This window comes from Panthera uncia, assembly GCF_023721935.1.
Source record: "Panthera uncia isolate 11264 chromosome D3 unlocalized genomic scaffold, Puncia_PCG_1.0 HiC_scaffold_8, whole genome shotgun sequence".
Taxonomy (NCBI): domain Eukaryota; kingdom Metazoa; phylum Chordata; class Mammalia; order Carnivora; family Felidae; genus Panthera; species Panthera uncia.
Genome location: NW_026057586.1, coordinates 36371606 through 36443228, shown reverse-complemented (window position 1 = coordinate 36443228; position 71623 = coordinate 36371606). Strand labels below are relative to the sequence as shown.

The following is a 71623-nucleotide window of genomic DNA, read 5'->3' as shown; positions in this document are numbered from 1 at the left end:
TTAGTCTGACAGTTTTAAGTAAATAGAGTAAGATGTTTTCAAGGTTAGGATAAAATTGCAAAATTATTAGTGATGGTATTTTAAAACCTGTAATTTTTAAAAACTTTTTTGCCATTTTTTTCATTTGAGTATAGTTGACATACAGCATTACCTTAGCCTCAGGTGTACAACTTAGTTCATACATTATTCTGTGTTCCCCACAAGTGTAGCTGCCATCTGCCCTTTTATATCACTATTACTGTACTGTTGACTGTATTCCTTATGCTGTGCCTTTTATTCCTGTGACTTACTCATTCCATACCTGGAATCCCATATCTCCCTCTCCCCTTCATCCGTTCTGGCCAACCCTCCACCCCACAGCCCTCTGACAACCATCAGTTTGTTCTCTGTATTTGTAGGTCTGACTCTGCTTTTTGTAAAACCTGTACATTTTGATGTTCAGGTTTTGACTTCCATTTATGTTAACATCGATAGCAAGGGCATAGTAATTAAGTGAATATGTAGGTAAAATATTTTGTAGTCACAGCATACGTTCATTTCATGATTTCTCTGTCTTTGTTTTAGCCAAAGTCATACACTTGCTGTCAAAAAATTATGCTGGAAGAATTGTAATGGGAAAACCGAACAGAACGGAACAGAAGGTGCTGAGTGGTTACACTTCGCAAGTTGTGGTGAAGATCATACTGTGAAGATACACAGAGTTAACAGACGTGCACTGTAATGGACTTAGTAACTACAGGCGTACAGGCACTGGTGTCTTAAGCTATTTGTCATGTAAATAGATGACTTTCTTTACCTCATAATTTCATTGATTTTCATTTTTAAGTCCTACAGCAGTAGTACTACTCACTGGGTCACAGACCCTTTGAAATGTGATGACAGCTGCAGACTCTCGTCACAGATGTGTATATGCACACACCCTTGGAACATTGCCCACACTTTGAGGGGTCCAGACCTGCATTTCTGTGTCCCAGATTAAGAACCAGATTCTTCGTGACTGAATTTGCCTAATTTTGTGTTAACGTGTGGGGCCTTTTCTTTTCATATGCCTGTCTTTGGGACATTGCCTTGTTTATTACCCTCTTCAAAGGGAGGACATAGAAAATAAAAAGAGATAAAACTGAGATTATTCAATTTTAACAGTTTTTGTGCATAAACGGATCACACTTTGTATGGCCTTGACCCTTCCTTCCAGTACACACCAGCCATTCTAGGAATTTGGCAGGTGGTTGTGAGTTTGAACTGCAGTGAGTTCTTTTATTCTTTAAAAGTGCATATATTGTTTTACAGTTTGACTTAACGCAGAATATCCTGACACACTGATAGACGGAGGGGCTGAAAAGTGGAGTTCCGTGGCGATCCTGTGAATTGATGTGAAGTCACATACATGAGTCATGAGAAAAAAGAGGGTGTCCCCGAGGGTGAAGGAGTAGTGGGAGCAGAGGGAGGAAGAAGATGCTAGAAACAGGGTGTTGAGTGTGCCAGCTGAGGTTTGGGAGGTGGGCCGTGACAGTCGGGAACTTGGGAGCTTGGGAGTTGGGTGGAGGGAGGTTGAGCCCGGGAGAGCGCTACTGCGAAGGCTGGCACGAAAGTGGAGGAGATCCTAGTGTCATCTGGCAAATTGGCAGTGAAATGAGTGCCGTACATAATAAATATGCTGAAAAGAGGGAGGTGGGGATTTTCTTGGTTGGAGTTTGCCATTATCTAACATGATATTTCGCTTCCAAAGGAGTGGCGATACTTTGTTTAAATGGAGATTTCTAGACTAGCATTATCCACTATCTCTAGCCCAACAGAAGCATAATGTGAGCTGTATAAGTAATTAAAGGTTTTCTGGTAGTTACGTAATAAAAATAAAAAAACAGGTAAAATTTATTTTAGTGACATGTTTTATTTAACCTAGTATGTCCAACATAAACAAGCTGTACGTTTCAACATAAAGGATTGTGGAGGTATTTTACACTTTTTTGGTATAAAGTCCTTGTACGATATAAAGAACGTTTCATACTTTAGTGTATACTTAGAGTGTTTTATACTGAGTGCATCTCAGTTTGGATTAGCCACATGTCAAGTGCTCACTAGCCACATGCTGTTAGCGGCCATCTGTATTTGGACAGTTCAGTTCTAGACGATTGAGTGTGTAAAGTTGTCTTACTCCCTCAGGCTTGTGTGTGCATGTATGCACCAAGGCAGGGAGACCCTGAGTTCCAACCTCAGAAACCAGGACGGCCTGCAGTAGTTCCTTATTTATCAGCTGAGGGATCTGAGTCTTTACCCCCACTGGCATGCCGGGTTTTCTTGGGACTCCAGGGCAGAATCCGTGAACTAACCTGGTGTTGTAGAACATTTTCAAGCACAGAACTCAACCCCCTAAGGCTCCCTGAAAACAGGCCTAGTCCTGGGAAGACTGAATTCGTAGGTATTATTTTAATTCGTCAGTTGTGTTTGTGTTAGACACTTTGCCCAAGTTGTCCTGAAGCACCTTCCTCAGGAACAACCTGGGTAATTCAGTTCAGTAAGCGTTCAGAGGTCGTGCTATTCACGTGGGCAGTCTGCATTGTAATTCATATACATCGTAATTTGTCACGCATCTTAATCTGCTAAAGGAGCACCCTTTGAAGCATATGATTACAAACCATATAGTTCAACACATCTGAAGCAAAAAGGTACCCTTGGAACTTCGCTCCAGGGGAGTTGATAGGGTGTTTCAGAGTCCCTGACCTGCCCTTCCCCATTCCCCCCATCTCCCTTCTCTGCCTCATTCACAGCATCGCAGCTCAGATTGATGCCCAGCGCCAGCCTAAGCAGTCGCTGCCTTCTGACCTGTACAACTTCCCTAGATGGGAGAGGTAGTTGGGTGGTTCTGAGAACACTGTTACCTTCAACAGCACAGAGCCAAATCCCTTCCCAGTAGCCTCAGGAAGCAGAGTCAGTTATTGATTTCAAAGGGGGAATGTGGGAAATGGAGGGAGAGTGCACATTCAGGAATAAAATGAAAGAACAGAATCGATCTCTTTGAAGTTAGAAATTCTGGCCACCCCAGAAAATCCTGGGCTGTCCAGGGAATGCCAGGCCTGCGAACCACTATGTACAAAGCCCGTGTGTTTCTCAAGGCACTCTAGGTGGGGGTTGGAGCCCGGATGGAAGGAATCAGAAGCGCCTTTGATCCTGGCTCACACTGGCAGCGATTGCGGCTGTTTCCCCTCACCTCTAAATGCAGATACTACCAGTGGATCAGTCTGACTTCAATTCGCCTATGTGTGAAAGAAAACGCCAAATGTTCTTTCTGGCTTTTGCAAGGTAGAAGTTTCCTCTCAAAAAGGAATCAAGATAGGCAGACTGTGACAGATGGGGACTTCTCAACATGATAGGGGACGCGGGCTCTTTTTCTTTGGGGTCCTCCATCCTCAGTGTGAGGCTTCCTCACCAGCCACTTGGCCTCCTGCCGTGATCTTTTGCATTCTGGCCAACAGAAAGGAAAGGCACATCCCGAGCTTGAAGAAAACTTCTTGGAAGTCCACACAGTTCTGCTTCATCTCCTTGGCCAGAATCTAGTCTTGTGGCCACACCTCAAGAGAAACTAGGAAATGAAATTTTCATTCCAGAGTCCTTGCTGAACTCAGCTAGGAATTGAGGTGTTTTATTTTGGAAGAAAGAACAGATGTTAGTCTCATTTTGCAAAAAGCAACTACTTTGTAGGGTTGTTTTGAGGATTAAATGAGCCAGTGCATGAAAAATGCTGGTTTAGCACTGGGGTATATATAATAAGACACCAACTATTAGGATTAAGTACATCTCAGCTCATGTCACCTCTGCAGAACCTTAATTCCCTTCTTTCAAGTATTTCTTTCTCTGAATGCCACCGTATTTTATTCTCATTGTCTTTTATGGCATTTCTCATGTCCTATCGTTTATTTACATATGTCTTACACTATATCAATTAGATTCTGCGGTAAGAAAGTTGGTCTCAAAATGATTTGGGGAATCATTAGATCACATAATTGAAAACAAATTTAGTGGTAGGTCAAAGTTCAGGTGTAGTTTCATCAGGACACTCTTGCCCCTTTGTCTGCTTCTTTCAGAGGACCTCTCCATGGGTCAGCGTTCTTCCAAGGCTGCCCTCCCCCACGGATGAAAGCAGCCGTTAAAGTTACAGATTTCCTTGCTCGTATCAAAGGGAATACGTTTTTAAACATTAAGTCCCTAGCTTTGCTCAGCGGAACATCCTGAACTAAGCAGCAGGCAGGGGAAAACCCGCACGTGGAGTGGCGCGGGCCTGCCCATCTGACGCGGCAAGAGCCATGAGATCACTCTGGGACTGAAGGCAGGGTTGGTCCCATCGGGACCTCATCCTGATCTGGCTGGGGTGGTTTTTCCAAATCAAAATCAAGGGCAGTGGGCGGTGGGTAGGCAACCAATGAAATCCCGCTATACAAGCCTACCAGAGCCTAAATATCTGGGCATTAGATTTGTTTCCTTGTTCTCCACAGCATCTAGCACAGTGCGTCTAGCAGCGTGTTAAATATTTGCTACATTTAAGGGTGAGTAAATTTGACAACACAGATGGCTGGCTGGTGGAGGACGGATTCTCCAATGTAATCCACTAGTCAGTAAATAGCATGACTGGTATCAGATCCTTTCCCTGGCATAAAGGTGGCATAAAGGAGTAGGAGACAAAGAGCAGGAGAAAGGTGTCATCCAGAAGGGACCAAGAAGGAGGCAGGCTGGTCCAAACCCGCCCCTGAATGAACACAGAGAGAAGCTGAGCCCCCTGGAAAGCAGCCCTCAAGAAAATTCCCCCTCAGGGTCCACCCACCCTGTCGCTGCTGTGGTCTCCCTAGCACTGGTGGGGTTTTGTTGTTTGGAATATTATGGATTTAGATATAATGGAGCTTTGTTCATGATTCCAAACTGCCCTTTTAGCTTCTATTCACAGAAAAGGTCTCCTTTCCCTCTAGGGGAGGGAGCTTCCTGAGGTTTCTGATCATTCTTTCCACTGCTTCCAAGTTGTTTCTCCCAGAACTTCTACAGTGCCAGGCTTTGGAGAAAAAGCTGCTCCATTATTGTCTCTCTTAGTCCTGTTGTGTAGATGTCTGAGGATCTCGGTCAGCAGGTTCTAGTTGTTAAGGGGGGATGCATTTCACTCTAGCAGGAAATAATAAGTTCACTCTCCCAACCAGATTTCGCCTCTGCAACACCCACCCTCTATCCTGACTACTTGGCAGGAAATGGGAGCCATCATAATTGCAGCCCCCAGACACCTTCAGGATCAAGAGCCTTTGGGGATTAGCCAGTAGGAAAACGTCTACCCCTCATCAGCATTTAAGACTTGAATGGAGCTTGTAAAATGTAGCTCCCATCCCCACCAAGATAAAAGTGTCTCACTTCGGTCACCGCACACCCCCTAGCCAGCACATTCAATAATCTGATTGGCCCTTGTCCTAACTGGCCTGTCGGCCTAAGCACCCCAAGGTGCTGGCTGTCTCCCCACCTCTCTGATCAGTTAGCAGCATGGAGGCAGACACCACTTAAATGTTGCTATCCCCACAGCTCTGTCTCTCCCAGAACACTCCAGAGCCCCTGGGGTGACCTCTGCACAGGCCTCTTCTGTGAGTTGTGTCTTCAACCCCCGACACCGTCCTTCCTGAGTCTGGGCCCCAATCTCTACTTAGATGTCCTGAACCTCTTGTGTCCCTGTGCCTGACCCCCACCCCCTGCATCCACCAAGGCATCCACTCCAACACTGTTGAGTCACCCAGAGCCTGTCCTCCCTCAGTCCCCATTTTCCCTGAATTTCATCACCTCCGCAAGGGTCATCTGGACCCTCATTGCCCCTCACCAGGACTCCTGCCCAGACTCTCTACATGATCCTCAGTGCTGCTGGGGTGCCAGAAACACCTTTGACACAGCCACTGTCCTGTGGGCACTCCGTGGCATCTTCCTGTCCCTTCCGTCTGCAGAGTTTGGCTCGCTCCCTTTCCTCACTCCCCATCCCACCCCTTATCCCTGCACAACCATAGCCTGTGCTCCAGCCTCACTGAAGGTCCTGCTTCTGTAATTTTTGGGGCCTTTTCCTGTCTCCAGCACTTGCACCTGGAATACTGCCCTCCCTCTCTCGCTTTCTCTTCCAGGACTTCTGGAGTCCCAGGTTGGGGAGGCTTTCTCCCCCGCAGCCTTGACCTCCTTGGGAAGCCCCCTTCTCTGGCACTGTGCATTGTGGAAGGGTGATCCAACTGCGGCCCCATCTCCTTCCCTGTCCTGGGGCCTCCCAGGCATGCAGGCTGCTTTGTTGACTAATGTCTCCCTGGCTCCCCAGTGAACACTGGATGATGCCCCTGCCAAAGCCCACTTTCACCTCTGGTGCCTCAAGCCTGGAGGTTGCAGGAGGTTGTAGCTGGTCCTCTGCCCCCAGTTCTTACCACCGCATCCAGCCTGGTCATGGCCATTGGATGGCCTGCCTAAATCACCTCTTGGGAGCACTTTCTTGCTCAAATATTTTCAGAATGAAATTCCAGTCCCTTTGGGTGACTTATGCCTTCCAAAATCTGCCCTCAAGCCTACCTTGCCTTTTTCTTCAACCACTATAAACTTTAACTCTGAGAAGTACTCGTTGACCTTTTGCCGAGTGAATGAATGAAGAATATATGAATACATGCCTTGGGCATAGTAGTGATTTCTAGAAATGGAATCTATTGCCAGGGGACGCTGGGGGTGGGGTCCTATAGAAGTCTGTTAACGGAGCAAGTGTTTTTGGCAGATATCATCCTGAGTCGAAAACCAAGCTCAGTGAACTGGACCAGGGACAAAGCCTTCCCCAGGGGGAGAGATTTTAAGTACAAAATCAAGGCTTTCATGCCTGACCAATCTGGCCTTTAGGCACATATTTTTCATGGCTCCCAGGCGAGACAGAGCTGTAAGTAGGATCCTAAGAGCTGTTTACCTACGAAGCTCTAAACTTTGGGAGCAGAAGCTAGCTTCTTGCGACCTAAACGTGGACTGGCTCAGGCTCCTCCAAGACCCCAGGGCCAGTAGCTGGACCAGGTCAGACGAGGCAGTGGCAGCCCCACAGCACAGGACCCAGGAGCTCGTTGAGTGATGAACACGCATAAGACATTCACCAGTGGGGGCAGGGTAAGAATGAGCAATCGGATTTCTGACAGCCTCTTTCTGGCAGGAGAGGCCTGGGGAATCTTGGTGAAATAAATCTGAGAGTGCCAATTAGAGGCCGAGCCTGCCAGCATCCTCAGACCCCACTACTCTCCCTCTCTTTTTCACAGGCTCATTGCTATGGCCCAGGTCAAAGGCTTCCTCCTTTGGGGTGCTTTCCCTGAACTCCCTGGTTGCAAGTAGCCCGCTTTCTCTTCCCTGCAATTCTACACCTGCATCCTGGAGCAGTGGTAGGGAACTCAGGCCTCATGGCCTTGTGGCTGGCATTCAGTAGTTCATTTCCCTGCGTGTCTATAGGTGAAAGTCCTTCCCATCCTCCTGAGCAAGCAGTGCTCTGGGAAGAGCCAGGAGCTTAAAGATGTTTCTTTCTTTTTGAGAGAGAGAGAGAGAGAGAGAGAGAGAGAGAGAGAGAGAAAGTGAGCAGGGGAGGCAGAGAGAGAGGGAAAGAGAGAATCCCAAGCAGACTCCACACTCAGTGCAGAATCTGACTCAGGGCTCAATCTCATGACCATGAGATCATGACCTGAGCCAAAATTGAGTCAGGCACTCAACCCCTTTAAAGATATTTCTTGACTGAATAGTAGTTCAGTGACTTTTAATGATCTTCAAGAGTTCCGCACTGTCCATAAAAGGATACGATTAACAAAGTGAAAAGCCATCCATAGAATGGGAGAAAATATTGCCAATTATATACCTGACAAGGGGTTCGTATTCAGAAAATATAAAGAATCCTACAACTTAACAATTAATTAAAAAAAAACCCAATTGAAAAAATGAGCAAAAATCTTGAATAAGCATTTCTCCAAAGAATACATACAAACGGCCAAAAAGCACAGGAAAAGATGCTCAACATCATTAATCATTAGGGAAGCGGACATTAAAACTGCAATGAGATACCACTTCACACCCAGTAGAATGCCTACTATAACAACAGCAACAACAACAACAAGAACAACAACAGGAAACAAACGTTGGTGAGAATGAGGAGCAACGGGAACCCTCGTGCACTGTAGGAATGTAAAATGGTGCAGCTAATGGAAAACAGTATGGCGGTTCCTTGAAAATTAAAACTACAACTGTCACATGATCCAGCAATCCTACTCTGGTTATAGACCCAAAAGTAGAGTCTCAAAAGAAGTATGTGTATATCCATGTTAAGAGCAGCATTATTCACCATAGCCAAGAAGTGGGAGTAATACAAGTGTCCATCCATGGATGCATGGATAAAGAAAACGTGATATATACACACGATGGAACATTATTCCGTCTTAAAAAGGAAAGTAATCCTGAAACACACCACAACCTGGATGAATCTTGAGGACATTCTGTAATTGAAATAAGCCAGTCACAAAAAGACAAATATTGTATGATTCCACTAATGTGAGGTACTTAGAATCGCCAAATTCAAAGAGACCGAAAAGAATGGTGATTGCCGGGGGCCAGGGGAGGGGGGAAATGGGGAGTTTTTTTAATGGAGACAGACTTTCAGTTTTTGCAAGATGGAAAAAGTTCTGCAGATTGGTTGCACATAATGTGAATATACTCAACACTACTGAACAAGTACACTGCAAAATGGCTAAGTCGGTAAATTTTTGTTATGTATATTTTACTACAATTAAAAATTAAAAGAAAAAAAAGAGTTCTGCATTGAGTTGGCCCATTCAGATTATTCACTAGGCAGGCTTGCCTGAAAGCAGCACCCTAGTGGATTTGCGATTTGTTACTTGGCCACAGAACACCGTGAGGAGAGAGGTAGGTACTCCTTACATTCCCAGGGAAATAAGGAAGGCCTTCGCTCCTCAGAGTGCAGTTCATGGACCGACTAACAACATCACCCAGGTTCCTTACAAACAAAGAAGTTCAGGCCCCAACTTAAACTTGAAGAATCGGAATCTGCATTTTGATAAAAGGCTTCCAGGCCACTCACGTAAGTTAATGCCTGACAAATGTGGCCTGGAGGAGATCCTCCCTGGGAAGTAGGGCAGTAAAGGAGGGGTGAGTGGCACACACAGCATACGGTGTCTGGGACAACCAGCTCCCACCACCCTCCCAACTTAGATGTGGGGAGACTGAGACCCTGAGGACCAGAGAGGCTGCTGAACACATTTCACTGGTTGGGCTCTGGAGACTGACTTCACAGGTGCTGGCTTGTCCATTCTCTTCCAGCTGTGTGCTCTTGAGCAAGTTACTCTATGTCTTTGTGACTTAGCGTCTCCACCTGTATGAGTCACCTCATCGATGTGCTGATTTAATTGTGGACCAATTAGTACAGGTCAAAGTGTACAGGTGCCCAGGGCAGTACCTGCTCGTATCATTGTTGCCAGAAGTCACATTGCAGGAAGGAGCGCTGTGGAGAGGAGTCCAGATGGCACCAGAGCCCAAAGTTCCAGCTACAAGTGTGGTCAGAAGGTATGCAGAAGAGGATGGGGGTGGAGTCAGTGAAGCCAATGAGCAAATTCGGGCATTCGTTCATGAATATGTTCAGTCCTTCCAGAACAAGTATGAATGCTTGTCCAGTAAGAACCTGGAGATCTGGCAGAGAGGAGGATGCGGCTACCTAAGCAGGGGGAGCCCCGGGACTGGCTCTTATGGACGGGGAACCTCTGGCCAGGGCCATATAGACCCCCCCCTAGTGCAACCTGGTATTGGGGGGCTGGGCTAGGAGGGGCAGGACTGTGCATGGCCTTCTGGCAGCTCTCTCAAGCTGGGTCCATCCACAGCCCTTGGGATGCTTTTCATATAGGCAGAGGCTGGGCCCACGAGTTTGCAGTGCACATCATCAGGCATCCTAAGGCCCCGGGGCCCCAGAGACCCACGCACTGGGTGACAGTGGGCGTGGCTGTAGTGAACTTGTGTCATGGGCACTCTTTCCACCTCCTCCCACCATGGTATGCTTCGAAAGCCAGTGGAACACCCCACCTTGGGCCGGTGGCCCCAATGGGCCCGCACCTGAGTCCCTTCACCTGGGCTGCCAGCACGTTGTCCTCCCTTCCACAGCAGGTTCTGCACTAAGTGGCCCAACTTGGTTCCACACCAGGCACCTCGCCCAGGACCCCGTTACTTGGTCGCCTTTCACTCCATGCTCCAAAGCGGGCCCCGACCCTGAGTCCTCTCTGTCGGGGGAGAGCGGCCCCGATCACACCTGAGTTCTCCCTGTCGCGCACCTGGGCCCCGTGTTGTGCACCTGTCCACTTGCCCTGACACCGGCTCTACACTTTCTTCCGACGCATGGGTTTGGCCTGCCGCTCAGTACTGAGACAATGGAGGCCCGAGACAGAGCAGCTCTGACGCCGGCACCCCGGATGCAGGCCCAAGGGCGGAGCGCCTCCGGCGTTAAGGCCCGAGTCGCATCCGAGCTACTGTTTTCGAACTTGCGCAGCCACGGAGACCAAATTAGCCAACCAACCTCCTGGATCCCCAATCTTTTTCGTCTTCCACCCTTTGCTCAGCCTCATTCTCAGACACGCCGAGCACACAACCCAGTGGGGAGCAGCAAGGAGAACTCTCCTTGCAAACACCCCACGAGTCCCCCCCGCCCCCCTCCACAGGGAGCGAGGGTCCCGGGTGCTATGCCGGGGTCAGGACCGGTAGAGTCAGGCGGGAGGATGCCCAGGTTTCAGGATGCCGAGCAGGAGAAAGCAATGCGTTACTTCTGCCACTAGCCTTTTCGTGGGACCGAAGATAAACGGGAGTTTCGTGTTCCAAGGGTCTTTGGGGGCATCTCCCTGGGCTCCACTGGGAAGCTGTTTAAAGAGACAATGAAAGCGGGCACTTCCTTACCCCGCCCCCAGGTGGGAAAAGGGCCGGAAAGAACTGCAACCCTGTGAGTCAGCTCCCCTGGGAGGCCGGGCCGCCGGGAGAGGCGCCACCCTGGGCAGCGGACCAGGTGCCCCTAGAGGGCGGGGAGGCGCGGCCGGGGCGCGGCGGGGGCGGAGTCGGGCGGGCCGGCCTCGGCATTTCCCCCCGGCCCGGCGGCCACTACGGCACGGGCTGGCGGGCCTGGGTCATGGCCGGCGGGGCGGCGCCGCGGGGGGCCGAGCTGCTGGCCTTCGCGCGGTTCCGGGACTCGAGCCCGCAGCCGCTCGCCTACGGCTATGGGACGCGCAGCCTGCGGGACATGCGCGAGCGCGAATTCGGCCGCCTGGCAGGTGAGGCCAGCCGGGACACCTGTGCGGGGTGGGCAGGGAGGCCGTGGCGGGCACGCGTTTTCTGGCACTGGCGTGGAAGGAGCTTTTGCTTTAGGTGGGAGCAGCGTCACCTCATTTGGGATGTGTTTTGGATCGAAAGACCCGGAGGGACACGTCCGCGCGTCCCTGAGGTCCCACCTGCAGCCCAAGGCTTCTTGCTACCCTAGCTCCTTAGACTTCCCCGTGGTGCAGGACTAGCCTACTCCTTTCTCACCTGTGCTCCCTCTCCGCGGACCAAGCTCAGGAGTTCTTTTGCCCTCGCCCGCCGCGACACTCCCGGCTCTAAAGGTCCAGCTGGAGCCAGCGTTGCGAAAGGCAGGAATGTGCAGCGGCCATGACTGTTCAGGTGCTCGCCTGCGGACAGGTGCAGTGCGTGGGCGGCGGGCGGCCAGTGCTCCGGGTGGGGACCGCGAGTCTGGGGGCGTGTGCGCTTGGGGCCGAGAGGCTACGGACACTAAGCTCATAAGCAGCTTTATTTTCGAAGCCCATTTTTCTCATTCGTGCCATCAGAACAATGCCTTCGAACTCTACCTCGCTGGGCGACTGGAATTAGCAAACCGTGAAGTTTGAGCTTTAAGTACATACAGGGCGAGCCTGTAAATTGGACACGAGTATCGATCGCGATCACATCATCCTTTTGATACCCGCAAGGCGGAACAGGCTGGTTAACTTTTAAACGAGCTCGATGTGGCCCTGTGGCCTTGCCAAGACGTCACAGCCGGGCGGGAGGGCTCCCGCACCGGGTCGGGAACCTTGCGTGAAGGTCTTCCTGGAGCCTTTGGACCGCGTGCCGGTTGAGCAGGGAGGGACCGCAGGTTAAGTGGGCATGGTCGTGGCGCCAGGATTTGAGGTGTATTTATTCTGTCGCAATTAGCAACTGGTGACTGCTCCCTTGCTTGCGGCACAACAGCGGCCGCTGTGACTTAACGTTTCAGTAATAGGGTAGCTGATTGCAGCTCTTTTGAGTTATTTCGTCATGTTTGGGATAGTGACAATGTTTTCTGTTTGGGAGCTTTGAGGGCTGTGGCCTCCTCCTTGTGTGTCCCCTGTCTGTACTTCAGTAGGGAAGCCCGGGAGGGAGATGGGGGACCTTCTGGTGGCCTCTCTACTACCTTGCCATTCTTGCCAGTGACACATTCACCTGCAGGAGACAGCATCTCACCCTTCCGCTTCCACTTGCCGTCTCTGAAACGTTTTACTGTGGAAATTTCTACCCGTAGAAATAGACTGATACAACAAACACCCACAGGTGTGGAGGGAGAGAAGGAGGCTCCCCATTCTTTTGAAGTAAATCTCAGAGGCTGTTTTCTCGAAGTCCATAATTATTTCAGCACCACACCTGCTTAATCCCCTAATCCCTCCAGCTCTGATCCCTCACACCCATCACTGGCTGACCTCTCCCCTCAACGCTACCTTGGGAAAGCAGAGGTATGTTCTGGGCCCCTACTTGTGTTTCTTGTGTCCTTCAGAGGACGTTTACTTAAATGTAAAATTTAAATGTGGTAGCCAGATCCCAGGCTGCCCCTCAGAGCCCCTTTAACATCTATCTTATCGTATTCTTTCTTTCTCTGTCTGTTGTCTATCTAGTGCAAGTTCCTAGCATTTCCTCTACACTATAGGGTTGAAGTAGACTTTTGTGGATTAAACCCATCCCTCCCACGGTTGGAAGTCTTAGAACATATCCACTTGCTTTCTCTCCTAGTGCAGGGAAAAACAAACAAAACAAAGCAAAATAATGTAACCTTCACCTCCTGTTCTTTCCCCTTCCTCCTTCCCCTCAGAGTTTTTGGGCAGGCTTGAGAGTTTATCTGGTTAAGTGGTAGCTCTAGATAATTACATGCTTAATCTTTAAGTGCTGAAATATGTTGCCTAACCAATTGGAGGGGGATTCCCTTGTCTTGGTGAAAGGAGAGTATTGGGTTTTCAGATGCGGTTCGAGTGGTTCTTGAAGCCTTAGGGTGCTGCTGCATGGCCACTCACCCTGTGTGGAACTGAGAACTTAAAGAGCATGATCTAGAAGAGATCCTGGAATTTCCTTTCTTGAAGACCCAATACCAATGGGTTTTGGGGTCATTTGCCTCCTTCTATTAATAATAGCCAAGTCTTAGAGCGTCACTGTGTGCCAGGCACAAAACTGGGCTCTGTTATACCCACTCATTTAACCCTCATCCCATTTACAGATGAAGGAACAGGGACCCAGAATGGCTAGTGGTGGAGGAGGATTCAGTCAGGTTGGTTGACTTGAATTCTGCACTGTTAACCACTGTGCTGGCCGATTGCATCTAAGATCTGATCTCTAGCTGATCTAACATGGCTGCCTTGTTTTGCAAAATTAACTACTGGACCAAAGGCCAAAGCAGCCTTCTCCCAAATGGCTTCCTGGCCCTGCAGAAGGCTGTGGGTAAGGCATGTGATGCTCCCTGGGAGCCCCTCAGGTTTCACATGTGTACTGTGGCTTCACATGAGCATGTCCCTGATGGCTGGGCAGACCAAGGCCTTTCTTTTGGTGTGGTGCATTTGTATTTCTGAATTTTTGGTTAAAGAGACCATTATTCTAACACTAAACTTTTGGACTAGGTAGTACATTTACACAGCACTCAGAAGGTGCCAAAGGAGGGTAAAGAATGCCCAGGGAGTCCCGCTCACTCCAGCTGCGGCCATGGTGACGGCCCCAGGGTCAGCTCCTGCTACTCGTGTCTGGTGTGCCTTTTGACTTGTGGTCTGTATTTTTGTAAGTGTGCACTTCTTTTTTAATTACACAGTTGAGCCGTAACATTCATTATCTGACATAGTTTACATTTATTTGTCTTTCTCTGTCACTATCATACCAGCTTCTCTCTTTTGTCTACTTTTGTGTCTCTTCCACTTAGAACAGTGCCTGGCACATGGTCAGTACTCAATAAACATATCTTGAACATCAAAATACAATAAACTATGAAATCAAATGACCTCATAAAGGCTGTCTACAAAAAACCCACAGCTAATATCATACTTAATAGTAAAACACTGACAGCTTTACCCCTAAGAGCAGGAATAAGACAAGGATGTCTGGACTCACCATTTCTACTCAACATTGTCATCAAGGTTCTAACCAGGACAGTTAGGCAAGAAAATGAAATAAAAGGCCTCCAGATTGCAAGGGAAGAAGTGAAACATCTCCATTGGCTGATGACACAATCTTGTATATGGAAAAACCTAAAGAATCCATATATAAAACTGTTAGAAATAAAAAACAAGTTCAGCAAGGTTATAGGATACAAGCTCAATACACAAACATCAACTTGATATCCAGATGCTAGCAAGAAAAGCTGTGAAAATGAAATAAAGGAAAGCATCAAAAAGAACAAAATACATAAGGAATAAACTTATCAAAGGAAGTAGAAGATTTATATACTGAAAACTACAAAATGTCATCCAAGGAAATAAAGGAAGACCTAAATAAATGGAAAGGCATCCTGTATTCATGAATTTGAAGACTAAATATTGTTAAGATGACAATATTCCCCAAACTTACCTATAGACTGATTGACATTCTGATCAAAATCCCAGGTACTTTTTTGCAGCAATTGATAAATTGATTCTAAAATTCTTACAGAAATGCAAGGGACCCAGAATAGCCAAACCGACCTTGAAAGAGAACAAAGTTGAAGGACTCACATTTCCCATAAAAGTAAAATAAGTAAAATGTATATAAAGTTACAATAATCAAAACAATGTGGTACAACTTTGGTGGTACAATTTTGTACAACTGGTACAAAAATAGATGTGTGGACTGCTGAAGTGGAATTGTGAGTCCAGAAATAAACCCATATGTCTATGGTCAGTTGCTTTTTAACAGAAGGCCAGGACTATTCAGTAGAGGAAAGAGTAGTCTCTTCAACAAATAGTGTTGGGGTAGCTGGCATGCAAAAGAATGAAGGCGGACCCCTACTTCACACTGTATTAAAAAATGAACTAAAAATGGACGAAAGAGCTAAAAATATAAACCTCTTCGAAGAAAGCATAAGCAAAAATCATCAGGACCTTGGATTAGGCAATGGTTTCTTACGACACTAAAATCACAAGCAACAATAACAACAAAAATAGACAAATTGGACTTCATCAAAATTAAATACTTTTATGCTTCCGTGGATACCAATAAGAAAGAACAACCCACCAAATGGGAGAAAACAGATGTCCCCACAAATCTTGCACATAGGCATGGTAGCATCGTTTATAATAGTCACAAAATGGAAGCAGCCCACATGTTTATCATTGGATGAGTGGATAAACAAAATGTGGTACATCCATACAATGGAATACTATTCAGTCCTAAAAAGGAATGAAATGAACATACTATGCACCTTGAAAATACAGATGCATCTTAAAAGTATTATGCTAAATGAAAGAAGCCAGACAAAAAAGGCCACTTTTGCATGCTTCCATTTATATCAAATGCCTAGAATAAGCAAATCTGTAGAGACAGAAGTTCGATTAGTGGTTGCCAGGGGCTAGGGCTGAGTGGATTGGGGAGTGATTGGTAATGAGTAGGCGCTCTCTTTTTGGGATGAATGAAAATGTTCTAAAATTAGATAGTGGTGATGGTTTATGAATCTGCTAAGTGTACCATTAAAAGGGTGAATTTTATGGTATGGGAATTATATCTCAAAAAAGATGTTATAAAAGAAACCAAAAAGGGGCGCCTGGCTGGCTTACTCTGTTAAGTATCTGACTTAACTCAGGTCATGATCTCACAGTTCATGAGTTTGAGCCCCACTCTGTGGGCTCTTTGTTGACAGTGTGGAGCCTTCTTCAGATCCTCTGTCTTCCTCTCTCCCTGCCCTCCCCCACCCCCCCCCCTTTCTCTCTCAAAAATAAATAAACATTAAAAAAAGAAGACACCAAAAAATCTATTTTGCATAAAACAACAACAACAACAACAACAACAAAACCCATTTAAGTCAATGAAAGAAGGAATGAATCTATTCACATTGTATATTCTTGAAAAATGCATCTCAGAGTTTGCTCCATGTCTACTTATAAAGTAATAGTTGGAGGTGTAAGAATTCTTTATTTTAAACACATGTTCATGGACATTTAAGTCATTTCCAATCTCCTGCTATTGCAGACAATGCTGCACTAAATGTCCTCATGTGCAGGCCAGTTCACAAACCATAGGTATTTTCCTAAAAGAGGAGTTGCTAAGTCAAAGAGGGTTTGCATTTTAAAGTGTGGACGATATTGCCAAATTGCTGTGCCTAAAGAAGTTGTATCACTGGAGCCTCCTATCCATAGCCATGTGCCAGCTGGCCCATGTTCCAGTACCCTTGCACACACGGCGAGTTATCCAGCCATCTGGTCTCCCTCCTCTGATGGGAAAACCTTCGTTGCTCACTCTCATCTAAATTTGCCTGTCTCTGTTTATGAGAGAAGCTAGAAAGCACATTTACATTCCTGGTCATCTCCAAAGCTCTCCAAGCTGTTCTAGGGTTGAGGGATATAGAATTCACTGTGGGAAAGCATAATCAGGGCTCGCCCACCAGGGAAGAGGCAAGGAAATCCCAGATAGGAAGTGAGTCATAATGTGAAATTGCTTTACTGTCATTAATCACAAATGTCTGTTGGGCTCCTCCTCTGTGTGGGATGTGCAGGTTCGTAAAAGAGCTGGTTAATCAGGAAGGCTTGCTTGGGGCTCTAAAGGTCATTCAGTATTGAAAGTGCAATCTCGCATTGCCCATGCCTTGGGTTAAGAAGCTCATATCAAGAGGCTTGGAGAAATCAGTGGCCTGGTGGTGCCCACTGCTCAAGCTCACACAAATCACATCTAGGTAAAATGAGTGGAATACCTCTGGAAAATAACCCCAGCTCGATTCTGTGTTTTCTTTCAGGAACCGTCTACCTTGACCATGCAGGAGCCACATTGTTCCCCCAGAGTCAGCTCACAAGCTTCACAAATGATCTCATGGAAAATGTTTATGGTAAAGAAAAACACACCCAAACCGACTTTTATATGAATAGTAGCCAACAACATTCAGCTGATCTATCTCTGCTTAATAAATATCAGATTTATTTAGGACAGTGCTGAATAGACCCCATGGGAGAAGGGTGTCAAGCAAGCACTCAGGTCGGTCCCTGTGATACATGTGCGGCCAGGATAGGAAGGATCGGCTCAGGGACACAAGGTTTACTTCCAGAAGAAGGGGTCAGTGTCAGAAGGGCACAGAAATACAAAGCTGCTGTGTTTGACAGGATGACCCTGTGCAGAGGGTGGGGTGGTGGGAAGGACATTCATTTATTCCTTCACTCCAGAAATGTGTGTTGAGCCACTTTGCTGTGGGGGGCACGGTGGTACAATGAAAACAGAGGAAGCACAGGCTCTGCCTTCGTGGACTGTGATCTAGTCAAGACAGGACCTTAATCAAGTGAGCTCCAAATAAATGTAAATGACCAACTATCTGAAGGGCTATGAACAAAAGGCCGATGATACCACAGGGTCTGTGGTTGCAGAGTGACAGGGCTGGCAGTGTGAGTGTCAGAGAAAGCTGCCTTAGGAGAGGGGTGACTGGAGGATGAGCAGGGATTCACTTGGGCACGAGGAGAACGGTATTCCAGACAGAGGTAGTAGCATGAACCAAGATCCTTTAGTGGTTTCAGGAATTAGCCCCGGAGCACAGAGGAGGGGAGGAGAGTGGGGGAGACATGAATGGAGAGGTAGGTAGGGGCATTGTAGGTGCTCTGCAGAGTTTGGTGTTTATTCTAGAAACAATGGGCAGCCCTGGAGGACATTAATCAGCAGCACCGTGTGATGAGGAGATAAGTGTGGAAAGGGAGCTTGCACTAAAAACAGCTCTAGCTGTTAATGGTAATAGCAGCAAGCACCCTCTCCTGAACACTCACTATACACTTCAGGCACTGTTCCAAATGCTTGATCTCTTCTCTCTCCCTCCATTCTCCAGCCAAACGAGGGCACAGGTTCTGTTTTCAAACAAGCTAAGGTACAGGTTCTGTCATCACTCCTGTTTTACAGGTGAGGAAAGTGGGCCCCAGAGAAGGGAGGCAGCTAACCAGAGGCCATACAGTCAGAAAGCGCTGGAGCTGGGGGAGTGGCTCTCCAGGCCAATGGGCTCCAGAGCACAAGCCCTTATCCCTTAGCAGACTGCCTCAGTTCATGACAGTCCTATCATGCCACACTAAGGTCCTGGGCAGTCAGCAGATATTCAAATCTGGGGAGTCGTTTGTAGGGGAGATGTCACTGAGGGACCTTATCTTGATTTTACTCCATGATTTGCAAAGAGACCCACAAGTCTTCCTTAAATTTTGCAATTGTCCTAGCTGTGGGAAAGGTGCCGAGAGGTGATGATCTGTAGACTGTAGGTAGTGCTGATGGTGCTGAGCTAAAAACCAGGGTGGCGAGAGGAAGCAAGAGTAAGTACCAAGTCCCTGGGTTACTAGTGCCTATGGAAAAGGAGCATTGGTGGCTTCAGTGACCAGAAATTCAGTGTGACCCGACAGTATATATGAGAAAACAAACAAACGAACCCTAAAACAAAAAAGGTCAAGACTGTGTTAATGTGGTCTTGTGGTCCTGCTCCTGAGAAATGCTTGTGCCTCACCCCTGCACATCCGGCCCCTTGAGAGGTCTGTGTCCTCATCTGGGGGCCATGTTGTGAGGAGGTAATGATACTATGGGTCACACTCACGGGGCATCCAAGGAGGGGAGGAGAACTAGAAATTGACAAGTGAAATTAGGAGACTTGGGGCGCCTGGGTGGCTCAGTCGTTTAAGCATCCAACTCTTGATTTCAGCTCAGGTCATGATCTCATGGTTCATGAGATCAAGTCCTGTGTGGGACTCTGCACTGTCAGCATGACACCTGCTTGGGATTCTCTCTCTCTCTCTCTCTCTCTCTGTCCCTCTCCTGCTTGCTCTCTCTCTGTCTCTCTCTGTCTCTCAAAGTAAATAAATAAACATTTAAGCAAATCTTAAACAAAAGAAATTAGGAGAGACTCTAGCCTTGAGAATGGGCTAAGGGGAGATGTGATGGTCCATTTCACATATTTGGAGGAGATAGATGTGTTTCTGTGGGAATGATGCCGGTAGCAGCGGTGTGAATGCAGGGCAATAAATGGGGACTTAGATTTAAGTGGCATTCATGGCTCTGTCTCATGGTTGGGGGCAGGGCCGGCGGCAGGGGGCGGGGAGAAAGGGCAGCCTCCTGAGGTTGTGTACTTGGTTCCCTGGAGTTAATTATCAGAACCACCTGTCAGGGAACTTGTAGAAAAGGTTCTTGCATTGGTCTGGCTGCCTGAGAGCTGACGTCCAGCTCCAGAATATTCTTCCCTGATCCCATCTTGCTTTACTAGTTGGGGGCGGAGGTTGGTTGGTTGGTTTAAAAAAACTGAATTTTATTTTACATATCATAAAATTCATCTATTTCAAATGTACAATTTAGCGATTTTTAATAACTTTACCAAGTGGTGCAACTATCATTATAAATCACTTAGAACATTTTCATTCCCCCACTAAGATCTCTGATGCCTATTTATAGTCAATCCCTGTTGCCCCCTCAGTCCCAGGCAACCACTAAATCCATTACTTTCTGAATCTCTCTCTGTACAGTTGCCTTTGCTGGACATTTCATATAAATGGAATCGTATACTGTGTGACGCCTTGTGTCTGGCATCTTTCAGTGAACATGTTTTTGTGGTTCATTCATGACCTAGCCAGCGGGTTCCTTTTTATTGTGACTACTTTCCCATTGTGTGGATAGATCACATTTTGCCTATCTGCTCATCAGCTATCTGCTGTCTGCTCACGATAGACATTCATGTTGTCCCCAGGATTTGGCTTTACCAACAAACCTGCCTGTGAGCATTTCTGCGCACGACTCTTCGTGTGGATGTATGTTTTCACCTCCCTTGAGGGTATGGGAGGGGCATCGCTGGGTCAGACAGTGGTTGTATGCTTAACTCTTTGAGAAACTGAGGGAGAGGATTGGGAGGAACACAAGAAGAGAGACACAAGTAGTGGCCTGATGGCCTTTCTCTGTAACCTGCCAGGTAACCCTCACAGCCAGAACATCAGCAGCAAGCTCACCCATGACACCGTGGAGCACGTGCGCTACAGGTGAGTGGCAAAGGTGCCAGCCCGAGCGGGCGCCCCCAGGTGGCTGGGCTGCTTTCCTACCACTTACCGCCTCCCACAAAGTTCTGAGCTGGTTTCGGGAAGATCACGGTCAGCTAAATGGTCAAGTGCACAATGATGAACATCAGGGGCAGAGGACGGGAAGGTGAGAGACAGTGGGTGCGGAGCAAGGCGGAGCCGAAGCGCAGGTGGGTGGCCCTGAGGTGCTCACGGCCGTCTCAGGTGGCTTCGGGCCGGTGCCAGAGTGCCCGGGGGCCAGAGCGACAAGGAGCGACCACTTCCCAAGTCTCACCTTCAGAGAGAAGAAAAACATTCAGTCTGGGCTTTCCTTTCACATTTCATTAGGCGCCTTGTTTTACTCATCCCCAGCCCACCCAACCTTTTTACGAGTATGCGCGCCTCGGACAGCTCTTTATGTTTTTCCACAGGTGAATAGTTAGTTTTCGTAAGTAATTTCCGGGGGGTGCCTAACGTTCCTTCAATTCCTATAATTTCAAGTCATTTCCAACTGGAAAGTGGTGCTGGGCTGCCACGTATGAAAAGTGCTGCGAAACAAGTTGGTGACCTACCACTTGCCGTGGCGGAGACAGAGAGCTGACCGGGGAGAGAGTGTGTCCTGGGATTACGATCATCGTGGGTTTTTGCCTTGTCCTAGGAGGGTGCGGACTTGGGAGGCGGGAGGTGCTTTTGCCAGTTTGAACCTGCTCGTCAGCTCTTCCTGCGGCCCGCTTGGCCCCTGCCCTAACTCCTCGAGGGTGGCCAAGCCGGTGTGGGTCTTCTAGATGTGAAGGTAGAGAGATGTCACATTCAGTAGAAACGCAGCTACCGCTGGACGTTTAACACTAGTGAGACCAAGGAGTTGGCATGATACTGTGCTTCTTCCAGGATTTTGGAGCACTTCCACACCTCCACAGAGGACTACAGCGTGATTTTCACGGCAGGGAGCACGGCTGCTCTTAAACTGGTGGCAGAGGCCTTCCCGTGGGTGTCCCCGGGCCCGGAGAGCAACGGGAGTCGGTTCTGTTACCTCACCGACAGCCACACGTCCGTGGTGGGCATGAGGAAGGTCACCACGGCCATGAACGTCACTTCCACCCCAGTCAGGCCAGAGGACGTGTGCGTGGTGGAGACACGGGGCACTGCTGCCAGTGACCCTGACTGCCAGCTCCCGCACCTCTTTTGTTACCCTGCTCAGAGTAACTTTTCCGGAACCAGATACCCCCTGTCCTGGATAGGAGAGGTCAAGGCCGGGCGGATGTGCCCCGTGAGCGTGCCTGGGAAGTGGTTCGTGTTGCTTGACGCGGCCTCCTACGTGAGCACCTCGCCTTTGGACCTGTCGGTTCACCAGGCCGACTTTGTCCCCCTCTCCTTCTATAAGATCTTTGGATTCCCCACTGGCCTGGGCGCTCTGCTGGTGAATAATCGTGTGGTTCCTCTGCTGAGGAAAACCTACTTTGGAGGAGGCACGGCCGCTGCGTACCTTGCAGGAGAAGACTTCTATATCCCAAGACAGTCGGTGGCTGAAAGGTAACTCGCCCCGGGGATGGCTGGCTGGAGTTCAGCCAGGCAGGGGTCCTGCATGTGTCCCCTATTAGGATCATGCAAGGGACTGGGCTCGGCCACCAGGGTTAGGGGGTTTGGAGGCAGGGACGGAGGCAGAGGTCGGCTGGAGGGTGCCCCAGGCAGCTCAGTGAACTGGGCCCCCGTGTGCGGGCTTGTCCAGAGCTGTGAGAGGACAAGGGCTGCAAGCGGAGGCCGTGAAGGGCTCTCAGGAGGGTAAGGAGGGTGGGCCACCGGGCCTTTCCCCAGAGCACAGGCAAGAGGTGCCGCAGTTTATCAAAGCGGTCTTTTAAAAAGATGGCATCTTCTGGAACAAGTGTGCGTGCATGTTGACGGCACAGCTGGTTTTCAGCAGCTGGAATCTGCTCAGCTTGGTGGCTGGCTGGCAAGAAGAATTAGTTAATTCAGAAGCCACCAGACATGTGGGGTGCTGTGAGCAGGCTCTGTGAGCCCTGTGAGTGACAAAGGGAAGTTTGGGGGCAGAGAGCTACTTGCCTGCAAGTGGCAGAGGCCTCTGCCCGGGTTTGCTGGTGTATGCATCTTCCTCAGGTTGTGGGGCACGGGGTGCGGGACAGGCCGAGGAGCTCTCCCACAGGGTGATGGCTGGGACCCATGAGGTCGAATACGTGAGAGGATGAAAGTGACAGCTGACCCAGGGTTCTGCTGGGTCCAACAGCGGGCAATACCATGGGATTGGGCCAGGGGGCTAGTGACCCTGCTGGTGCCTGAGAAGACCCGGAGCCTGGATGGGAAGGGGGTCAGATCCCCCATAGACCCAGGTGGAGACTCAGGGTTCTGCGGATGGGGGCGTGTCCCTGCCGGTAGAGTCATGGGTCAGATCTGTGGGCCCCAGAGCTGGATTGCTGGCGAGTGAATCCCGGCTTCACCACGCACCAGCAGCAGTGGGGACAGGGGTGTATGACTTGATCTCTGCACCTAGTTTTCCCTATAAAGTGGGTCTCTGAAAGCCTACGATTATTGAGAGCTCGTATAGGTGAAGTGCCCAGATAGAGTTGGCGTCGGTGGGGCTATTTGGTGTCTCTTTTATTTCGGACTTCTCCATAGCTGGGGGATTCTGGAACGGGAACTCTGCTGTAAGACATTTTGTATCCGGGTGTGATAACGTAGTGAGTAGTATAACCAAGCGGGAAGAGAATGACAGGCACAGCATCACATAAATTAAAGGCAGATCACAATGACAACTCCAACTTTATGGAGCCAATAGGAACGTGTGGAGGCCAGGAGAAGTGGGGCAGTGCCTACCGGGCAGGATGGGGGTGGGCTGAGCTGGACCAGACCTCTGGCCTTCGACTGGGCGGGTTGCCTCACGGCAGGTGCTGCACCAAGATTCCTAGAAAGCGGAATGGTTATTCACCACTAGAAGTCTCATTTTTTTCTAGTGGGCTTAGGACTAGAACTCGAGAGATTTAATACCCAAACCAAATATGTTTTGAACATGTACCCCGACCATGTTCTTAATTGTTTGATAACCCAAGAATGTACAACTTTTGATGGAAACAAACAAACAAACAAACAAACCCTTCCTTTTTTCCAAGAGTCTATTGATTATTGGTTAATGAATAATTATTTACTATATATCGATAACTTAATTCATTATTAGCTAATAATGTTTAATTTATTAGAGATTATTTATTAATTCACTGGTGATTAATCAGTTAGTAATTGATTCATTATTGATTAATTCATTATCATTATTATTTTTTAAAGTTTTTAATATTTATTTTGAGAGACAAAGAGTGCAAGCAGGGGAGGGGTAGAGGGAGAGAGAGAACAGAGAGAGAGAGAGAGAGAGAGAGAGAGAATCCCAAGCAGCCTCTGCACTGTCAACACAGAGCCTGATGTGGAGCTTGAACTCACGACTGTGAGATCATGATCTGAACTGAAATCAAGAGTTAGACGCTGAACTGACTGAGTCACCCAGGCACCTCTTATTATCATTATTAATTCATAGTTAATTCATTAATTGTTGAGTCATATAGCTAATTCATAATACATTAGTTTTATAAGGAAATTAAGATTGCAGTAACAGGGTTCTGAGCAAATCCTCTCCCTAGAATATTAAACTACAAAGCACAGTATTTCCTTCCATTGAAAGCTTCGGCTTGCTTTGTTCACTGTTACAGGTTTGAAGATGGCACCATCTCGTTCCTTGACGTGATAGCACTAAAACACGGGTTTGATGCCCTAGAGCGCCTCACAGGTCAGTGGATCCTTTTATCCAGTTGCTCCCATTGCCTGTGTCCTTGAGGGTGTCCCAGCACGGGTGTGATTTAGATAAGGACCCAGGGGCTGTGCAAGGGGCTGGCACAGGGCAGCTGTACAGCGAATGCAGTTGAAGCTAATTCTAAAGAATTTCGGAATGACTTCCGAGGCAAGAGCAAGAGACTGCACCACATTTTTTTTTTTTTTTAATTTTTGTCAGTTAAAAGAACATTTTAACCAGTAAGAGACGTTCCAAATCAGGAGATTAGTCGCTTCACAGAAGCAGAAGACCCACCCTTGGTCCCTGGTCTGGGAATGGTTACAGATCCTGAGACCTTATTCTGCTGTTACCTTGCTGGGTCCTCCCTCCTGTCTCAGGGGGCGGGGGGACTGTGTGATGAAGAGCTAACGCTCAGAGAAGTTAAGTGCCTTCTCCAGGGCCAGGGACCTCGTAACTGGGAGGGTTGGAGTTCCAACCTAGGCCATAATAATGCCTAACCCCGAGCCCCTGTCTCTGCTGCTGGGCTTTACAATGATGCACGTTGTGTGTCCCGGCAAGTATTTGGGGTGTTGGGCAGGTGGGGGACACTCACTGTGGGCTGACACACACACAGATGCCACTCCCCATCGTGTGGGGCCTGACACAAACACATAGGACTAGAAGAACGTCTGCCTTACGAGCCAGGCACCCGCCCTCCGTCATGCTCCTGGGCACTCCTCCAGAGGCTGAGCTTCTAGAGCTGGGTGGTGCTGCTTGCACCCTCCATATGGAGGCGGGGTGGTGGTGAGCCAGGGGTGTGGCTTAAATATTAGGCAGTCCTTCCTTTCTCTCCTTTGTCACAGTAACGGGACCTTGCAGGTTCTCAGCCTGAGCCCAATATGGGGCGGGCGCGGAGGGAATGGACAGGCTTCACGGGACAGGAGGGTGGCACCGATGGTAATACAGGGAAGTGAACAGACAGCATCCAGGACAAAGAGGAGATAATAAAGACAAGCACTGAGAAATGAGCACTTTCCCCAGAAAGATATTAATAGATGGCCGAACAGCAAGATACAGGTCTGATAGCTCCAGGGGCGCCTCGGAAAGCGGACTGACAATACCTGCTCCGTAATAAGGCAAACCCCTGATTGTTCCTACCTCATTGCTCCTTTGAAAAAATGTGTAGTGAAGTACACATAACATAAAATGCATCACTGTAGCCAATTTAGTGTGCATTTCCGTGGCATTAAGCACGTTTACATTGTTATGCAGCCATCTACCACTGACCATCCCTGGGACTTTTACATCGCCCCAAACTGAAACCCACTACACAGTAACTCCCCATTTCCCCTCCCTCCCAGACCCAAGTAATCTCCATTCTTTCTGTCTCTATGAATTTGCCTCTTCTAGGCACTTAGATAAGAGGCATAATACAATATTTGTCCTATTGTGTCTGGCTTCTTTTACATAATGTTTTCAAGGTCCACCCATGCTGTAACATGTATCCTTAATTGATCTGGATCCTATTGAAATGATTTACACATTGAGGGTGCCTGGGTGGTTCAGTTGGTGGAGCATCTGACTTTTGATTTTGGCCCAGGTCATGATCTCAGGGTCGTGGGTTTGAAACACGTGCTGGGCTCTGCGCTCAGGGTGTGGAGCCTGCTTGAGATTCTCTCTCTCTCCCTCTACCCCTCTCCCGTTTGAGCTCTCTCTCTCTCTCTCTCTCTCTCTCTCTCTCTCTCTCTCTCAAAAAATGATTTAAATGTTAAAGGTACAGCAAAAAAAGAGATACTTTTAAAGATAAGGTGGTGCTTTTTTGCCATTTGTAACCCAAGGGTCTAAATTCTCCGAATGCTTAAGTGGCATTATTAAAGAAAGAAAACAAAGAGGATGACAGGAATTCCTATGGAAGATTCCACAGAAACAACAGTAAGGTGTTGTTCAGTCCCCCAGACCTACACATTAACCATATGGACAGTACCACACCATATTTACCCATACTTACAATTGTTAATCTGAGGTCCAGCTTTGCCGGTTAGAATGATCTTGTGTTCTTAAAAATGACTGAGTGAATTACGTGGAAAGTTCATGATTCTGTCTGACATTTCACAATCGCTTTTGAGGTGGAATGGAGAATATAAAGCAGCACACCTTTACCTTGGCTCAGTACACCTACACTGCCCTGTGTGCTCTCCGGTACCCCAATGGAGCCCCTGTGGTGCGGATTTACAGCGACTCTGAATTCAGCAGCCCAGAGGTGCAGGGTCCTGTCATCAATTTTAATGTTCTCGACCACAGTGGGAACATTATTGGTTATTCCCAGGTGGGTTTTCCCCTTCCCTTCCCTTCCCTTCCCTTCCCTTCCCTTCCCTTCTTCCCTTCCCTTCTTCCCTTCCCTTCCCTTCCCTTCCCTTCCCTTCCCTTCCCTTCCCTTCCCTTCATAATTTATTGACAAGTTAGGTAACCTACAGTGTATATAGTGTAATCTTGGCTTTGGGAGTAGATTCCTGTGATTCATCACTTACATACAACACCCAGTGCTCATCCCAACAAGTGCCCTCCTCAATGTCCATCTCCCATTTTCCCTGACCCCTCAACCCCCCATGCCCATCAACCCTCAGTTCTCTGTATTTAAGAGTTTCTTATGGTTTGCCTCCTTCTCTGTCACTTATTTTTCCTTCCCTTCTCCTATGGTCTTCTGTTAAGTTTCTCAAATTCCACCTATGAGTGAAAACATATGATATCTGTCTTTTTCTGATTGATTTATTTCACTTAGCATAATACCCTCCAGTTCCATCCATGTTGTTGCAAATGGCAAGATTTTATTCCTTTTCATTGCTGAGTAGTGTTCCATTGTATGTATATCCAGGTGGGTTTTCTTGTCACCTTGAGCACCTGTTCACAACAGAATTTCCCTCCCCTGGAACTCTGCAGCCTTTCGGAGCCCTGACATTTGCAGTCCAGGTCTGTGAGTCCTTGTAGTAGCTGTGAGAAAGGCAGCCCATGCATGATTGGAGAGGCCCAGCCCTTCCTTAGAGGCTCTATACTCTCATAGGCACTCCGTTCTAACAGGTGTGGCTATTTAGTTTACCAGCTCTCCTTTTTTCAGCCAGAAATGGTCATTTTCAGGTGTGGAGAGAGAAGGTCTGAGTCCTAGATAGCACTGGAAGGTGACAGCTGACAGCTTGCCAGCAAGGGAAGACACGCTAAAACAATGGAGACAGAAAAGCAGTGTAGACAGAATGCCACGTCCGAGGTCATTTCATGTATATTCAGCATGGTAGTCCCAGGGATACATCAGATGGTAGGTATCATGGGATTACACAACATGGGCCTGCTACCACCAGGTCTTTGAATGTGGCCTGGAATTCAGAACTCTTTCTTTATGGTAAGCAGAAGTGCTGTCCTTAGTATCACAAAAGCCCTTGTTTCTGCCATGGTTCGTGCATATTATGAGTTGGAAAGATTTAGTAGTTCGGTTATAACATAGTTTGTGCAGAATACCCTTTGTATCTATTTTTCCCATGAACACAGTGCAAATAGTGGTTTGTGTTTTGGGAACTGCTTGGGTCCTTGCCATAACTGAGTAAGCCGGTCACCACTCAGTCCATCAAAATGTCCAGAGGCATACCAGGCACTCTGCCATGGTGACCAGATGTGTTGTCCCAGACTGGCGGGGATGGGGAGCACAAGGCCCTTCCCAGAGCCTGGGTTCCTAGAGCAGCTCTGTGAGGAGCAGGTTCGATGGTCAGATAAGTTTGGAAGAAGGTGTTCATCTTCCCCTGAAAGCCATACTCCCTATCACCTTTGTTAAATGCAGAATTTCTCAAGGAATCATTCCTCCACCCCTTCTCAATAGCCATAAACTATCTGAGGAACACAGTTGAGAAATATTCTTCTGGGGACGTGTTAATTCTTACTCGTATCTGGGAGTGGACCCTCTACAACCACAGGTTGTCTCTTGGGTGGGTTTACCGTGCAGACACCCCTTAGTTTACGCTGGCAGCATGACGCCGCTAAGAAACAGGCAATTTTGAATGCTTTTGGTGGTGGTGGTCGGGGGGCGGGTGGCAAATGGAAAATGCATCAAGAGTAAAAGTTTTGCCTTCTTAAATGTGTTATTCTGGGTGATGGGTAAAGTAAGTTTCATTCTTGGACCCAAATAAGTTGTACTTCCCTCGAGTGTGGAGGAGGGCAGGCGGGTGACCATGACATGTGCGGTGGCAGGCAGAGCAGGGAAAGAATTCCTCGTTGTCCCAGAGACTTCTCGAAGAGAAGGAAGAGCCTAGGCGCGGAGAGCTTCCTGTCTGGGTGCCCCACTGACTTTACCAGGATTCTGGTTCCCCGAGGCCACACACGGGATGTGTTTCTCCCTCTGTGCGTTTGTAGAGGAGGCTCGTATCATGAATGGATTCCGTGGCTGAGGTGTGACCAACTGTGCCGGCTCAAGAAAGCCCAGCATGGTTTTCCTGGGCCACTTAACCATGTGGAAATTCCACAGGGACTTTGGTGGCCTTTAGAAAGATCAAATGCATCATAGTGGGGTTTGGCTCTCTTTTCACGGGATGTGTAAAATAATTGAGCTTTCTTTCTTTTTTTTTTAAAAATTTTTAATGTTTATTTTTGAGAGACAGAGACAGACAGACAGTCAGACAGAGCACAAGCAGGGGAGGGGCAGAGAGAGAGGGAGACACAAAATCTGAAGCAGGCTCCAGGCTCTGAGCTGTTAGCACAGAGCCCGATGCAGGGCTCGAACTCACAAGCTGTGAGATCATGACCTGAGCTGAAGTCAGACGCTTAACTGACTGAGCCACCCAGGTGCCCCAAGGGTCTCGTTTTTGATAGCCAGGGCTCCTAATTTCATTCTCCCCACTGTGGAAGTAACTCTACACAGTGGTTAAGAATGTGGGTCCAGATTCTGACTGCCTTTTGCTTGGCTCTCTCAGCTTGGGCAAGTTAATGTAAGCTCTCCAAGTCTCCATGAAATGGGGATAACTAAGTACCCTGCTGATAGTGTTGCTGATGAGGATTAAATGAGATATAGTATATACTGCCTGAGCAAGGGGCACTGGTATGAAGCAAGTGCTCAATAAACAGTGAGGATAGAGGCTCCTGGGCGGGGAGGCTCCAGTGTGCACTGTGGTCAGGCTGGTTCCTTGCCTTCCAGGATGTAGTGCTCATCCTGCCGCAGAAACCAACTCTTTCACCTGGCTGGGCACAGGCTGGGATCCCATAGGGCTCAAGGTGAGAGGGTACTGCCTCATGATGGGGAATTAGGAGGAAGCATAGGTGTGGCCCAGAGAGCCTCTTGCACCCACATCCTCTTCTTGATGGGGGCCTTCTCTCTTCTTGAATCTCAATGGGTTTGTGACTCTCTCATAACCAGCAAAGTGCCACAGAAGGTGACGCTGTGTGGTGGAAAAAACAATGCCACATCAGCATTATTCCTTGGGACATCCACTTTTGGGCCCCAAGTTACCATGTAAGAAGTTCTACCCTGAGGCTGCCATGTTGTGAGGAAGCCATGCCATGTGGAGAGGCCAAGCACAGACATGATGGTGGCAGTCCTGCTTTGAGCCTTCCTGGCTGGGGGACCAGACACACACATGCATAAGTAAGTCTCCAGATGATCCCAACTCCCAGACACAATGTCACTCCCAGCCTCAGAGACTTCCCAGCTGGGACTCGAGAAATCATGGAACAGAGTCAAGTGTCTCCTCTGTGCTCTTTCTGAATTCTTGACCTACTGTAGCTGTGAGCACGATAAAATGGCTGCTACTTTATCCCCCCACGTTTGGTGGCTTGTGTCGCAGCAGTGGTAACTGGAACAGTGAATGTGGGGTGGGGGTGGGGTGGCCACTGGAGCCTTCTAATTCCGCTTGGCAGGAGTTGGGGTGGGGCAATGAGGGGACTTCCCTAGCAGCTGCCTGTTGAATGGAGACCACCTGACTCTGGAGATGGAGTGGGCCAGACCCAGTGGTGCTGCTAGGTCTCAGCTCAGAGAGCCAGGGGACCCCTGGATTTCATTAGCAGGCCTCCACGTCACTGAGCTACTTGCCCAGAGTAAAGGAGCAGAGTTGTTTTCCTGAGTCCCCCTCAGTTCAACCCAGACAATGGCTTCTTCTCTGACAGTCCAGGGGAGACAGCTAAAATGAAGACAGCCATGGTCTCAACAGGGTGAGAGTCACCATTGCTGTGCACAGCCTGGCTGGGAGCATGTGCTGGTCGTGTGGTGGCCTGTGGTCTGTGGAGAGCACCGTACGGCTCCTGGCTGCCTCTGGCCATCCTACACTGTGAATTCCCAGGGAGAAAAGTTTCAAAGGTTTGCCCAGCTGGGCACGACGTGTTTGTTTTCCCAAATGCAGTTAGGTGACTCCCCTGAGTTTAGCCTAAGTCACCCAGGCTGAGGACTCTCATCGGGCTCCTAGACCCTTGGGAGAATGGATCCCTTGACTCATAGCCAGAGGAACCTGGCAACTATCCCTCATGCTAGCCCTGCCTTTGAGCCTTGAGTGAAAGCAGATCACCTCCCAGAGTCTTCAGGAGACAGGAAAGAGTCTTGGAACTTCTAGATTGAACAGCAATTCTGTGATTCAACCCCGAGTAAGGGACACAATGGAGAGCAAATTGATAATGCACAGTGTCAACACAGTAATGTGTGTAGGCCAGGCTGTGCACCCCGACAAGGCTGCTCCGAGGGGTAGCTCAGCTGGGGACTGCTCTGTGATCAACCCTGTGCAGAGGATGCCAAGGAGCCACTCCACGTCTAGGCTGCAAATCTCACGGGAGCATGTGGTCCCTGTTTAAGAAAATTAAGTTATTATTTTAAAAAATTGAGATAAAATTGGGCACCTGCGTGGCTCAGTCGGTTGAATGTCTGACTCTTGATTTTGGCTCAGGTCACGATCCCAGGGTCGTGGGATCGAGCCTCACATCGGAGGCTTCCATGCTGGGCAGGGAGCCTGCTTGGGATTCTCTCTCTCTCCCTCTGCCCCTCCTCTGCTTGCATGCACACTGGCACTGTCTCTGTCAAATTGAAACAAAATTGAGATAAAATTGACGTATAATATTGTATTGCTTTTAGGTGCGCAACATAATTTTTTGATATATGTATACAATGTAAAATGATGACTACAGTACATCTAGTTAACATCCATCACCATACATAGTTACACATTTTTTTTTCTTGTGATGACAACTTTTAAGATTTACTCTCTTAGTGGGCGCCTGGGTGGCGCAGTCGGTTAAGCGTCCGACTTCAGCCAGGTCACGATCTCGTGGTCTGTGAGTTCGAGCCCCGCGTCAGGCTCTGGGCTGATGGCCCGGAGCCTGGAGCCTGTTTCCGATTCTGTGTCTCCCTCTCTCTCTGCCCCTCCCCCGTTCATGGTCTGTCTCTCTCTGTCCCAAAAATAAATAAAAAACGTTGAAAAAAAAAAAAAAGATTTGCTCTCTTAGCAACTTCCAAACACACATATAACAGTATCGTCAATTATAGTCACTATGCTGTACATTACATCCCTAGGACTTATTTATCTTGTAACTAGAAGTTTAGAAGTTTGTATCTTTTGACCACCTTTACTCATTTTGCCCACCCACACCTCTGACAGCCACCAGTCTGTTCTCCATATCGATGAGTTTGATTTTTTTTTTTTTGTTCCACCTATAAGTGATATCATACAGTATTTGTCTTTGCCTTTTTTTAAAGTTGTATCTGATTTTTAAAAAATTTAAATCCAAGTTAGTTAACATATATTATAATAATGGTTTCAGAAGTACAATTTAGTGATTCATCACTTACCTATAATGCCTGGTGCTCATCTCAGGTGCCCTCCTTAATGCCCATCACCCATTTAGCCCATCCCCCACTCATGTCCCTGTCTATGTCTGACTTATTTCTCTTAGCATCATGTCCTCAAGGTCCACCCATGTTGTCACAAATGATAAATTTCCTTGTTTTCTTTTTTTATGACTGAAAAATATTCCATTGTAACTGTATACCAATTTTCTTTATTCATTCATCCTTTGATAGATACTTAAGTTGTTTTCATGTCTTAGATGTTGTAAGTAATGCTGCGAGGAACATGGGGTGCACATATATTTTCATTTTCTTCAGATAACTACTCACAAGGGATTGCTAGATCACAGGGTAGTTCTACTTTCAATTTTTTGAGGAGCCTTTATACTGTTTTCCACAGAGGCTGTGGCAATTTACATTCTCACCAACAGAGCATGAGGGTCCCCTTTCTCTACATTGTTTCTAACACTTGTTATTTCTGTTTTCTTTGTAATAGGTGTGCAGTGATATCTCATTGTTCCTTTGACTTGCATTTGCTGGATGACTAGTGATATTAAACATCTTTTCATGTACCTCTTGGCCATTCGTATGTCCTCTTTGGAAAAATGTTTATTCGAATCTTCTGTTCATTCTTAATGGTACTATTTGTTGAAACATAAGCTCCTAACTTGGGAGTTTGGCCTGAATTTTGTATTTTCAGTTTTCTCAAGCATACATTATAATCCATCTGGATAAACTGTAATTATCAGTGACATTTTAATAAACCCATGACAGATCATGGCACTTGGGAGCAAAATTCCAAGCTTATATTTTAATTTTATTGTTAGGAAAGAGGTCCAGATACTGATGCAGGTGATCAGAATAAAACGACATCCTTAACACTGGTTTCATGTCATATTGACCCCACAGGTGGATAAGATGGCCAGTCTTTACAACATCCATGTGCGAACTGGCTGCTTCTGTAACACTGGGGCCTGCCAGAGGCACCTGGGGATAAGCGACGAGATGGTCAGGAAGCATCTTGAGGTTGGTAATGGTGGTCAGCAAGACCCAGTGGTGGCATCTTCAGCCACCCTGGAGGCTGGTCTCATGGCTGGGGTGAGGGCTGGTTCTGTGGGCTGGGCTCATTTCTCCGAGCCCACCCTGTGGATCTGCGAAGGAAAAGGGGTCAACAAAAAAAGAAAACACAGTACCGCTGTAGCATTCATATTTTGCTTTGAGGGTAAAAATTTTTTTTTTCTTTTTTTCTTCTTTTTTTTTTTTAATTTTTTTTTAAATGTTTTTTATTTTATTTTTGCGACAGAGAGAGACAGAGCATGAGCAGGGGAGGGACAGAGAGAGAGGGAGACACAGAATCGGAAGCAGGCTCCAGGCTCTGAGCTGTCAGCACAGAGCCCGATGTGGGGCTTGAACCCACAGACTGTGAGATCATGACCTGAGCCGAAGTCGGATGCTTAACCGACTGAGCCACCCAGGCGCCCCAAGGGTAAAAATTTAAAGGCAGAATATGGGTGTTAACGGGGCAAACATACGCAAGAATGTGCTTCTATGTGCAGAGGGCCCTTACCTAGTTCAGTCCTACCAGAACATCTTCACACTAGAGTTAGCTCATCGCTGGGCGAGGGGACAAACTCTTCCAGGGGCCAGTCTGCATCTCCCAGAATCCTCTCATCCCTGCCTCTCCTCCTGGCTGAGGTTTTTCACTTCAGGGTACAGCTAATATTTTGAACCATTTCATAAGAATAGTTCAAGTGGCAAAGATAAGAACTGTTCAAGTGGCAAAGAACTCTTATTTAGTTTGGAGTAGTTTCTAACTTGAGTTTCTTTTGTTGTCATTAAATATTGTATATACTAGATCCCAACCAACCACAAACTGGATTTTATTTCAAAAGAGAGAGGAAGTCCCAGAATACAAACAAATGCAGTTCCAGATATAATATTTGATCCTGCGGAGTACTGTGGCCCCAGCTCTTGTGTGGCTGGCCTGGATTCAGTACTGAGGGAAGTGGGTGGCTAGAGCAATGACTGACCCTGGGCAGCCCAGCTTGGAGAGACTTGGGGATTTCTTGCCTTTCTCTCTCCACCTCCCAGTAGGAGCACCCAGCCTACCTTTGGCTTTGGATAGGCCTTGTCTGGTCACTCCCAGAGGGAGCATGTCTGTCTGGCCTTGTTGTCAAGGGCAGCTATCAGGGACACGGCCCTCCCTTTGGTTCTGAGGGAGGCTCCAGGGAGCATCCAGAAGGTGTTTCTCCTGCCACAGCCCTGGGTAGACCAAGAAGCTGACCCATAGTGCTTCTGAAACTTTGGTCCATCTTTTGAGGGATCTGTGGGTTGGCATTGTGTGTGGCTCTGCGTAAATGCCTTCCCTGACTATTTCTTTTAAACTTTTTAATGATCCCTTGAGATTGGTATTGACCCCAATTTATACTTGAGCAAAGTGAGACTCTAGAAAGGGAGTCCTTGTGCTCAGGAAACCCTGCCTCAGGCACACAGCACGTATTAGTGTTGGCCATTTTGTTTTCCTGGGTTAATTTTCTTCTACAAAACCATTTCTGATTTATCCCTGAGGAATGAGTCACTCTGAATGACTTATTTCCCTTTTATTCTAGGCTGGTCACGTCTGTGGAGACAATGTGGACCTCATAGATGGGCATCCTACAGGATCTGTGAGGATTTCTTTTGGATATATGTCTACACTTGAGGATGCTCAGGCCTTTCTCAGGTTCATCATAGCAATGCAACTGCACCAGTGTGATGGCCAGCCTCTTCCTCAGACCACCCCTGGGGAGGTGGGAGCCCCATCAGAGAGCGAGGCTCGGGACGCCGTGCCTGCCACCGTGGACAGATGTAGTTCCTCACCTCGGGAAGATGCTCCCACAGACTCTGGGGTTTCCAACGACTTGTCTAGCATTGTGGCTGCAGTGGGTTTGCGCCCACCTCTGCCGATGGCCACCAGAACCCAGCAGACCCCTTCAGAGAAAGCAGCAGGAGTCCTGGATGGGGGCCTTGGGCCACATGTCATCACCAACCTTTACCTCTACCCGATTAAATCCTGTGCTGCATTTGAGGTAAGGGTTTTAATGGCAGCACGGAGACTGCTTTTTTGTTTGTTTGTTTGTTTGTTTGTTTACTTTATGACATTGTTTTGATAAAATGAAGAAAAAAGTACAGAAAGCAAAGCATGCAGAAAATCAAAATAATATTCAGAGTATTGTGACATGAAGAGTTGTTCTCCTGCCTCTCTTGGTTTGGGCTGACTTTTGAACATGGCTCTGCTTAGGACTCCTGAGAGGCCCTGTTTCTGAATGGTGGATACCTAGTTACTCTGCATAATTATAGATGTAAGTTTCACCGAGTGTATGTGCTGGTTCCCTGCGGAAGTATTTTGCCTGCTTTGTTTGGTTCCATCTTTGAAACAATAATATGTGGGGCGCCTGAGTGGCTCAGTCGCTGGAGCGTCTGACTTCGGCTCAGGTCATGATCTCACGGTTCATGGGTTTGAGCCCCGTGTCAGGCTCTGTGCTGATGGCTCAGAGCCTGGAGCCTGCCTCGGATTCTGTGTGTGTGTGTGTGTGTGTGTGTGTGTGTGTGTGTCCCTCCTCTGCTCATGTTCTGTCTCTCTCTGAAAACAAATAAAATATTTTTTAAAAAGTTAAAAAAATAAAACAACAATTTGCAGTGCGTGGTAATGTCATCTCCATTTTATAGATATGGAGCCTGAGGGCTATTGAGGTTAGGTACTTTGCCTAGTAATCAATGATAGAGTAAAGATTTTAGCCCAGGTCTGCTGATTCCTTGGGTCAATGCTTTTTTGTGACTTGTTCTGCTCAACCCTCCCTGTGGATATGAACTACATTATGTCTTGAGACTGACCAGTCAGTCCTGATACCCCTCTATGGCCAAACCGAGGCTATCTTCCTATAATCTGAGTGTGTCCCAAGTCCCAGGCAAAGGTCTCAGACTCCTGAGGCTCTGGGATAACAGGCTTGCTGGTTCCTAGTCAGAGATATCATGGTCATGGCTGTTTGTGGCCTGCCTTTCAGGGTGGCCCCATGGGAGCCTGTCCTCTAAGGAGACCATAAACAGGCAAGTTCACCTTCACTCTCTAATGGAGGAGGATGTGGAGTCCATGTTTCCCCTGTGTGTCAGCACTCTTATTTTCACGGACAGGTCATGTTCCATAGGATGGCCACATAGCGGAGATACTCTGGGCGGGAATTAGTGTCCCATTTTACAGATGGGGACACTGATACTCAACAAGGTTTGCTAAAGGTCTTCTATCCATCTGCTCATTCAACAACTGCATACCAAGCACCTGCTACCTGCCAGGCCTTGGGCCAGCACCATTTTGATGAGCAAATGGAAATTGTTCTTCCCTCAGAGAGTGCAACATCTCAGAAGGGAAACAGACACAGGACCAAACACCACCTATGAATAGAATCACACTGGTGATAAGGGCCAACAAGGCAAGAAGTGGGGTGTACGAGAGAGTTCTGGTGGATGGATATCTTAGTCCATTCAGGCTGCTCTAGCAAAGTATCATCAACTGTGTGGCTTGTGAACAACAAATATTTATTTCTCATGGTTCTGGAGGCTGAAAATCTAAGATCTAGGTGCTGGCAGTTTTGATGTCCAATGGGGGCTCACCTCTCATTCATAGAGTTTTCTTTTCTTTTTCTTTTTTTTTTTTTTAATGTTTATTTATCTTTGAGAGATAGAGAGACAGAGTACAAGTCGGGGAGAGGCAGAGAGAGAGAGAGGGACACAGTATCTGAAGGAGGCTCCAGGCTTTCAGCTGTCAGCACAGAGGCCGATGCAAGGCTCGAACTCACAAACCGTGAGATCATGACCTGCACTGAATTCAGACACTTAACCAACTGAGCCATCCAGGCGCCCCTCATAGAGTTTTCTCACTGTGTCTTCATGTGGCAGAGCTCTCTGGGGCCTCTTTTATAAGACCTTTAATCACATGACAGCTCCACCCTCATGACCTCGTCACCTCCCAAGTCCTCCTAACCACCCATGTGATGGTATTATCTGAGGTTTCCTTATGATTTCTGTATTTTGGGCAGAAATTCTGTAAGAGTTATACTATGCTTTCTCAGTGCATCCCAGAAGGAGACATAACTGTTGATTTGTTCCAATGCTGGTGACTTAACTTTTATCACTTGCTTAACATGGGGTCTGCCAGGTTTCTCTACTATTAAGTTCATTAATAAATAATTAACCAATGTTTGTGGAGGGATAGTTTGAGAACATGTAAATACTCTGTTCCTTGTCAAACTTTTATTCACTAGATTTAGCGTCTATTGGTGGGCAACCTACATCAGTGCCTAAATCAGTCATTGGTATGATGACTGCAAAATGGTAATTTAAGAAATTCTATCATTCCTTCTAGATTTATCAGTAGGTATTCTATTATAGGATAGACCTTTCTTTCTTCCATATTTATTTCATCATTAATTCTTCTGTCTCTCTTTCTTTTTGTATCTGCATGAACTCATGTATTCTTATTTTGCTCAAAAAGTTACAACCCATCATTATCAGTACTTATTTTTTAATTTATTTTTAAAAATGTTTATTTATTTATTTTGAGAGAGAGAGAGCATGCACACATGAGCAGAGGAGAGGCAGAGAGAGAGAATCCCAATCAGGCACCACATTCAGCACAGAGCCAGACACAGGACTCAATCATGTCCCGTGAGATCATGACCTGAGCTGAAATCAAGTGTTGGATGCCTGAGCCACCCAGGTGCTCATCAATATTTATTGTGATGCTTAAATTGCCACAGACTTGGCCACTATGAGCTCCTTCAAGTCAGCTCCTGTGTCCTTTTGATATGTCCCCATCATTCTTCGAGCATTCCTTTACTTTCTGGTGCAACAATAGCTTCTAGACTCACTCTGTATTTCCCCTGCCTGAGAAATGGAGTTGACAATTTCATCAAGGCACTTCACTTCTTACATTAGACAATAAATGATACTGAGAAAGATATATTTGCTTGCTAAGTCTGATTCTTGCTTCTGGGATGTTATTACTCCCAAGCCCTCTCAGTGTACAGAGCTTAGAAATATTTGCTGCTGTGACAAATTATTGTAAACTTTTAACAGGACTTATCTGATGAGATTGGGCCCACCTGGATAATCCAGGAAGCTCTCCTCATCTCAGGGTCCTCAGCTTTAATCATGCCTTCAAGTCCCTTTTGCCTAATTCCAGGGATTAGGATGTGAACATGTTTGGGGGTACCATTATTCTGTCTACCACATATATGTATGTGTTAAGACTTTTGGAATACTCTGCATACTTGTGTGTACACACACATCTCTATCTATCTATCTATCTATCTATCTATCTATCTATCTATCCGTCTATCACCTATGTCAGCTAGCCATGCTCCTGATTTCCCACTAACACCTCCACTTTCACTCCAACACCACAGAGTTTATTCTATCTATCCCCCTTTCCATACTTGCAACCCCTGTGAGAAACCTGGCTTCCATATCTTCAACAGATGTTTATTTGCTCAACTCCACCTTATGTAACCAAACCCCACCTTACTGGGGTTCCCCTCTCCTTTAGCATGTGCACACTGGCTGAAAGCTTGGCTCAGATGAAGAGGAAGAAGAAAGGAAGAAGGGGGAAGCCAACACATTAAATTTTAAGGTGACAAATTAAAGGATAGAAAATTATAGACCTATTTGAACAAATAGTTGTGAAGAACTGTGAAGAGTCTGAAGTTTACCCTCCTTGTAAACTAACAAGATAGTCTACCACAGTGTCCTCAATGCTGGCAAAAGGCATGAGACTCCTGGTTCAGAGATAAAGGGCTTTATTACTCACAGAACAGCAGGTTGCATGAGCTTCGTGGTCGGATTCCTTCTCTGTGCCCCCCAAGTCCCAACAAGGGGTACAGAGGGGCCCAGGTGGATGCTGTGCACATGGCTGAGGAACCCCTTGCTCAGGGAACCTGACTTGTTTTCATAATGGGATGCGAGTAAACCTGCCTGGCTGTTGCTCTGGAGGAAGACATTATAATACTAGACTATGAGCAAACCTGTTCTCCTCCCCAGAGGTTATACAAACATCTTCAAAAAGGTAGTCTGGAACAAAAGGGAAATGAGTATTTCTGCTTGTTACAGCAGACACACAGCAGAAACGAGAGACCATGGAGAATTGTCTCCAGTAATACATTGTCTTCTAAAAAACGATTTGTAATTCAAAACATGTTTTCCTATAGAAATAATGATTTAATGATGGTTTCTGGGCTCACCCATAAAGGCTTAAATAGACCATAATATTGCTGAGCTCGGGTGTTGTACTAACAGAAGCAGCTACAGTTTATGGACAGAGTATTTGATACACAAGAAAAATTGATGGGAGAGGTAAAGGGATTAACATCTATTGATTATCTGATATATTTTAGTTGCTTTACATTTTATATTTCATTTTAGTTTTTAGCCAATACTATGAGAAATGAGAATAATGTCCATCTTACCTATGACAAAGCCAAGACTCAGGAAGGTTTGGAAGTTGTTCAAAGTTAATAATGGTTGAGGTGGGATTTAAACCCAGGTCTCAGTCTCCAGAGTACTCCCACCCCCCATTACATGACATTTTCATTTCCTGTATTCTTCTTCCTTGAGTTCTGCACCCTCCCCCTGTGCCAGGCAGCTCTTTCCTTTACTTTCTGTGGTGCGTCGGTCTTTCCTGATGTCCTCTACTGGAAGACCCACTCCCCAAAATGCTCCTTCGTTAAAAATTGCTTCCCTTTCTTTGTTACCCGCAAATGAAGTCTTCAGGTTCTTTCGGGTAGCTGAATCTAGTGCTCAGAGGAAAACAAGTGCATGAAATTGATTCACAACTGGTTCAAGAATGATTGTCTCTTAACTATTTCACAAGCGTTTTTTTCCACCTTCGCCTGTGCTTCTCTTCAGTGGAGAGCTGGCTCCAGAAGAGCCCTCACTTACGGGGCTACTGTGCATGTGCTGTCACATGAGTGCTATTAGCAACTAAGCTGTGGACAAAGCTACTATGAAGACCTGGTCATACTTCAATTAAATGTCGTGATTTTTCCCCTAATGCCCTTTTTCTGTTCCAGGATCTCATCCAGGATGTCATAGTATATTTAGCGGTCATGTCTCCTTAGGCTTGTATGGGCTGTACCAGTTTCTCAGACTTTCCTTATTTTTGATGACCTTGACAGTTTTGAGGAGTACTGGTCAGGTATTTTTTTAGCATGTCCCTCAGTTTGGGTTTGTCTGATGTCTTTCTCATGATTAGACAGGGGTTATGGGCTTTTTTTGGGGGGAGGAAGACCACAGAGGTAAAGTATTATTCTTATCATATCATATATATCATATATCATATCATTTCATAACAAAGCATATCATTAGTACATACTATCAACATGACTTATCACTATTGATGTGAACCCTCTTCATCCAGGTTGAGATGATGTTTGCCAAGTTTGTTCACTGTAAAGTTTCTCCTCTACCCCCTTTCCATACTGAACTCTTTGGAAGCAAGTCAGTAAGTATAGCCCACATGTAAGGAGTGGGGAGTTAGGCTCCACCTTCTTGAGTGGGGAGCATCTACATCGATTCTTTGAGGTTCTTCTGTATAGGAGATTTAACTTTTCTTATTTACGTATTTGTGTATTTATTATTTATTCAAGCATTTATTTATTTTGGTATTGACTCATGAATATTTATTTTATATGTTAGGTTATAATCCAATATTACATCATTATTCTTATTTTTGCTCAAATTGTTTTGAGTAGTCTTGGCCAGAGGCATGCTTTCAGTTGACTCCTGCATCCCTTTGCCATACTCCCATCATTCTGTTTTTTGGATACTTCCTTACCTTTCTACCACCACCAGATTCTCCTGATCCAGTCCTAGAATCAACCATTTCTCCAAGGAATCCCAGTTCTTTTATATTGGAGAGTGGTATTAGATTGCAAGATCAATATAGGCAGTGGGTGTAATTTACATTTTAATTTTGTAGAAATATGAAGAATTCGGGAAAACTTATACACTTAAAGTGGATCAACTCAGTGACCACTCCAGTGTAGCCATAATTTGTGCAAGAAATATGTCTGTACAGGAATTCACCACTGTGGAAGGATATACAGAAAGCAGGAGTGATGGAGGCTTATGGGAAGGGGAGCTTGGGGACTGGGTGGGGTGGAGACGTACTTTCCATGCACACTTTTGTTCTCTCTGAATGTTGCTCCATGCACACACATTATCCATGTAAAAGACAGCTTGATGGGAATGCAAGCTGGTGCAGCCACTCTGGAAAACAGTATGGAGGTTCCTCAAAAAACTAAAAATAGAACTACCCTACGACCCACCAATTGCACTACCAGGCATTTATCCACGGGATACAGGTGTGCTGTTTCGAAGGGACACATGCACCCCCATGTTTATAGCAGCACTATCAACAATAACCAAAGTATGGAAAGAGCCCAAATGCCATTGATGGATGAATGGATAAAGAAAATGTGGTATACATATACAATGGAGGATTACTCGGCAATCAAAAGGAATGAATCTTGCCATTGGCAACTATGTGGATGGAACAAGAGGGTATTATGCTAGGCGAAATTAGTCAGAGAAAGACAAAAATCATATGACTTCACTCATATGAGGACTTTAAGACACAGAACAGATGAACACAAGGGAAGGGAAGCAAAAATAATATAAAAACAGGGAGGGGGACAAAACAGAAGAGACTCATAAATATGGAGAACAAACTGAGGTTTACTGGAGGGGTTGTGGGAGGGGGGATGAGCTAAATGGATAAAGGGCACTAAGGAATCTACTCCTGAAATCTTTGTTTCACTGTATGCTAATTTGAATGTAAATTTTAAAAAATAAAAAATAAAACAAGTTAAAAAAAAAAAAAGACAGCTCGAAGAGGAGAAAGGTAAGAAGTGGATCTGGAGGGTGAATGGAAGGTATCTAGCTCTCTCACGGTCTCTTTTGCACTGTCTTCTTTGCTTTACTTTCTTTTTTTCCTTCATTTCCTCCTCCAAGAGTATGTCCTGAATTCATGAAGATTGTCTGTACTTGTGCAGCCACTGTGCAATAATGTGAAGACCATTTTTGAGGAGCCCTGCCCTAAAATACTTACCTTTTTCTTTAGGTGACCAAGTGGCCTATAGGAAGCCAAGGGCTGTTGTATGACCGGAGCTGGATGGTTGTGAATCACAATGGCGTTTGCCTGAGTCAGAAGCAGGAACCCCGGCTCTGCCTGATCCAGCCCTTCATTGACCTGCAGCAAAAGATCATGGTCATCAAAGCCAAAGGTGCGAAAACTGGGTTGTCTTTACGAATTAACTGTCAACAGTAGCTTTTCTTCTCCCATGAAAGAAAAATAATAGGTTTTCCTCTGCCAAATATTAAAATAATCCTGAAGGAAGTGAAATGATGTCTGAAAGACAACAAAATGTTTCTGCTCCTTGTGTTTAGAGAAATTTCTGGAGAGAGGTAAAGATCTAATGAATCACTCGAAAAATAAAGAAATATAAAATTTGATCTTTTTACTTATATTCTCTTTATTTCCATCACCTGTCATGATATGTACTCAAACTTCAATTCTTCCTTGTTGATTTTTTGTTATGAACTAATATATATAAAAGTATAGATCAGCTCTGTGCAATGGAACTTTATTTGATGATGGAAATGTTCAGTATCTATTTAGTCCAGATTGGTAGCCATTAGTTACCTGTGGCTATTGAGCACAGGAAATGTGGCTAGTGGGAAGTGTATGGTTCAGGAGTTTTTTGGTGTATTCACAATTGCCTCTTCTGAATGTTTCATATAAATGGGATTGTGTTGTATGTGACTGGCTTCTTTCACTTAGCATCATGTTTTTGAGGGTCATCTATATTGTCGAATAATATTCCATTGCATGGATATACCATTAAAAAAATCCATTTATTAGTTGAAGGATATTTAGATTGTTTCCACTTTTTGGCTATTCGAAATCATGCTGCTGTGAACATTTGTGTACAAGTTTTTGTGTGGACATGTTTTCAATTTTCCTGAGTCTGTACCGAAGGGTAGAATTGCTGGGTCATGTGGGAACTCTGTGTTCAGCATTTCCAAAGTGGCTGCATCACAATTTTATATGCCCACCAGCAATGTATGATGGTTTTAATTTCTCCACGTCCTCAACACTTATTATTTTCTGTTGCTTTTGTTTTTTAATAGCCATCAGAATGGTGTGTAGTGGTACGTATGTGGCTTTGATTTGCATTTCCTTAATGATTATCTTTTCATGTGTTTATGGGTCATTTGTATATCTTCTTCAGAAAAATATCTATTAAGATTCTTTGCTTGTTTGTTTTTGAATTATTGAGTTGTAAGAGTCCTCTATATATTCTGTGTAGAAGTCCCTTTTCAGATCTATGATTTTCAAATATTTTCTCCCATTCTGTAGGTTGTCTTTATACCTTCCGGATGGCTCTTTTACTTTTTTTTTAATTTTATTTTTTATTTTTTAGAATTTACATCCAAATTAGTTAGCATATAGTGAAACAATGATTTCAGGAGTCGATTCCTTACCCATTTAGCCCATCCCCCCTCCCACAACCCCTCCTGTAACCCTCTGTTCTCCATATTTATGAGTCTCTTCTGTTTTGTCCCCCTCCCTGTCTCCCTGTTTTTATATTATTTTTGTTTCCCTTTCCTTATGTTCTTCTGTTTTGCCTCTTGAAGTCCTCATGAATGAGTTCGTATGATGTTTGTCTTTCTCTGGCTAATTTCACTTAGCATAATACCCTCCAGTTCTATCCACATCGTTTCAAATGTCAAGATTTCATTCTTTTGGATTGCCGAGTAATACCCCATTGTGTATATATACCACATCTTCTTTATCCATTCATCCATGGATGGACATTTGGGCTCTTTCCATACCGTGGCTATTGTTGATAGTGCTGCTGTAAACATTGGGGTGCATGTGTCCCTTTGAAACAGCAGTCCTGTATCCCTTGGATAAATGCCTAGTAGTGCAATTGCTGGGTCATAGGGTAGTTCTATTTTTAGTTTTTTGAGGAACCTCCATACTGTTTTCCAGAGTGTCTGCACCAGCTTGCATTGCCACCAACAATGCAAAAGAGATCCTCTTTCTCTGCATCCTCACCAACATCTGTTGTTGCCTGGGTTGTTAATGTTAGCCATTCTGACAGGTGTGAGGTGGTATCTCAGTGTGGTTTTGATTTGTGTTTCCCTGATGATGAGCATTTTTTCATGTGTCGGTTGGCCATCTGGATGTCTTCTTTGGAGAAGTATCTATTCATGTCTTTTGCCCATTTCTTCACTGGATTATTTGTTTTTTGGGTGTTGAGTTTGGTAAGTTCTTTATAGATTTTGGATACTAACCCTTTATCTGATATGTCGTTTGCAAATGTCTTCTCCTATTCTGTGGGTTGCCTTTTAGTTTTGCTGATTGTTTCCTTTGCTCTGCAGAAGCTTTTTATTTTGATGAGGTCCCAGTAGTTCATTTTTGCTTTTGTTTCCCTTGCCTCTGGAGACGTGTTGGGTAAGAAGTTGCTGCAGCCAAGATCACAGAGGTTTTTGCCTGCTTTCTCCTCGAGGATTTTGATGGCTTCCTGTCTTACATTGAGGTCTTTCATCCATTTTGAGTTTATTTTTGTGTATGGTGTAAGAAAGTGGTCCAGGTTCATTCTTCTGCATGTCGCTGTCCGGTTTTCCCAGCACCACTTGCTGAAAAGACTGTCTTTATTCCACTGGATATTCTTTCCTGCTTTGTCAAAGATTAGTTGGCCATACGTTTGTGGGTCCATTTCTGGGTTCTCTATTCTGTTCCATTGATCTGAGTGTCTGTTCTTGTGCCAGTACCATACTGTCTTGATGATTACAGCTTTGTAGTATAGCTTGAAGTCTGGGATTGTGATGCCTCCTGCTTTGGTTTTCTTTTTCAAGATTGCTTTGGCTATTCGAAGTCTTTTCTGGTTCCATACAAATGTTAGGATTATTTGTTCTAGCTCTGTGAAGAATGCTGGTGTTATTTTGATAGGGATTGCATTGAATGTGTAGTTTGCTTTGGGTAGTATCAACATTTTTAGTATATGTGCTGCCGAAGCGAGCACTGGGTAGTATCAACATTTTAACAATATATGTTCTTCCTATCTAGGAGCATGGAATCTTTTTCCATTTTTTTGTGTCTTCTTTAATTTCTTTCATAAGCTTTCTATAGTGTTCAGTGTATAGATTTTTCACCTCTTTGGTTAGATTTATTCCTAGGTATTTTATGTTTTTTGGTGCAACTGTAAATGGGATTGATTCCTTGATTTCTTTCTGTCGCTTCATTGTTGGTGTATAGGAATGCAACCGATTTCTGTGCATTGATTTTATATCCTGCAACTTTGCTGAATTCATGAATCAATTCTAGCAGTTTTTTGGTGGAATCTTTTGGGTTTTCTATATAAACTATCATGTCATCTGCGAAGAGTGAAAGTTTGACCTCCTCCTGGCCGATTTGGATGCCTTTTAGCTCTTTTACTCTTAATCTGCCTATATCACTATATTTAAAGTGAGTTTCCTGTATCCAGCATACAATTGGCTCGTGCTTTTTTATCCACTTTGACAATCTCTGTATATTTATTGGTGTGTCCTGTTGGGATTTTTATTGCAAAATCACATATTTTGCAGTCATATATTTGTAATCATATTTTGATTGTAGTATCATATATTAATTTCAAAAGAACTTACATCATATAATATCCAGTCTTTTATTTACAGTGTTTCTCTCCATTTAAGACTTTTTTAATTACTCCAAAATTTAATAATATTTTCCAGAAACTTTTACACTTTTTTTGCTATGTAATAGTTTATTGGAATATTTTTAATACTATCTTTTTTTCTATTAAATATTTTAATGGCTATCAATGCATATAGAAACACTATTGATTTTTGTATGTTAACGTTTTACCCAGTACTTTTTCTGAATTCTTATTAGTTTTATTAGTTGGTCTGAAGATTTTCTTGCATATTCTGTGTAAATAGGTATATTGTCTTCTAATAATGGTAGTATCATATCTTTCTAATTTTTATTTATCTTCTTTCTTTTTCTTACCTTATTGCTTTGGCTAGGCCTTCTTATATAATGGTGGAGCAGTGATGGAAGATATCCTTCTTTATTACTGATTTGAATAGAATGGCTTCAAAGTTTCAAAAATAAGAATGATGCTTACTGTAGGTTTTTGGTAGATTTGCTTTACCAGGCTAAAGTAGTTCCTTTCTTATTTAGCCAAATGGTGACTAGTAGTCAATTCTTATTGAATGCTTTTTCTGCATCTGTTGGTCATCATATTTTTTTTCCTATAGTCTATCAGTGTGATGTCTTACACTAGTAGATTGTCCAGTAGTAAATTATCCTTGGACTCTTGGGGGGAAAAACACTACTTGACAATGATCTTTTGCTACATTGATGGATTTGGTTTGCTAATACTGTGTTTAGTATTTTTTTTCTGCCTATTTATTAGTGAGATTGATACATCATCTTCTCTTACTGTGCTTTTCTTATTTAAGTTTAGGTACCCAGGATATTAACTTACAAAAATAATTGAGTAGATTGCTTCTCTTCCTTTCTATTCTCTGAAGCATAAAAATATATATCATGACTAAGTAGGGTTTGTCCCAGAATGTAAAGAATGGGAGAAAGAAAGAAAACAAATACCCAATATCTTCCCCTCCAAATCAGCAGCACTTTGTGAGGTGGTGTTGTACCCCCTCTCACCATGTATCAGATACTCTGCTCACTTTCAGGGGTCTCCTGTATTGTGGGTGGAGTAAGGGCATCCTCTGGCAATGCATGACAGGACAAACTAAATAATAAATAGTAAAACAAGACATTTTAATGGTTTCATGTGTGTGATTTGTCACTCCCAAAGATTTTAGGCATCCAGAGGTCAGGCTTTTTTATTTCTCAGTATCTCTGATCTGAGCATAGGGCTTAGTACATAATGAACTCATTTGCCATGAACTTTGTTGGGGGCCCTTGAGTTCAATTCATGGATGGCTTCCAGACTTTGTGGTCTTAACCAGAGGCCTGCAATGACCTTTAGAAGGCAGCTGAAGGCCAAAGACCCTGTGTGATTTATTTAGAGCCTTGGGTAAGGATACAAAGAGGCTGAGCACAGGCCTGCCATTGGCTGTCCAGGGTGTGCAACTGTCCACATTGTCCCCACTGCTGTGGTTACTTCCTCATAACCAATGCTCCAAGCTTGCTGTACTGCTCTCCCCTGTGCGTGCATACCTCCACCATATCCTTCTCCCATCCATACTCTTTTGACATGACAGCATCTATAATTACTCAGCACAACACATTCCTTCTCTGAAATTTTTGAGCATTCTGGGTTAGTTCTTCTGGCTTTCCCCACACAGGGCCAGGAGTGTGGAACTGGCTGTGCATGTGTAAGGTGCAGACAAGCAGGGGACGTAGTTCCCTATGGAATTCTAGATACTCAAATCGTTGCATCTCTGTCTTTGTCGTGGTGAAAGCCCTGTTGTGATGGACGGGGCCTGAGCAGCAGGCATGATCTGAAGCTTGTGATGCACCAGTTTGCTGTGTTGTGTTGTGCTCTGTGTGATGAAGAAGGACCAAGAGGGGCAGGGATGCAGGCGAGCATGACATGAGCTTGCCTGAGGGACAGTGTGAGCGGTGTGACTGGCAGCCATGCTGAGAGGGCTAGAGGGCACAGGTGAGTCACACAGGAGGAGCTCCTTTTTCGAGTGTCCACAGAATAGGGGCCACCACACATTCTGCTCAGGTGCCTTGGCTTCCTGCCTTTCCCTATACTCTTAATGTCTCATGGAGGACAAGGAGTGCAGAGTGACAGAGGGCCTGGCAGTTTCAGCCTTTACCAAAGGTCTTTCACACCTTAATGGCATTGGGCTAGTTTCCTCTCATTTCATCCACGTATCTCACTCTGATTTTATTAAAGAATGGATACCACTTTAGATGACTAATGGGTACATGAGTGTTAACTATTATTCTTTAAACTGTTACATACATATGCTCTATACTCCTTCATACATATGATACATGTAACTAATTTTTTAAAAAGCTTCCCAACCCCACTAACATAGTAACAGTTTTATTTCTGTCTGTCTGTCTACCTGTCTATCTATCCATCATGATAACAATGATTGGCGCAGGAATCCAATTGGATGCTGACTCCCAGGAGCTGTTGAGAAATACCGCTCCATGCTGATATCTTTACAGAATGAATCTTCATGCCTGCCTATTTCTAAAGGATGTAAGGGAAAACAATGGCTTTAGTATGTGGAGTCACCCAGAGGTAGAGAAATCTTCTAAGGGATTTATAGTGTTATATAAATATACATATGTGGATGTGACTGTGGTGGATGTGACTGCGGTGGATGTGACTGCCTGAGTGCAGGGTCTTCCGTAAGAAGGCTGTTTGGTGTACAGGCTATTGTTGGTGATGACCGTGCTAAAGAGAATCTCTGTGTTACAAAGAGATTTCCAAGACCTGGCCAATTATTTGATGCAATCAATTTCCAGGGTCATGACAATTCTTGTATACTTTGTGATAATGGACTTACACTTATATTGTTGTTCTTTTTGCGTGATGGTAAATCTGTCTCTAACCTTTGTTCATTAGGGATGGAGCCTATAGAGGTGCCTCTTGAGGAAAATGGTGAACGGACTCAGATTTGCCAAAGCAAGGTCTGTGCGGACAGGTGAGACTCTGCCACAGGTAAAAATCTCAGGTCCATCTGCAGGGTAGTACAGAGGGGGAAGAGAGCAATGCCCTGTAGATCTGCCCTCAGGTGCACCGCCCCCTCCCATCCAGTCTGCTGCCTCTTTCCCCTCATGAACTCCATGCTGACCACACTGCCCCCTGCTGTTGTTCAAACCTACCAAGCATGTTCCCTAGCCATTTAGGGATACCTGCTGTTATTTACAAGGTGCATTCCTGGTTGTACATTTGAGAGGAATGCTGTTTTCTGGTTAATAAAGAGGTAGTTAGGTCTCTTCTCAGATCCATCAGTGCTCAGATGAATGAAAACAGACTTCAGTGCGATCTCTCAAAGCATCGAAGAGAATGTGAAACTAAATGAGGTTTCATTCTACTCTTCCCTTTCTACATACAGACAGGCAGCTATTTGATCCAGGAAAAATTAAGGACATGTCTATCTTGTAATCCCAATGTAGGTTATTAGCAATTTTGCATTGTGGATTCTGGTGATGGATAGATTTTAGAATAATTTTTAAAAATTTAAATTCTTGGGGCTCCTGGGTGGCTCAGTCGGTTGAGCGTCTGGCTCTTGATCTCAGCTCAGGTCTTGATCTCAGGGTCAAGCCCCGTGTTGGTCTCCATGCCCAACATGGAGCCTGCTTAAAAATTTAAAAAAATAAAAAAATTTTTTTGAATAAAAAAATTAAATTCTTGAAATTATACTTTAAAAGTCTCTGATATTAAAAGAGTTTTTAAAAGACTGGATCATTGAATGCACTTATACTGGTAACTGAGAGGCATAGTGCTCTTTCCACAGACCAGACCTATTATTCCATGTGGTCTGGCCATGAGGGAAAAGATTCGCTGGTGTGTGGTAAAAAACCCAGAACATATGTCTGGGTTCAAGGGCTTCCTAAAGCAAAATATTGCTCTGGAAGCTCTCAAATTCTAAGCTTTGTGGTATTCAGTGGCTATAATGGACATAAACAAGGTCTTTTAAGAGGAACTTCCAAAGCTTCTTATCTGATCTGAAGGCTTCGCATGAGCACCGGACCTTGGGTCTTCCTGTGCTTTGGGTATTCGCCTGCAGCTTCCTGAGTGCTCCCTTCTCTCTGGGGCCCAATATTGTATTTACATTACATTTAGTATTATATTGTATTGTATTGTATTATATCTTACAATTGAAAATATTTTTGCTATTTATATTATTACTTAAAGGAATACTATAGAACATTCACCACTCCTCCCCTTTTTTCCCCCAGGGTAAATACTTATAATTGTGGAGAAAAAATTTCAAGCTGGTTGTCAAGATTTTTTGGCCATCCATGTCAGTTGCTCAAACAAAGTTCAAACTTTCAAAGAAGTGCAAAGAAGCGGGTCAAAGGTATCACATTTCTGGTTGGTTCTTAGGGGACAGGAACTTGGGTTTACTCTTGCATACATCAAAATCAGCCCATGATTTATGAGTTCGAGCCCCACATCGGGCTCGCTGCTGTCAGCACAGAGCCTGCTTCAGATCCTCTGTCCCCCTCTCTCTGCCCCTCCCTTCCTTCTCTCTCTCTCTTCCTCTCTCTCAAAAATAAAAATAAACATTGAAGAAAAAATCAGTCCCTGAAGTGAATTCCCAGGGTGACTTGCTCTTGTGCAGAAAGCAGGGTGGTCCACAGGACCCACGTGTGGTCTCTAGGATGACCCCGAGGAGGTAGAGGTGGGGTTCCACCCAGCTGTTTCGCCTCTGACAAGTGCTCTCAGTCTGTCGTGTTTAGAAGCACAATTTCATTGGGTTATATAAAAACACTGGTAGCTTGGGGGTGCCTGGGTGGCTCAGTCGGTTAAGCATCCGACTTGGGCTCAGGTCATGATCTCACAGTCTGTGAGTTCGAGCCCTGCATCGGGCTCTGTGCTGACAGCTCAGAACCTGGAGCCTGCTTCGGATTCTGTGTCTCCCTCTCTCTCTGCTCCTCCTCTGCTCATGCTCTGTCTCTCCCTGAAAACAAACAAACAAACAAACAAACAAACATTGGTAGCTTGCTATGTCCTCAGTTTGTATGTGGGAACGAGAAAACTTGGTTGCTGGTCTTGGCTCTGTCACCACATGCCTGAGAACTTGGCCAATGCGGAGCCTCTTGGTGCCCAGACAGGTGTAGACTTCAATGCCTTCGACTTATAAAAATGCTGGTGGTTTTTCCTGCCATAGCTGTTGTGAGCTGAAGGGAGACAGCAGAGAAGAAAGTACAGTAGAACCTTGGTTTGCAAGCATAATTCGTTCTGGAAACAGGCTTGTAATCCAAAGCACTTTTATAGCAAAGTGAATTTCCCCATGAAATAATGGAAACTCAGATGATTTGTTCCATGACCCAAAAATATTCATATAAAAATGATTACAGTACAGTGATATGATACAAAATAATAAAGTAAATACAAAATATAAAGAAAAATTAATCTGTACTTACCTTTAAAAACCTTTGTGACTGGTGTGAGGGAGACAAGAGAGAGGTGGGTTATTATATAGGACAACTTTCATTATCACTAACAGATGTTGACTATAGTACAGTATTTAAAATTTTTTTTTTAAACGTTTATTTATTTTTGAAGGAGAGAGAGAGAGAGCCTGAGTGGGGGAGGAGCAGAGAGAGAGAGAGAGAGACAGAATCCAAAGCAGGCTCCAGGCTCTGAGCTGTCAGCACAGAGCCCGACATGGAGCTTGAACTCACGAGCTGTGAGATCGTGACCTGAGCTGGAAGTTGGACGCTTAACCGACTGAGCCACCCAGGTGCCCCTACAGTACAGTATTAATGAACTCTTGTCAGATACTATGTTTAATGTTACTGGCAATAAGGCAGCAGAAGAAAAGGTCTATATCTGCAGGCAGGCCTGACCTAAATGAAGCAAAACATTTCTAAGCTTCCTCTTGTATGGAAAAACAAAGGACTGTCCATAGGTGCTTTGAAGTGACAAAAAAATACACTAGTGCCAGCTGTGGGCACCTTCCCACATTCTGAAAAATCACTGATTTCTGCCAAACACTGCAGCTTGAGACTGACCATCCAAGCATGGGACATGATCACCCACAATCCCACAGTGAGAGAGAGAGAGAGAGGTTTGCTCATCTTGCGGAACACTCAGAGAACAAATTTCTCACAATCCAAGGTTTTACTGTACTTGGAAGTTAACAGTACCACATGGGAAGAAGAGATCGCTTTCAGGTGTCTGCTCAAGTGCCAGCTTCTCAGGGAAGCCGGCTTGACTGCTCTCCTCAGGACCAGAGCCCCCACCTGAACCTCTGTGGTTCGTTCCCTGTTTTATTTTCTGTGGGGTGCTTTTCGCATCTGATAGGCCATGCATTTCACTCAGTTATTCTGTTTATTAGACTGTGATAGATTTTAAGCCCTGGGAGGACGGGGATTTTTGTGCACTTTGTTCAGTGCTGCATCCGCTGTGCTCAGAACAGCATCTGGCACATAGTAGTTGCTCAGTAAATACTAGATGAATGAATGAAGGGGTCACTGCCACATTACTGATTTGTGTAAGGATGACCTGGCTTAGTGATTAGCTCCCAGAGAGACTGGCTTGTAAATCTGAGTAACATTGTGACAGTATGGGGACCAGTGACTGGATCTAGTGACCTGCACAGATGAACCCATGAATCCCTGAATACGTATGATAGAGAATTCAACGGATGTAAAATACTTGCACATTTTAGAAGTGTTGACAGTTTGTCATGTCATAAGTTGTGCAAGAATTTGAGTTGCTATGTGATGGAGAACGGGAATAAATGTATGCTGCTCTTACTGAGGGGGTGAGCTGATGGTGTTTGGGAGTGGGTAAGCTTAGAGACGTGATGAAAGGGGAGAGAGAGATGGGCACTCCGAGTAGGGACATGCAAGGAGTGGGGCTCGACGGGACCAGGGCCACCATCTAAATGAGTTGATAGAATAAGGCCCAATGGTTCCTGGTGCCTGCTGTCTACTTGGGGCTCAGCTGGGTCTTTAGGATGCTGGCTGAGATTATGAAGCAACGGCTGTGGTCCTCCAAGATCTAAGTTTAGAGGCAACGACCTACCAGTACACAATGACACTAACATAAAGGTGACAATAAAGGTCTATGCAAAGGGCATGGGTTGGTGGGGGGAGGTATCTTCTACACAGGGAGTGAGTCACGGAGGGCTTCAGGGAGGAGATGACTTTGGCACTGCGTCTTAACATGAGAGCAGGAGTTTTCTAGGCAGAGAGAGGTGGGAAGGTTAGTCGGGAGCAGTATGGCAGGCCTTGGCATTTCATGGGCCCAGAGAGGTGTTTAGGAGGGTTGAAGGTGGGAGGGGAGCCATGGGGGGGAGCTGGGGAGAAAGGATGAATGCTTGGCTTGAGGAGTCAGTAAGTGCTACCTTGTGGTTGGGGGCATTCATTGCAAACTCTAAGCTGAGGAGTTTCGTGATGCCACACGTGTTAGAAAGATACTCTTGGCGCGATGTGGAGGCTGCTTCAGAGAGGGAGGTGAGAGAAGCACAGGGGCCAGGCAGGAAGTGGCAGTGACTGTTCTCGTGGGAGGTGGGGACCTGGGTGAGGCAAAGGTAGGTGCGGAGAGGTCTGTCCCCTGCATGATGCAGTGTCAGGGAGCGTCAGCTTGAGAACATTATACTTTGAGGATGCCTTTTATGGTGGAGACGTCCCTGACGGTCTAGGCCACTGGTCTTTGAATAATTTTAGGTTGGTACACCTGAGAGGAACCTTTTTAAAGCTACGTTATTTACACTGTCATGTAAATTGGCCAGTGGAATTTCAATATTTAGTGGTTTGATTTTCAAGAATATTCATTAAAGTATATATAAGGACAAACTGTCTTTTGATGGTCAGGAATTTTCTTTCTTTCCTTTCCCTTCTTCGACTTATACTTCCATTCCACTCCCTTGATGGAATTTTATCTTAGTGTTATATATTGTATGCTTGAAAATCTTTTCTTGTTCACTCTACCATATTTATGTGAAGCCACAATTATATATAAATTGAAATGTATACACATTTTCCAAGTTTACAGTGATCACGAGTCTAAGTGTTAGGAGATCTTTTTGGTTGAGTCCCTCTTTAATGGTACACAGTTTATGAAAACAACAGAAGTATATTATACATTTTGAAAAATAGTTAATGAACAGAAAGAGAAAACATTGTTGAAAAGGAATCTCTTACTGAGATGCCTGAACCCTCCCCCACCGCCCCACGCCTGCCATTCATTCCCGTATCCATGAATGAATGTCACCTGTGCCCAGAATAGCCCATGCTCAGCACTGATTCTTTTCTGGAGAACCCTATTTAAGTCATTACAGAGCTGGGGACTGAAGGAATTTGGTTAATGCACTGTCACTCAAACCTTTCTTCTGAGGCACATGACCAAAGCACAGGGATCTAACATTATGATGACTTAATCATCTGTCATGTGGCCACTTAATTAGGTTGGGCAGTTTTGTGTGTAGTGAGGAATGGGAACCCATCTGACCTAGGGGAGGCTCATTCACCCAAGCTTTAGAGGCTTGTATTTTCTCAGCACAGACCCCAGGGCTTTGAATGGGGCTTTTGTTTTCCACCCTGGAGTTTTAGCCTCCATGGCAATGTGCTTTAGGAGAGGCGAGCCTTTCTTCTGGGAAGTGCAAAAAGGGCCTTTGCGGAGGGGGCCGGGATTCCACCTCCCTCCTCTGACAGAACCATTTTAGCAAAAAGAACATTTGGAAGTAGAGGACCTGAAAAGCAATTGTCTTAAAAGTATCCATTCTTGTGTATGCTGGGTTCCACACATTTGGTTCGGAGACAGCTCGCTAGGCTTTGGCCCAGCTGACACTTTTTCTCAACATCTCCCGTGAAGACAGCGACGGCCTCCCAACGAATGGTCTGACAGAAAGTGCTAGCAGTTCTGGGCACGCTTGATATTTTCTTTCGCTGGCTTTTCCCCCTTCTAGTAGTTTTAAAACTCGTATTAGTTATTTCTGAAGTCAATATCACACACTTGCCTAAGGACAAAAGACAGCTTTCCCTGACCGGACTCAGACCTTCCTGGGCCTGTGGCTCTCATCAAGGTCCCGCTTTCCACCATCTTGGGGAAGCTCCCTATCCCTGCCTCCCTCTCACTTCTCCTTCTCTAAATGTTGCCTCCCGGTCTTCTTTGCTGGGGACAATTTCGCTTGGGCATTTTATTATTATTATTTTTCCAGATTATTAACAGCTCATTTTCTATTTCTGAGAGGTTTAAGCAATGCTTAGAACATTTTTATTATTTCCAGGCCACCATTTTTTTTTCCCTTATAGAAATCGTCTCTCCTTTTTAAAAATGCAAGCCAATGGAAGCAGGATTCGTTTGCATGCCGAGAAAGCAATTCTTCTTTTTAATTTATTTAAACTTTTTTATTGAGGTATACGTGACATATAACACTATATTAGTTTCAGATGTACAGCATAACGATTTGGTATTTGTATGTATTGAGAAATGGCCACCACAATAAATCTGGTTAACATCTGTCACCATACACAGTTAAATTTTTTTTCTTGTGATGAGAACTTTTAAGATTTATTCTCTTAGCAACTTTCAAATATGCAGTACAATGTTATTAAGTATAGTCACCATGGTGTACATTACCTCCTCGTGATGTATTTATTTCATAACTGAAGCTTGTATCTTTTGACTCCATCCCGTATCCATCCTGCCCGCCCCCACCCCCTGCCTCTGTTCACCACCAGTCTGTTCTCTGTGTGTATGAGCTTGTTTTGTTTGTTTGTTTTGGATTCCACATATAAGTGAGATCATATGGCATTTCTGTCTGACTTACTTCATTTAGTATACTGCCCTCAGGGTTTATCCATGTTGTCACAAATGGCAAGATTTCATTCTTTTTTATGGCTGAGTAATTTATATATATATAAATTACTATATATATTTATATATTATATATATATAAATTACTATATATATATAGTACATATATATATGTACATTATGTGTGTGTGTGCGTATCTGTGTGTGTGTGTGTGTATTTAGCAACTTCTTTTAAAAATACCCCATCACTTTTAGATCAATCTGCTGGTTCAACAGCCACCCTTTCTCTGGTGAATGAAGCACAATATTTGCTGATAAATAGACCCAGTGTTTTGGAGCTTCAGCAGCAATTAAATGCCAGGTAAGATCCTTTGCCTTGGGAATAGCAGGCAGGTGTAACCACTTGACTCTGAGGGTGAGCCTTGCACCTGCCTGGGGAGTCGTGGAGTGCAGACGAGAGACTGAGGCCCCGAGAAGTTACAAAGCCCTTTGGGTCCAGCTCCCATGTCTCTCTTGATGACTTCATGATGTTTAGCGAACCCCAACTCTCATTTTTAATCATTCCATTTCTTAGCATTTGCTTTAATGGAATTGAACTTGACCCAGTTTCATTGCCCATCCTCCCACCGCCCCCTGTTCCCTAGGAGCCTTGCCCTATTTCCACAATCATTTTGAGTGAAAAGGGTGGTTATGAAAGCTTTTAAAGTTGTAACTGTAGATATTATATGTTTGTATCAGCAGATAGAACCGAGAGCACTGGCTGCTCACTTCCACCTGAGGTGCTGCTAAGGGCCCTGACGTATTAGCGGGTCAGCTCCAGAAAGAGTTAGTTCAACCCTCTTTGTTGTAGTTAGAGGAAATTGAAGTCCCAAGGGAATCAGACAATTAGGGCAAAAAATGGCCCCACTGTTATGTGACAGCTGTGTCCGGCTGCTTATTCCTAGCCCACAGGCCAGGAGAGGTGTGCACACACCCATCACCGTGAGCCAGGGATCCTGTGACTCTTACGTGCCTTGTGGTCTTGGGCACATGTGTGCACACTCAGAAACACGTACAAAGGTAGCTTAATAAAAATGACAAAGATGGGCTGTTTGTAGTGATTGCTGTTTGTAGTCGTTGGCAAAAACGTGCAACAGAGTTCCCTGGCCATGGCCTCGCTCGCTCTCCTTGGGTATAGAAGTATGGTGCAGCTTCATGGTCCCTGGGTGTTCACCGAGCTATCCCGGCATCAAGTGACAGAGTGACCTGGAGAGAGCAGGTCAGTGGTTTTCTAGGGTTCTTTGTGTGGAAAAAATAGGAGGTGGAGACAGGCTTGCTGCAATCCTGGTTCCTACCAGGAGGGGACCGTGTTTCCTACTGGGTGTCTGAGCGCAGGGCTGACAAGCAGGCAGTGGGTGTGACAGGTTAAGTGGACCAGCCTGTGCCTCGTGCCTGGGAGGGTCGCTGGGGGCTGTGGTTGCTGTATCTCTGTTCTACTTTCAAATTTGATGGACTCTATAATGCATATGCTGATCATATCTTTTTTTTAAAAATTTATATCCAAGTTAGTTAGCATGTAGTGCAATAACGGTTTCAGGAGTAGAATCCCCTGATTCATCCCCTACATAGAACACCCAGTGCTCATCCCAACAAGTGTCCTCCTTAATGCCCCTTCACCCATTTAGCCCAACCCCCACCCACAACCCCTCCAGCAACCCTCAGTATGTTCTCTATATTTAAGAGTCTCTTACGTTTTGTCCCCCTCCCTGTTTTTATATTATTTTTGCTTCCCTTCCCTTTATGTTCATCTGTTTTGTATCTTAAATTCCACAGGAGTGGAATCATATGATATTTGTGTTTCTCTAATTTCGCTTAGCATAATACCCTCTAGTCCATCCACATCGTTGCAAATGGCAAGATTTTATTCTTTTTGATTGCTGAGTAATACTCCATTGTATATATATATACCACATCTTCTTTGTCCATTCATCTGTTGATGGACATTTGGGCTCTTTCCACACTTTGGCTCTTGTCAAAAGAGCTGCTAGAAACGTTGGGGTGCATGTGTCCCTTCAAAACAACACAACTGTATCCCTTGGATAAATACCTAGTAGTGCAATTGCTGGGTCGTAGGGTAGTTCTATTTTTAATTTTTTGAGGAATCTCCATACTGTTTTCCCGAGTGGCTGCACCAGCTTACATTCCCACCAGCGGTGCAAAATAGATCCCCTTCCTGTGCATCCTCGCCAACATCTGTTGTTGCCGGAGTTGTTAATGTTAGTCCTTCTGACAGGTGTGAGGTGGTATCTCATTGTGGTTTTGGTGTGTATTTCCCTGATGATGACCATAGTATCTTTTGAACATAAAACTTTCCCTTTTACAAAACACAAAGGGAATGTTTGTAACTTGGAGGCTAAATCCAGAATCCAAGGATTTTAGGACTGGAAAGTGCTAGCCCTCTCATTTCAGATGAAGAAACTGTAGTTCTCATTGCTTATGGGAGTTGCACGTAGTGCTGAAACTAGACTTGGTTATCCTGGTCCCGGCTTTGCACTCACCAGCCCCTGCTGGAAGGGGATTGGGATATTACAGCCTTGTCCTCCACCAGGGCTTTTCAGCTCTGTTTCCAGGGAAAATTCCGGGTGTACTTTGGGACTACCCCATCCCCCAACTTAAAAAAATTTTTCTTTGTTGAAGCACAACAAAGCACAAAAATTGTAAGTGCATATCTCAATTAATTTTTACATATATATATATGTATATATATATATATATATATATATATACACACCCATGTACCACTGCCCAGACCAATTAGAGAACATTTCTAGTATGCCAGAAACCTTCTTCGTATGCCCTGTCAGTCCAACAGAAGATCACCACTATTCTGACTCCTTTTATCATCGATCATTTTGCTTGTTCTTGAACCCAATATAACGGGATCACACAATGTGTTCTTTTGTTGACGTTTTCAGATGCTTTATTTAAAAAAATTTTTTTTTACATTTATTTATTTTTGAGAGACAGAGAGAGACAGAGCACAAGTGGAAGAGGGGCAGGGAGAGAAGGAGACACAGAATCCAAAGCAGGCTCCAGGCTCCGAGTGGTCAGCATAAGAGCCTGACGTGGGGCTCGAACTCACAAACTGAGAGATCATGACCTGAGCCGAAGTCAGACACTCAGCTGACTGAGCCACCCAGGTGCCCCTCAGATGCTTTATTTTTCGTTCTTTTTCCCTTTGGTGCACGGAGGTGCAGAGAGCCATTTTATGGGACCTCATTGCCATAAACCAAAATCTTAAACAAGAATTACAAAAATAGTGAATGCTCATTAAAACTGCAAATAGTACAGAAGTTAGGAAGTAAATTTGTTTTTATGGAGATAAAGTTGACATACAACATTATATTAGTTTCAGGTGTACAATAGCATGATTCGTTATTTGTGCATAGTGAGAAACAATCACTACAATAAGTCTGGTTAACATCTGTCACCCTATATAGTTACAAATTTTTTTTCGTGTGATGAGAACTTATAAGATGTACTCTCTTAGCAACTTTCAAATATGCAGTACGGTATTAACGACTATGGTCATCGCCCTGCACGTTATATCCCCATGATGTATTTATTGTATAACTGGAAGTTTGTGCCTTTTGGCCCCCTTCACCCATTTTGCCCGCTCCCACCCCTGCCTCTGGTAACCACCAGTCTGTTCTCTGTGGGAAATCAATACTGAAACCTCCCATATGTACGCATTGTTGCTTTATGGCATTCTCATATCCAAAAACAAAGTAGGAGCTCTTGGAACATCTTAGGTCCTTGGCAGTTAAGCCTGTTGACACTCCTTAAGCGCCTTGTCCAGACTCGCGACTCAGAACTGGTCTTTTCGTAGAAGTTTGTTCATTTGACTCCTGTTCCCTTGGTTTCCAGAGTCCTTTGTCTCTTCAGCTAAGATCTACTTACTCTTTGCACTGCCTCTTGTGGGCCTGTCCATGGAGATGGGATCATCTCCCATGGAACACCATCAAGGTCTGCCTAACGGATGCGTGTCTGCTGGTCTTAACACTTGTGGTAGAAGCTGGTTCTGATCATCTAGGCTCAGGCCTGAGAACAGTTGATGAAGTCAGGCATCAAGGGCTAGAAATGTTGAATAATTGCGCCTCCATTGTCTGCTCTTCCCACTACCCCCCTTTTGGCATGTCTTAAACAGTGATGAGAATGGAAAGGAGGAATTATTCCCGATGAAAGAACTCATCTCACGTTTCCGTGCCAATATTATTACCAGTGGAACAAGCCCTTTTGAAGAAGAGACGTGGGATGAGATTTCAGTCGGTTCCTTGCGTTTCCAGGTGAGTCGGGGATGTTCAGTTATCCTCCCTCAAGGGTTGCCGATGGAGACTGACCTCCGTCTGTGGCCAGGATGGTGGCCTGGCCGGTGGCAGGTGGGAATCCCCTGTCTGTCTTTGACTCTGACCCACAAAGCCTCAGCTGGGGGGTTTGTGACATCTGCATTCTGGGACTCCCCTTGGAAGGATCCATCTCTTATTCCCTACGAGGGTGGCAGCAGTCAGTTGCCTGTGGGACAGAGAGAAGGTGCTCCTACAGGTGGTCAGGGCTCAGTGCCGCCTCCATCTCATAATTATGTTTGGGCTTAAACTGTGTTTTCTTAGAATGCTTGTGTCTATGGGAACATTCTCCTCCTGGAACCTCTTGCACTTTCCTGATGTCTGGTGCTGGTGGAGGAGGACCCAGATGTCTAGTGGTCCCTCAGTGTCCGTGGCCACCACTCTACCTTCTTCCCACACCCTGGCTTCCTGCCTTGCTGGCCTTTGTGGAGGAGCTTACAGTCAGAGAGGTGAAGCTGCCCCCTGCCCTCTCTCCCCAGGCTCCGGGCCCCCCCCCAAACAGTGCTGTGGGCTTGAAAAAATGTGAGAAAGCCTTAGGCTAAAACCTACATTCTTCCTTGGAGACAACAGGGCTCCTGAGACCTGATCCCCCTGACCTCTCTAGCCCTCCCGTTGCCTGCCACACCATCCTTCTCTACATTTCCTAAACACGCCAAGCTTCCTGTCTCAGCGTGTCCCTTCTGCTTGGCGTGTTCTTCCTGCAGCCACTTCAGGGTCTCCACTCAGATGGCACCTCCTTGGGAAGGTCAGACTCTTAAGCATAGCACCTGCTTATTCCTTCAGAGCACACGAGGGTGGGGACTAGTATGTTTTGTTCAGCTGTACCTCTAGGGCCCAGAACAGTCTTGGCCCAGAGTCAGTGCTCAATAACCATCGAGAGAATGAATGGACAGGAAAGATAAGGAATAGCTAGGGACAGAAGGATGGGTCATCTGCACAGAATGTCCTTGGTACTTTAGTGGGGGATGATATTATCTTAATAGTAACATTATTAATCTTGGTATACACCGTCTGCCTTGGGGCTATCTTGTGTCCCGGCTCTGCACTTGGAGGGAACACCACTGTGGTATCCGGAAAAGCAGCAGGCAGTCATTTAAATCTTCCTGGAAGAATGGTGGAGGTCTAGGGTTGTGGAGGGCACTTAAATTTCACGGCATGAAGAAGTCCCAAAGAATTTTTTTATCCACTTACCTCCCCAAACCTCCTCTTATCCTGGCAGCTTTTCTTCCTTGAAAAAACAATCTCTTCTCTCCCAGACATTGACGCCCACAGGCCTCTCTCTGGCACCAGCCCTCCTGCTGTTCCTCCTCACCCCTGCGTCTGACTTACTCTTCTCTTCCTCATTTCCTGTTTCTCTGTCCCTGCTGTGTCTTTAAAACACTTGCTCTTAAGTATCCTGCCTGATGCAGAGTAGGTATTAATACCTGTTGTTTGATAAATGGAGAGAAGGAGGAAGAAGAAAAGGAAGAAAGGGAGAGGAGAGAGAAGGAACTAGAATGAGCTTATTGTCACTGTCAGACAATTCTGACACTGTTGTCACTTGGCAACAATAGCATCTGCAGTTTGTCAGCTACCTGGGGCCATAAATACAAGTAAGATTCTTTAAGAAATTTTTCTGAGATGTTCTGCTCTCCTTAATTTTTATTAAAAAATTTAAAAATATTTATTTTTGAGAGAGAGAGAGAGACAGAGCACGAGGAGGAGAGGGGCAGAGAGAGAGAGACACACACAGAATCTGAAACAGGCTCCAGTCTCTGAGCTGTCAGCACAGAGCCCAACGTGGGGCTCAAACTCACGGACCGCGAGATCATGACCTGAGCTGAAGTCGGCCGCTTAACTGACTGAGCCACCCAGGCGTCCCAATGCTTTGTTTTCTTTAGATCAGTGTTCTTAATAAACATTCATTAGTAAAAGTTAAAATATGCCTGCCCTTTGGCCTAATTATCTCACTTATAGAAATCTAGTCCATAAAATACACCTGTACAAGTATGCAGAGTTCTATTACAAGTTTATTTATTGTAATGCTTTTAGAAAGATGAAAAATTGAGGGGCACCTGGGTGGCTCAGTTGGTTAGGCTTCCGACTTTGGCTCAGGTCATGATCTCACAGCCCATGAGTTTGAGCCCCGCGTCAGGCTCTGTGCTGACAGCTTAGAGCCTGGGCTGCTTCAGATTGTGTCCCCCCCCCCCCTCTGCCCCTCCCCCACTCGTGCTCTGTCTTGTTCTGTCTCTCAAAAATAAATGTTAAAAAAAAAGTTTGCAAACCAGGAGCCCCCAAACCAAAACATGAAATATGAAAACTTGGAGGCCATCAGAAATATCCATAAAAGGGAGATTGTTTAAATAAATTATGCTATATTCATACAGTGTAGTCCTGTGCAGGCACTAAAAAGTGTAAACTATAGTTAGTACTATGCCTTGCAAAAACTAAATGCTTAAAAGATGCTTGCCGATGATAATACTCAGGCTGAGGCTGTTACAATGCAAAAAGACTTAGCACATCTCTTTTAGAAAGTCATTTTTCACTGGGTATCATCAAATCATAAAAACTTTTATACCTGGTGGCTTTATAATCTCATTTAGAGAGATCAAACCCCCTCCCCCCAAGTTTTAAATCTCTTTTAGAAAGTCATTTTTCACTGGGTATCATCAAATCATAAAAACTTTTATACCCGGTGGCTTTATAATCTCGTTTAGAGAGATCAAACCCCCTCCCCCCAAGTTTTAAACAGCAAATAGGGTTATGTGGATTAAGACCTTCACTGCAAAATTATTAACAGCTAAGAATTAGAAACCGGCTAGTAGAACTTGGCTTCATAGAACATCACCCCACAGGAATGCCAGGCCATCATGAAAATCTCAAGCCCAAGGATAAGGTAGGTGGTCTCTGTGTATAGACATGGAGGGCGCCCAGTGTGTATTGTGGAGTAATGAAATCAGGGAAGACACCCCGCGGCCTCTGAGAGCTCTGGGAGTGTGTTGCACGGGTGCATGTGTGGTTGTGTCCAGCTCCGAGCTGCAGTCTGGAGGGATCTATAGCCACATCAGCAGCACTTGCCTCTCAGGACAGTGAGGGAGGCCGCTGCTGAGTGCTTTCTCTTTAAACCTTTTTTAAATGTTTATTTACTTTGGGGGGGGGGGCAGAGCGCAAGTGGGGAGGGGCAGAGAGAGGGAGACACAGAATCCAAAGCAGGCTCCAGGCTCTGAGCTGTCAGCACAGAGACTAACTCAGGGTTTGAATTCACGAACCGGGAGACTGTGACCTGAGCCTAGGTCAGACGCTTAACTGACTGAGTCACCCAGGCACCCTGAGGGCTTTTTTTTTTTAACTCTTAAAGCTGCTCTGTATAGTTTGAGTTATTTTTCAAAGAACATGTATACTAGTAAACAATTTTTTTTAAATGCCAATGGATGAGAGGGCTAGAGAAAAATGCTTAAAAAATGATGATGTTTTAAGAAAATTGATTTCTTCGCCTTGGTGTTTGAAAAAAGTGTCTGGAAAATATTTTTCCCTCTGCCAGCTTGAGAAACTTTTAAGAGAGCCTTTTGGCCAAAGCGACAGGAGTTTTACATGAAGTGCTATCTGTCAGGTGGCAGCTGGGGCCCAGGCCCAGGGCTGGTGGACGTCCGTTCTGTGGGACGTCCATTCTGTGGGACATAGCTCTGCAGGGCCAGAGGGAGCCTGGCCTGGGAATCATAGTTTTCTAGGCAGAGGAGGTAGCGTGTTCTGTACTTGCTCTTGGAGGGCTTAGTGTTCTATCTTGAGGCAGTCTTTTTCCACCTCAGACATTCTCGTGCACGAGAATCCTGGGCGTGGCATCCTAGAAATAGTGTCTGGAATCCTCACCAAATCAAGCGAAGGGGCTGAGTGAGGCAATGAGGCCTGGAGAGGTCATAGGTCTGCTCAGTGTCAAGGCGAGTGCCGGGCAGAGCCCTGTACAGCACAGCCCAGCTGCTGGCGGAGGCCTGGGAGCCTTAACTTTGGTGCTACCTTGAGGTTGTATTTCCACTGGTTTAGGGTCCACCAGCCAGAAGGCGAGTGCTAGGAATAGGCCAAGACACATCCAGATTTAGCCGTTTCTAGTTTCAGTGTGTACTTGGTGTTTGCCCCCAAGTGAGCAGAGGAGCAAATGTGAAAATCAAGTCCCTTCGCCCTTTTTATAGGTGCAACAAAAGCAGCGTCTCGTCACTGCTAAGCTGCATGCTTTCTTGTTTTGTGTTAACATTTGTGGGAGATTTTTCTCGATACAGAGCAAGTCTTGCTCGTGGCAGACCAACAGGATGACCCTTGTTAAGAAGCTGTGTGTGTGTGTGTGTGTGTGTGTGTGTGTGTGTGTATGTGTGAATACACATGTAATTTTCTTTCCTGCTTATTTCACTTATAAAAATAAATATTTACCATTTAAAACCCTTTATAGATTAATTTTAATACCTGCACGATATATTCATATACCTGTAGTGTAGCCATTGTTCTCTACTATTTGATGTTTAAGATGCTCTCAGGTTTCCCCGATCACAAACAACATGAGAAAGATTGTACAGGAACCTGTGTTTGTACTTGGGGTTCTTTTCTTGAGTGAAATTCCTAGTAGTGAAGTTTCTGGGCCAAAGGACACGGACACAGTAAGGTTCTTTCTGATGAGTCAGTGCTGGGCCCGTGGGTGTTTATCTTCTCCTAGTTTACCCTCCAACCACTTAGTTCTTTTCTTCCTGGGAGGATCTCCAAGATTCTCTGATAACCATCTGAGATTCACAACAACTCTTTTCTTCGTCTACAAAGCCCGGAAGCAGCAGTCTTTCAGTTGATGAACAAACATGGATGATCCCCCAGGACTGTGTGAGGAGCGGCTGCTTTCTGGCTCCTAGCAGTCAGAGCGGAGTAGTGAGCATTGCTGTGTGAGTGGGCCCAGAGAACACCTCTGACAACCAGTCCTCCTGGACCCAGATTCCTCCCTGCACTAGCAGGAGCGTCTGGCCACTTTCACGGCAACGCTGTCTTTTCCCTTCTCGCCCCCTCTAGGTTTTAGGTCCTTGTCACAGATGCCAGATGATTTGCATCAACCAGCAAACTGGGCAGCGAAACCAAAATGTTTTCCAAAAGCTTTCTGAGAGTCGTGCGAGAAAAGTAAGCATGATTGCAAACTGTGACACCTGTTTTAAGATCCTGTTTTGTTTTTTAAGTTTATTTATTTTTTTTGGGGGGGGGAAGGGCAGAGAGAGAGAGAGAGAGAGAGAGAGAGAGAGAGAGGAAGAGAATCCCAAGCAGAGCCTTTGGCGGGGCTCAAATTCATGAAACAGTGAGATCATCACTTGAGCCCAAACCAAGTTAGACACATAACTGACTGAACCACCCAGGTGCCCCTAAGATCCTATTTTAAGATCCTGGCTTGTTATCTACACCCAAACTGTAGTTCTGAGTAATAACGGTGTGTAAGTTTGAGAAGTGAGGAGACATTCTGAGGCTGATCGGCTACCATTAAGGTTCTGATCTCATCCATGGCACCATCTTAGGTTTCTTTTCCATTCATTTTCTTACTTTTTGGGGGTCTTATGTGTATTTTTGATGCTCTCAAATTTTGTTGAAGAGATACAGGGTTTAAATAAGAAATAAGTAAATAAGCCGAGTAATTTTATTGTCTCGATCATTATTTTCTTCACCACAGGTGTCTCATGAGAGTAAAATGCCCTGTGGTGAATAGAGTAATTGCATAGGCAGATTCAGTAAATTTCACTCTGAGAAGGCTGTAAATCATCTTCTTGAAGGTTAGAATGACTAGGTGTGGTTTTTGTGGATTCCAGGTTATAGAAACTGAATTTCTAACTGACTGATTCTTTAGGAAGATTTATGTCCAGGCTAGGGCTTTCTGGTTTTGTTTGCAAGGAGTTCTAGGAAGTCAGGTAAGCAATCAAGGTTGCATGGAACATTTCTTGAAAATTAACTGAATTAACATAAATATTCAATATCTCTCTAATAATAAATTAGAAGGTAAACTCATGGTAAAATGTTCCACATCGGTTCCCATGTTTCTCCAAACCAGGGTTTCATTTCACAGTATTTAATTGCCACAGTCTCCCTGCAGACACGGGGTAGATATGATCTTCACTTGAGTGTTTTGTCAACATGTCTGTTCCCTCAGCTGAGGCAGGCCGTGTCACCTGAGGGTGTGAGGACCTTGAATCTGTGCCATGCACGTTGCCAGAGGACAGGGGATGGGTGTGCACAAATACTATGATGCACGGAAGGAAATCACTGTACTTCTGAGAACCACTGTAACTCTCTTGTGCACACACCTTTCATTTTTTAAAAAACATTTTGGAATAATTTTAGATTCACGGATAAATTGCAAAGAGAGTACAGAAAGTTCCTGTGTACCCTTCTCCCGCATGTGCACACATCTTAAGGAATTAATTTGGCCTCAGCCCCTAGCCTGGGTCGTGGAACATGGGGGCACCCAGCTGATGTTATCACAGGAATGAACAGATCTGGGAGTGCATCACATGCTCCAGGGAGTTCTTACTGACTCACTCGCATTGATGGCAAACTCTGAGTAGACTCACTCAGCTCTTTATTTTGGGCCTTCCATTACTGTTCTAGAGACTTTGGAGAACTTAACCCACATCACAACAACAACAACAAAATCACCTCAAAGAAAATGCAGAATTTTGCTGTTACTTTCACAAAATAGTTTTTACATCAGGGAACAGAGCAGAAATTGGCCTGGTCGTGGTCAGAAGCAGAGAGCAGGACGCAAGCCCTCCTACCAGAAGCTCAGGGTATATAGGAAGGAGAAAAACAGGTGTGGGGTGGGGGGGACTGTCGGGAAAGAACATTATACATGACAATCTTTGTCTGAAATTGGGATTCTTGTTTCCCACTACATCCTAGTACCTGTCTTTAAAGATCTGACTTGATTTTAGTTGATCATTATTATTTATAAAATTATTTCAACTGCTAAAATAATCTGGCTTGTTGTTGCCGCTGTCTTGTTCACAGGTGAACTTTGGAGTGTACCTGATGCATACATCTTTGGATTTTTCTTCCCCAGCTTTCCTGTCTGTAGGATCTCAGGTGCTCCCTGTGTTGAAAGAAAACACAGAACACCATGAGCTACCTGCTTCCACGAAACATCAGGATGTTATCTCCTAAAAAGTATTTTCAGTGTAAATTAAAATTTCTCTTTTACACCTATGTCTGCTGTAATTCACGCTGGCACATGGCTCAATAGAACAAGGAGAGTTCTCTTCGGGGGGTAGGGGAACTCTCGTTGGCCGCCTGTAACTTCCACTCTCCACGTGTGCACTGGCCAAGCTCACAAGGGCAGTTTTGGGCCCTCTGTGCTTTCCACAGCTGTGCTGCACCCAGCAAGGTTCCCATATGCATTTGAAGTAGGATTATTTTATTTTATTTTATTTTATTTTATTTTATTTTATTTTTTCTTTTTTGAAGTATGATAATTAGGTGAGGTTTTTTTTCCAGTTATAATTCTCTCTCTTTATTCTATCACTATTAAAAAAAATTTTTTTTAACATTTATTTATTATTGAGAGAGAGAGACAGAGCATGAGCAGGGGAGGGACAGAGACAGGAAGACACAGAATCTGAAGCAGGCTCCAGGCTCTGAGCTGTTAGCACAGAGCCTGACGCAGGGCTCGAACTCATGAACCACGAGATCATGACCTGGGCTGAAGTGGGAAGCTCAGCTGACTGAGCCACCCAGGTGCCCCATCACTATCTTTTTAAATTTAAGTGTAGTTGACACACAGTGTTAGTTTCAGGTGTACAGCATAGGGATTCACTATGTCTACATGTTATACTATGCTTACTACAAGTGTAGCTAACACCCGTCACTGTAAAAAGGTATTACAGTACCATCAACTATATTCCCTATGCTGTACCTTTTATCCCAGTGACTTCTTTCTTTCCATAACTGGAAGTAATTAGGTGAGGTCTTTAACGACGCTCCCTGGGAATGCTGAACCTCCATTTTGCCATTTTCCCACATGGTTACTTTGTCTTTAGAAAGAATCTCTAGTGCTTGTCAATCCCTCTATAATGAGGGTGGGAGCTTGTGTCTGGTGATCTTGAGGGAATGAGAATGTGCCCCTTTCCTCTCGTGGACATAGAGGAGGCGGGCTTATGAGTTGTGGTCACGTTCTTTCGGGGAGATTTGACCAGGATATTTATGTGTTGAGCAAAGGCACAAGCTGGCAACCTCCCCCTCCTTCCTTCCTATCCCGGCTCACTCCTCCTCTCCCGCGTTGGGTTGATGTTCTGGGGGGTGCTCATGAGCCCGAGGCCACACTCAGTGACTGCGGTGCTCTCTGAGCAATCATGCTCCCTCGACAAGCCCACCGGGCCATGTCAGCCCACGAGCCACCCAGTCTCCAAATCCCAGTTCAGAGAGGAACTTTGGAGGTTCAGGGGTCCCTTCCCTACCACATCTGACCCTGCTCCTGCAGCCTCCAGTTGAATATGTCCAGTGACGGAAAGCTCTCTCTCTAATGAAGCTACCTATCCCTCTGAATTGTTGAAAAGCTCCTCCCTGTATTGAGCTTGTCTCTGCCTCCCCATGATGTCCGGCATGGGTCTCGTCCTGTCATATATAGCCATATGGAGCAAGCATGACATCCTCCTACATCCGCTCTGCTCAAGTCCTGAAGCATGGAGTCTGCATGGGAGCCCCAGGTCCTTGCTAGGGCCCTCAGCACCTCCCACCTGGATTGTTCATGAGTGCAATCATCTCTTCCCCAAACCCCTGCCCACCACTGCCCACAGTGTCTTCCTAAAGCCAGTGTCCTGCTTCTCCTTCCTGCCCAGTTGTCTGCATATCAGGCTCAGGTTTCTCTGCCTCACTTACTCAGACCCCTTGGTTAGGGGTCGGTTTCTTCCATTATATCATTTGCAGAACTTTGTGATGCTTTCAGCACTATGTGGGGTTTGAACGCTTGCCTCTGTTCTTGAGGGTTTGCTAGGATGGAGCCATGCCCTTGCACTCTCATTTTTCATGCAGAGTTAGGTGTGTAAACACTGACTTTCCAGGTGTTCCCTTCATGGTTCTTGTAGCTGGGGGAGAGATTCTCTTCTGCCTGCCTTGGGGTAACTACCAAAACTTCTTTGAGGAAGGTGGTGGTGTTGACTTCTTCCCACTGAGACTCAGCCTTGTGGGAACAACGAGGGGCAGGTGGTGATTCCTTCCTCCTGTTGAAAGCTATCCATCCACTTGCTTTTTATACAATATGTGCCATTCAGCTTCTAGGTAAGGCTATAGAAATGCAAGAAACAGAACAGGCATTCAACGATCTCACCACAGAGACAAAAGCAAGGGGAGAAAGACCAGTACATACTCAGGTGTTATGAGGAATGTTTCAAAACCATGCTACCAAAGATGTCCTTTGGTGAGAAGATTCTAGAAGGGTCACAAGTACACTCAAATATTCCTGGATATTAGTGCCCCGTGTTATAGTTTGACTTCTAGGCTGAGATAGATGGACTGCATTCCAGGTCATGCAGGCTTACACTCCTTTAGAATTTGTCCCTCCATACACGTTCCATATTTGGTTTTATCTAAGTGAAAATAGAATAGCATATTTATAACTGTATTGTGAATACCCTATGTTGGAAAGGGCCTAAATGTCCATTAACAGGAGAATGGATATAAGGTGGTAGTGGAAAGTGAAGGGATTAGAACTACATGGGTCAGCATGGGTGACCACGGTGTTGAGAGAAAGAGGCAAGTTGCAGAATTCATGTGGTAACATTGAAGGTCAAAGATGAAAAAAAAAAAAAAAAACCAAACAGACCAAGCAGAAAACTCCTATACCTTGCCTTAGGGGTACATTCATATGCAGTAAAAGTATAAAGAAATAGAATGATAAATTATGCATTTTGAGGGTGAGGTACTAGAAATAGGGAAGGTATATAGGGGCATTGACTCTATTGGGAAGGTCTTATTTCTTAAGCTGTAGGATAATAGATACATAGGAATTAGTTGTAGTATTCTTTATATCTTTTCAAATGACTTAAGTGTTTAATAATAATTAAAGAAAAGTTTTCAGGAAAATTTCCCTTTAGTTCTTTCCATTGCTTAAGAGCAAAACATTGAGCAAGAGAGGGTCCCAGCCTGCTGTCTGACTTCTGAGAGCGTGCCCTGCACTAGGCTAATAGATTTGCTATATTGGTAGCAGATAGTGTTGTCCGGAACTTACGAATTGCGTTTTTAAAGAAGAAATTTTTTAATGTTTATTTATTATTGAGAGACAGAGCATGAGCAGAGGAGGGACAGAGAGAGGGGGACACAGAATCTGAAGCAGGCTCCAGGCTCCAAGCTGTCAGCACAGAGCCCAATGCGGGGCTCAAACTCATGAACTGCAAGATCATGACCTGAGCTGAAGTCAGACGCTTAACTGACTGAGCCACCCCGGTGACCCTATGAATTGCATTAAAAAAAAATTATTTTATGGCAGTAAGAACACTTAACATTAGATCTAACCTCTTTTTTTTTTTTTTAATGTTTACTTATTTTTGAGAGAAAGAGTGAGAGAGAGCACTAGCAGGGGAAGGGCAGAGAGAGGGAGCCACAGAATCCGAAGCAGGCTCCAGGCTTTGAACTGTCAGCACAGAGCCCAGTGTGGGGCTCGAACTCACGAACCACGAGATCATGGCCTGAGCTGAAGTCGGATGCTCAACTGACTGAGTCACCCAGGCGCTCCATGAGATCTAACCTCTTAACAAATATTACGTGTACAATAATTATTGTTGACTGTCAGTACAGTGTTGCATAGCAGATCTCTGAGAGCGTACTCATGTTGCTTAACTGAAACTTTATGCCTGTTGATCAGTAACTCCCAATTTCCACTCCCCTCAGCCCCTGGCAACCAGCATCACCTCTTTGATTCTGTGAATTGACTATGTTAGATACCTCATATAAGTAGAATTATACAGTATGTCTTTTTCTGTGACAGGCTTATTTCATTTATCATAATGCCTTCAAATGTCACCCATGTCACATGTTTCAGACTTTCCCGCTTTATTTTGAAGGCTGAATAGTATTCCATTGTATGTATGTGCCACATTTTCTTTGTCCATTCATCGGTCAGTGGTCACCTAGATTGTTTCTACATTTTGGCTGTGGTACATAGTGCTGCAACAAACATGGGAATTCTAATGTCTTTTCAAGATCCTGATTCCAGTTCTTTTGGATAAATACCCAGAAGTAGGATTGCTGGATTATTTGATAGTTGTACTTTAATGTTTTGAGGAACTTCCATGTTGTTTCTCAGGGCAGCTGTACCAGCTTGTGTTCCTACCAGCAATGTGCATAACTCAAATTGCTCTGCGTCCTTGCCAACACTTGCTGTCTTTTGTTTTGATTTTGGTTTTGTTTTCATTTTTGTTTTTGGTAACAGCCATCTTGACAGGTGTGAGGTGATATTGTGGTTTTGATTTGCCTTTCATTGATGATTAGTAACATTGAGCATTTTTTTTCATCTATCAACAAATGTTGGTCATTTGTATGTCTTAGTTGGAGAAATGTGTATTCAAATATTCACAAATCAATCAATGTGATACATCACATCAAGAAGAAAAAGGATTACCATATAATCCTTTAAGTAGATACTGAAAAAGCATTTGATAAACTACAACATCCACTCATGATAAAAACTTTCA

At 45.1% G+C, this 71623-nt stretch overlaps 2 protein-coding genes across 3 annotated transcripts in view; both read left to right on the top strand.

The window, feature by feature from the left end:
• ELP2 (elongator acetyltransferase complex subunit 2) overlaps positions 1-1129 on the top strand; it is a 44314-nt gene extending 43185 nt beyond the window's left edge. For both annotated transcript variants that reach the window (XM_049619514.1, XM_049619515.1), the window contains one exon: positions 565-1129. In XM_049619514.1, coding sequence (XP_049475471.1) covers positions 565-721 — 157 coding nt within the window. In that variant the 3' untranslated portion in view covers positions 722-1129. The remainder of the gene's footprint in view (positions 1-564) is intronic.
• A 10012-nt stretch (positions 1130-11141) lies between these two features.
• On the top strand, positions 11142-67139 carry MOCOS (molybdenum cofactor sulfurase). The gene is made up of 15 exons (XM_049619512.1): positions 11142-11315; positions 17222-17311; positions 20393-20459; positions 21363-22004; positions 24182-24258; positions 26367-26566; positions 32948-33064; positions 34648-35106; positions 42189-42351; positions 48700-48778; positions 50040-50161; positions 55831-55936; positions 59762-59900; positions 64977-65081; positions 66951-67139. Exons 1-15 carry the CDS (start codon positions 11174-11176, stop codon positions 67101-67103), a joined length of 2661 nt encoding a protein of 886 aa, XP_049475469.1. The 5' UTR covers positions 11142-11173; the 3' UTR covers positions 67104-67139.
• Positions 67140-71623: the final 4484 nt, after the last annotated feature.

What these genes read in the sequence shown, in the direction of transcription:
- MOCOS (XM_049619512.1), top strand. Translation starts at nt 11,174, where the DNA reads ATGGCCGGCGGGGCGGCGCCGCGGGGGGCCGAGCTGCTGGCCTTCGCG. An exon ending in AATCCTGTGCTGCATTTGAG is followed by an intron (nt 35,107 to 42,188) that starts GTAAGGGTTTTA and finishes CTTTTTCTTTAG; the next exon opens with GTGACCAAGTGGCCTATAGG. An exon ending in AGCAAGGTCTGTGCGGACAG is followed by an intron (nt 48,779 to 50,039) that starts GTGAGACTCTGC and finishes TTTTTCCCCCAG; the next exon opens with GGTAAATACTTATAATTGTG.